This window comes from Drosophila takahashii, chromosome 2R, assembly GCF_030179915.1.
Source record: "Drosophila takahashii strain IR98-3 E-12201 chromosome 2R, DtakHiC1v2, whole genome shotgun sequence".
Taxonomy (NCBI): domain Eukaryota; kingdom Metazoa; phylum Arthropoda; class Insecta; order Diptera; family Drosophilidae; genus Drosophila; species Drosophila takahashii.
The window spans coordinates 23,584,672-23,648,250 of NC_091679.1; the positions used below are offsets into that span (position 1 = coordinate 23,584,672).

Consider the following 63,579-nt stretch of genomic DNA (forward strand, 5'->3'; position numbering starts at 1 on the left):
GACGAATATAAAGCCAGAAAAATCTTAAAAATTTAATATGAACTCTTTGGATCTACAACGCCGTTTTTTTCAGTGCTGATTTAACATAGTTTTTTGTTTTCTTAAAGTATTGGCCACCAAAAATCATTTCATTTCATAATAATAATGTTTAGTGGATAGAATGAGAGAATCATTCTCTGAAAAAGTTGACCGTCCCATCCTACAAGCTGTTCCAAACACGGCGCTCCCCTAATTTAAAAGAAATTGATATTTGGTTCGAGCTTAAACATATTTCGTCTTATCCAATCGAGAAACTTCGAAGTTTTTGTGTAAGCCGCTGGTCCATATCCGCATGTCCGGTCAAAGCTACCTCCATAGGACGTGATACCCGCTAAGTATACGAATTCATTTTCGCCCCATCGCATTGGCGCCATTAAGGGGCTACCAGAGTCTCCTTCGCAAGTGTCCTTTCCATCATTACCGGCACAAATTTGAGACTCTTTGTTTAATCCCAAAAAAGGATACTTTCTAAAGCACTCGTCTGGGTTTCGTATCTTGATTTTGGCCTCTAACAATATTTTACTGAATTCCTGCATATGCGAATAGCCCCAGCCGGCTATATGCAAAGTGGAGTTTATAAGGAAGGGATAGGGATCAAAGGATTCCTGGCCAGTCAAAATGCAAATCGGTATGATTTGACGTGTGTACCTGAGGAATAAAAATCTTGGCTTGGTAAAATGAAACAAAACATAAACAAATAAATTCGTTACTTACCGTACTATAATTTCGAGTCGCAAAAGAGCGATGTCGTTATAGTACTTTCTATTATCTACGTTGTGGAACTCCTCATGCTTAATAATCTGTTCGACATTTATTTCCAGATGCGGAGGAGCGTACAGTTCCTGTATTATGTGGTCGGGATTGGAGGAGATATTGTGCTCACCCAGTCGCACACTCTTGAGTTGAAACCCACTTACGTGCACACAGTGGGCTGCGGTCAGCACATAGCGATTGGTGATCAGGGAGCCCGCGCACTTCGGGACAAGATTCTGCCCGGAGTACAGAGTATTCTTGTAGAGTAGCATGGCCATCCAGGGATACGAATTGGGTTGAGCCTCTTTGCCAGCCGCAATACGATAAACGGGAGGTCCTTGTCCGCAGAAGTCTGGCAGGAAGTCGCCATAATCCGGACAGCAGACGAAAGCCCTGTGCACTTCTGCGCTTCCATACGGGTCATAGCCGCAACTCCTGTTCTGAAATATTTGTTTCTCGGCCGACGTCATACCCCTGGGCTTTAAAATGGTCATGAGTGGAAAACATTCACTGAGTCGGATGCATTTTTCTCCCAGATGACAATCAAAAAAAGCTGTTTGAAAAAAAGGTGTTTGAAATTATAATTCTTAAAACAGTAATACTACTTTCGGGAACTTTATTTATTTTAAGCATGTTATTAAAATTTTTACACCCTTGTAGGGAGTATAATGATTTTAATCAGAAGTTTGCAACGCAGTGGAGGAGACGTTTCCATAAAGTATATATATTCTTCATCAGCATCACTCTACGAGCCGATCTAGTTTCTACGCTAACTAGTTTTAAGATATCGCAATGAAACTTTCCCAAAAGTCTTCTTTCTATTGCAGGTGGTATATAAGTGTGAGCTAGTCGGATCGGACAACTATATCTTATAGCTTCCAAGGAAAGGATTGGAAATAAAACTTTAAAAAAATCAAGCTTTAATGTTTCTTCTCTTGGGAATATTATTTTCTAAATATTTCTGAATTTCGAACTATATCTTTAAAACATCGAAGTCTTATAGGTGTCATAGGAATGGTCGGAAAATTTAATGGAAATTAACAGACAAATTATGTCTTTGATGATTTTCATTACATTATCTTGATCTCTGGGACATAGCTTTTCTTTAACATTTCAAAATTTTGAATTAAATTTAACAAAATTCGGACGTCTATACTAAACAGCTGCCATAGGAAGGACCAATAAATGAATGCCAAAATAATACGAAAGCAGCTCAAACTTAGATTGTTGTAACATATTCGCAGGTAAATTTAAAGTTAATGTTTTTGTAAGTTGGTAGGAATGATCTACAAAGGTAGCTAGTTACCAGTTTCAACCAAAGAATCAAAATAAAAGAACAAAAGTAAGAGTGAGAATACAAGTTTAACTAAAAACATCTTATACCGACGGAGTTTAAAATAAGACTGAATTAAAAAAAACACCAAAGCTATTTTCCCATCTCATTTTGGGGAATGAATCATTTAATGTGTGGACCTTTTCAACGGAATTTATGAATTTAAGTAGATTTGGGCTGACGTATGTTTAATTCTCTGTGCTTTACAAAAAAATAACTTAAAACACGGATTTTCCATTTCATAGGACATAATTTGTGTTTTTATTTGTTGAGGTGTATCGGCATATTCTATCAAAATATTTTATACATATTTGAATTAATTACAATAACCTCGTATTACGAAATATTTTAAATAATATGACTTAAATTTAAAAATTTAAATCAAACTTGAAAATGTTAGGTACGATGTTAATCATTTTTACATTAAGCATATTACGTCACTGAAACATGAATGAAATCTTTACAGTTGCTACTTTTTTTTATCAGTATACAAAAACAAACACAACGTAGTTTTTTATACATAGTTCTAACCTCTTATCTCCAATACCTAAACTTTAGATTATAAAAAAATAATTTTCTTCCGGAATAAATTCCGGAAACGCTTATCATGAAATCGTACATATTTATGTACATATGTGTCACCATTAAAAGTTTTAAACAAAATCTATATCATTTTATACTTTAATTGGGAGACAAAATTTATCTATATCATACCCTTGCAGAGGGTATTATTATTTTGGTCAAAAGTTTGCAACGCAGTGGAGGAGACGTATCCGACCCCAAAAAGTATATGTATATATTCTTGACCAGCATTACTAGACGAGTCGATCTGGCCATGTCCGTCTGTCTGTCCGTTTCTACGCAAACTAGTCTCTTTTTCAGCTATCGGAATGAAACTTTTCCAAAAGTCTTCTTTCTATTGCAGGTAGTATATAAGTCGGAACGGGCCAGATCGGACAACTCTATCTTAAACCTCCCACAGGAAGGATTGGAATTTTGGTCAGCTGTTAATGAGCTGTTCCATACAAAGTCAACTTTCAGAAATTTCAGCAATTCAACAGCTTCGAGGCTTTTGAATATTTTGTTGAATCGTTGAAAACCAGAGTTGGCACATTTTTTTAAAAGTCTGTAACATTTTAGTATCACCAGTACGCATTATTTATTTTATTTCAAAATCAACTTAGAAAGCATATTTGTGGTTCCTTTTACCTTGGCAATAACTAACAATATTAAATCAAATTTCACATGTTGTACATGCGTAGGAGCTAAACGAAAGTTTATGCTATATTTTATTGCCCTTAACAACAATAAAAAGATGGCTGCTATAGTGTTCCGATGATTTAAGGCAGATTTTAGGCTTTTTCGCCCCACTGTGGGGCGATGGGAATTCGTTTTCAGCGTCATGACATATTACAGTAAATTTGAGCACCGCCACTCTGGTCACACTACGCATCACGGCAATTCCTATCCTAGAACTATCTGCCACATCAGATTTTTTCAAACTTTGTGTACTGTTTCCCAGAAAAGAACAATGTCATAGCAAATTGAGAGTGAATTGTGATAGCAACATCAAAAGCCGCTGTTCGTGTCGCACCGCCTTCATGTAGCATTGGCTCCGGGAAAGACCTCAACCGCTCCTCAACCGCCGCAGCATCCGAAAAACAAATCTCGAACCAGGAACGAGTGCGAAGATACACATAACACTTGTAGAACGCCCACGCGGAGTAGAAGAAGAGTCGCAGATTTCCGCCAAGACGTGTCACTAACAAAGGAATTGAGCAGGGGTACGAAAATACGACATCGAAATGGCCCAAACCAGCGGGAACTTATCCGGAAACATGCAGCCCCCACCGCCCTCGGGAGGCAGATTCTCCGTGGACCTTCAAAGGTGAGTGACCCATAAACAGATAGGTTTCGGATATATATAGCCGTATTCCCCATAGCCTGCCCAGCCTGTCCAACCTGCCATCGCCGCTGCAGGTCTTCCAAATGGTGCGAAACTCCCTGCGGCCCTGGATAGTCTTCTTCAACATTAACAACTTCAAAACGGCCGTCAGCATGCAGCGCCTGAACAGCCGTGTTGTTAGGAATCTCTCCTACTTCCAGGCCAACTACGTCTTCATCTTCTTCGTACTGATGATCTACTGCCTGTGAGTGATCTTAGCGCTCGGCTATAGCCTATCTAATAGTTATCTCCCCCTCCAGCATCACGGCGCCCTGCATCCTGCTGGTCATCCTGGCCGCCGCCTTTGGTTGCCACAAGCTGCGCGTGCGCAACAGCAACATCACCGTGGTGGGTCACCAGCTGACGCCCAACCAGCAGATCATCGCCCTTAATCTGGCCACCGCGCCTGTTCTTTTCCTGGTGGGCGCGGGAGCGGTTCTCTTCTGGACGCTGGGCGCCTCTTGCTTTGTAATCGCCATGCATGCGATCTTCTACAACATCGATGCTATCGTGACGGAGGAGAACGAGGGATTCCTCGCCCAGGTTGTCTGACCGCCAGCCAGGAGCTGAAGCCTAGGCCTTCTGGGATCAGGACAACCCGCGACGAGGTCGAGGAGCTGACACATTAGCCACTATGGGGCCTTATTAGTCGATACAGTATGCAATATATCCTATTTATAAAGAATTCGAGTTAAGTTTTAGCCGCAGACATTGAATAAACAAAATACACAAGATATGACAGATTCATAAGACTATATTCCATTTGGCAAATCAATCGCAATAGATGTGGCACATTCGGCAGAGAACTTCGATTTAATTGTATCAATAAGACTGTTTAAGTGCATCTGTTACAAAAAGTTAAATATTTAAATATATAGACTAAAGGCGGAGGAGTTGTTTACTACCCTAAAATGGGATTAAAAAGTTTCGTTACTCCAATATTATAAAATGCCCATAAATAAAATATGGTGTTCTTTAAAACCTATCTAACCTATTTAAATTAATGTTAAGAATATGTTTTTTAAATGGCATAGAAACCTCGAATAAAATCCAAAATAAATAGTTCCTGGTCGGAATTTCTCTGCGGAATGTACCACTAAAAACGTGAAATAAAATCACAAGTAAAGGACACGCATAGCACGAGTACAACTAAGTCGGTATTTCAATGAGGTACAGGTAGTTAGAACTAGGAATGCTTCGGTAGCTGCGTAAGTCTTGGTCATTCGCCTAGGCGAACTGGGCGCTCGCCAGCGTCTTCGTCTCCTGCTCCTCGTCGCTGGCCTGCTGGTCCAGCTTCTCGAATCCATTGCGATCCCGATCGAGCAGACCGCCCAGCTTAAATCCTTCATTTTTCTCCCACGCGTGACGACGACTGCGGGCTCCAAAGGGGAGGCAACCTGTGGGAAATGTTGGGATTACGGGTTAACTAACAATTGCCATGAGATCAACGGGCACAACACTGAGAAATCCCATTCCCCTTTTAGTTCATGCATAAGATCTGCGATCTGGCGTGCACTGAAACAAACCGAAAACGAAACAGAAGCCTCTTAATGACAAACGTAAATTTTGTAGATATGCTTATGTATTTTGTATAAGGGGTTTGTATAATGCGGAACACTAAATGCAATTTAATTTTAGTTACAAAAAATTAAATACAAAATATAATTTTCAAACAACCACAGAACTTAAGTTTGACATGCTGTGTTATGTGGGACACCAAAAATGCAGGCAAAGCGGTCGGATAAGGAGATTCAAAGGTCAACTTAAGAATAAACCAATTCAAACTTATAAGTAGAGGATACTAATACAGTTAAGTGTAAGTGACAGCACAACACAGGACATTGAGTGAGGGGTTAGCACTGATGATCAGCAGAGACTCTGGTTGGAAGCAGTCAGCTTGCGGTACACCAGGTCACTGGGTGGAGCGGAGCTGATCGCTTGGTTACCTCGTTTCCTTCGCCGGGCGAAAAGCAGAGCCAGGGCAAAGGTGGAGCCGGCAAATAGGAGCATGAGCGACGCCACCAGAATAGCCTTGCCGCTGGGATGGTGCACGGTTTCAGACGGCGCCTCCGCCTCTCCCACAGCCTGGCTGACTGCACTCGAGTCCTTGGTGGCCGACAAGGACATCGGCTTGGCCAGAGATCTGTGCACAAACTTGTGGATGCGCATGGGATTCAGCTCGGCCACATAGATCTCATTGCCGTCGATGGTGACGGCCACATCGTGGGGGTTCTGGAACTCCAGGTTATTGGGACCGAACTTCGATACCAGCTGCTTGCTGCGCATGCTCAGCACGAAGCCGTGCACCTCGTTGTAGTGCTCGGGATGGATGCCTAACTCGGCGGTGGGTCCGTTTACAATGACCAACTGCCCACCTAAAGCGGAAAAGGGAAATATAGGGGTAAAATGTATTAGAGCTTCGATATAGTAATCCAAATGAAATCGCATGAAGCCCAGCGAAACTCACGGACGTCAAAACGTCGAAAGATTCTTGTGACACCTCATGAAAACCGATACCAGGAGAAGATTGATCCACTCACCCGCTGCCGGGGTGTAGGCCATGCTGAAGAGACGGTCGCCTATCAGCTGGCTGTGGTACTGCGAGTGGAAGGTGCCGTTGCTGGAGGAGAAGCACTGCACCCGCCCGTTCTCTCTGTCCGCCGCACATAGCAGCTGCAGCTCCGGAACGAGAGTGAGGGCGTGGGGGATGGCGAAGTAGTTCGGCGGCGCCACGTCGTACGATATGCCGGAGAAGGTGTTCTGTCCCCAGGAAAGAATACGCTCTCCCGATCGCGAGTACTTGAGGATGCGGGCATTGCAGTAGCCATCCGCCACGAAGAAGTCGCCGTTGTCCAAAACTGCCACCGAGGTGGGCTTGCAGAATTTCAGCCCGGAGCCCGGTTGGAAGGCCTCGCCGAGGGTGAGCAGTGGTTTCCCGTCGCCTCCGCGAGGCGGGAACTTGAAAACCTGATGCATGGCCACGTCCGTCAGCCAAACGTTGTCCTCGGGGTCCACGGTCAGACCATGTGGCATGTAGAAGCTGTGGGTGAGATGATATTAGCTGGTATTGTCTTATATTGTCGAAATAAATGTGCTAGACCTTATTTTTATAACTTAACCGTAGTTATTGTGACTAAAGAAGATGAGTATATATTGTAATATTTACCAAATGCATTTTTACTGTCAATTTCAACTAAATGTACCATATAAATTTAAATCAATCACAAAACAAAGTCATCAGAAACAAAAAAGGAGCAAAAGAACAGCTGAACTAACTTGATATGGTGTTGTATGTGATAATGATAATGAGTAATGAGTATATATTGTAATGCAAATGCATGTTTACTGTCAATTTCAACTAAATGTACCGTATAAATTTAACTCAAACATAAAACAAAGTGAACAGAAACAAAAAAGGAACAAAAGAACAGCTGAACTAATTTGATATGATGTATGTAGTGCGTTAAAATCATCTTGCGGGTCTAAGAAAACGGCCCCTAGACCTCGTCCGTTTGCTATATTTAAAGTAGGGTTAAAACAATGATTTTCCATACGATTTCAAGGTTTTAGCCCTAACAAACGGACGAGACAACGGCCCTGAATCCAAAAACTTAATTAACAAATACTAAAGGAAAGTGTACTATTTTAAATACTAGGTAAAGGAGATCTTAAGACCATCATCATTATCATCCATAGTTCCTTACAAATTCTTGCCCCAGTCGTATTGCACTTTGCCCGTTGCCGGCTCCAATGCCAGGATGGTGCTCTCCCTGATGGGTCCGCGGTACTTCTCCTGGTACTGGTTCCTGTTGTCAAAGGTGGTCTGACCCCAGATGCGGTCCACGCGATGGAAGATCACCACGTTGCCGGCCTTGTCGAAGCTGACGGCGGTCACAGCTCCCAGCTTCACATTGTTCGCCGGCCAGGCGTTTTGGTATACGAAAGCTGGGGACGGGATTACAGAGTTATTACAGGGTATTCTCATATTAGAGGATGTCCACGCACTGTTGTTCAGTTTGGCCAGCTCAGTCTTGACATCGGGAATCGTCGCCTTGGGCGGCTGTGGCCAGTTGAGCTGCGTGACCCCCGATCCTGCTCCGGATCCCTTGAGAATCTGCTGCAGTCTCTCGTTGTTGCTGTTGTTGTCCATATTTGGCAGATAGCGCTGCGAACTTTGAGTCTGAAATGGGGTTTTGCGATTAAGATTAGCACAGGTAGCAGAAAATAAAAATGCCACGGAGCACCAGCACCCACGCACACATGCGAAATACACACTGCAGCCAAATCAATATGCCAAACATCTGTGCACACATTGCAAACATATGTTTGTTTGGGTCAAGGAGCGTGATGGCTCTCTAATAAACACTTGAACTATATACATATGTGCTTAGGTGATGCCCTGTTTACAACTGGTACTTACCTGTGACACCGCTGGCTGAAGGAAGAGGAAGATGTGGAGGAGCAGGCAACAGATTGCCAGGGATTTGCTGCCCAGACATTTGGCGCTGTCACTGGAATGCATTGTGAATACTTGTAGCTGCTCGAATTCTGGCGGAGATCCTGTCCGGTGTTATAGTGCTCGTAAACAAACGTCTCGTCTCGGAACTACAAAACTATTTATGACGCGGCCATCTTTGCTTGCGATTGAGATGTGATGTGTTCAGAGGCGCAGGTGGAATGTATTGCTAGGGGGTAGACACATTCCAATTTTAATGTTCAGTGGTGTGACCATATTAAGTACGAAAAAAAAATGTTTTAGAACCTCAAGATATGTAAATATCTATGTAGTTAGTTTGAGTATATCATAAGCAGTTGAATTGCTTAATTGTTAAAATTCAGTCAGCTGTTTCATAAAAAATCAATTTTTGGAAATTTCAACAACATCGACAACAACAATTTGGTTGAATCGTTCAAAACCAGAGCTGTCACCTTATTTTACTAAAAGTCATGGCCACATTTTAAAATAATCAGTTCGCATTATTTACTTTAAATTAAAATTATAACGAATATTTGTAGTTCACCTTACTTACTAAAAATCTTGGACAAAACGTAACAATAAAACATTTTTTTAGTTCCGAAATATCAGATCATAAATCACTGTGGTTTAAAAATTCAAAAGGAGTAATTTATGGACAACTATTCAGCTATTCACCAGTTTAGGTCCTAAGGTTACGGAATCCCCTAATTATTCAGTTCTACGCCCCTGGAAAAACAGCTGTGATCAAGGCGTTAGTGAATTTTTGAGTCTCCCCTTAACGTTTTTGTTTACTTCCGTGTTCAGCTCAGAGCGGTTTAAAATAAAAACACTATCAAAATGTCGCAAGCAGATCTGGACAAAAGCATTGAGATAATAACCAAGACCGAGGAGTTGGCCGACAAAATAATGGCCAACAAGCAGGAACTGACGGTAATGGATAAACGACGCCAGGAAACCCGGGAAGCAATGCGCCTGATGGAGAAGTCTGAGGACAAGAAGGTTTGGATCACAATTGGCAGCATGCTTGTCAAAATGCAGAAGGAGAAGGCTTTGGATCTGCTTAAGAAAGGTGGGTACCCCCTTATATTACAAAATCCTCATATTAATTATGATTATCCACAGATCAACAGCAAATTGAGCAGCAAATCAACCTGATTTACTCGGACCAGAAAGTGCTGGTCAACAAACATCGCGATTTGGAATTCAAATCGCCCTTCTCGGGCACTAATCTCAAGCCCCTGGGAAAGAAGGAGTTCGATGCTCTGAAAGCTAATCTACCATTGCTGTGAAAATCGTTATTTAAGTAAAGTCCTGTATTTTTAAACCTGCTGTTTGTGGTTGAACAATGTGACCGCAGAAGGGGCGGCAGAAAATGCAATCGATATATCGCCGCTCTGCTATCGCCGTGGGTGTGACCGCACTCCGCGAGTCGAGTGTGACCCATCCGCGCAAAGCTCCGCAGCACATTTGTTGTAGCGCTCCGTCGTTGTTGACTTGTTTCGTCGTAGGCTCCGATTGGACCGATCTGATCAGACTTTGAATCGATCGCATTGATTTCGAAACGCAGTCTTTTAATCGGGAACTAGGCGAAGTTACTCGATCAGATCAAGGCACTGCTGACAATATTGATAAATATCCCCAAAAAACTGGCGAAAACGTGCGCTCTTACGTCGGTGTGAGTGTGTGTGTTTGTGTGTGGTGAGTTCTCCTCTGCCTCCCCCGTCGCCCACGTTTCGCTCAGCGCGCAAAAGTAAATTTTAGTGCAAATAAATTGCTTTGCTTATCTCGAAGCGCGCGCTCGCATGATGAACGCAGCTGTGTGCGTGTGTGTGCCTGTGGGGAGTGAGTGTGCGAGTGTTGTTAATTAATTTACAAAAGTCGCTCCTGTTTGGCGAACAACAGAAAACAGAAACATCAATAAACAACAGCCGGGGCCGAGAGAAGTGCGAAAAAGTAGGAAAACAAAAACAACAAACGGCCTAACGGTAGTTGCATGTGGGCCACTTCGCCCACCCAACCCCCACCCCTTTCCGGAAAACGAAAGTTCTTTTACATGTAACACAACAACACTCTCGCAGCGGAGAGAGAGAGAGCAGAGAGCGTGAAAAAGAGAAGAGCGGGAGAGAGCCATTTGGCCTTGAACTTGCGACGGTAAGTTGAATTTAGCCTTTCTGCTTCAGCCACTTCTTCCACTCTTAGTTTGCACTTCTTGTAATGTTGGGTCCAAAAGTCGATTGCAGTTTTACTGGTCATCTTAGGTCCCCACATCTGTTTTTGCGTACAAATAGATCATTCGTACGATGTGATTATCACCCATTTTTAAATCATGTGGAATTATATTATTCAGCATTTTGCACTTATCACATTTCTAAAACTTATGAAATGTTGTAAATGAAGTTCGACTTTTTATGTAAATCTTTTTAAAATATTTAAAGTTCTACAACTTTGATTTCTTTTAGACTCATTCAATTTTCTCAAACATTCTTCTTAATAGTTTTGTTTTGCATATCAGATCGTTTTATCCAAATGCAGCATAGAATTAAGTGGCTGTTCCCCTCTATTTTCCTCTTATTTTGCCCTCTCTCAATGAAGCGACAATTGGGGGGCAGACTAAAGAGAATCTCAAGAAAATAAAAAAGAATCAAGAGGAGAACATTGCCTGCCCCACTTACACTGCGCGAAACGAGCACAATTATTACCTCACATAGGCGTATTTGCATTGTGTTCGTGCGGGTGAGAAAAACCCAACGAAATGCTGTTACAAAATCACTGCTCGGGTAACTGGGATTTTTGTTCGATAATTTATTGTAATTGTTTTATTTGCATGCTAAATGTTTAATGCAAAGTTTCCACTGGGTCTGGAAAAATCTTCGGTACATGAATTGATTTCGCACAATCACGATACTAGCGCGATAATTAAAATGAGATTGGACTTTTAATATAACGTATGATTGTAATACTAATTCCAGAGAAAAGGATGACCCAAGTCGCCCTTTGATCGAAATTTGGAGCTCTTAGGGGACAAAGCTTAAAGAGAACAATTTAGCAAAAAGTAAGAAAATTATGAATTATTCCAAGAGAGTACTAATTATATTGGTGTACTATAAAAATGCATAACCAATTATTAAGTCCCAACACAAGCTTAGCTATGAAATATGATAAATCCTTAGACTTAATACTCTTAACGTAAACCCTCAAAGTTATTCACAACCCTTTTTCCCTGTTAGCACATGCAAACATCGCTTATTGAGCTATTGTCATTTCTTATGCCATAATATAATTGTTCAATAAGCTTACAAGCAACGGCAGAACAAACAAAAAGCAAATAAATAAAACAAGTTTTTAAAGTACACGAAAAATTCAGAATGCTTGGTTTGTTGTTGCCGTCGTCAACTTCTAATACTCCAAGTGTTTGTGTATTTACACATGTATTTGAGCTTTAATATAATTTGTAAAAATATGCGAATTAATGTTGCGATGGAAAGAAACAAGTTTTTACCGATTTGTTGGAATTTTGTTCGTGATTAGGAAGTGTGCGCTTGACTCAGCCGAATGGAACGCAGCAAGTGCCCGGAAAATGCACGTGTTATTGGCCAATTGATAAGGGCAAATTGGCAAGATGGCAAGAATGTAGAAACATTTTCGAGTTAAGGATCTGCAGAAACTCCGTCTTAAAAGCCCGCTGAGGAATTTTCGTTTCGCTCTTGTAAAATATTGCCGGCCAGGCCTGATTAATTATGGCTTGTCCGTTGCAGTTGTCGTTCAAAATGCTCAACTAGGCGTCGTCTATATAGATATAGTGTGTATATAGTGTGTGTGTAATGGCACCAGTGTGTGTGAGCGTTTAATGGGTGTGTGTGCGAGGGGCGGGCGTCCAGTTGAGTCCGGTTTCGTTTCGTTTGGCAGTTGCAAGTGCAGCACGGCGCTTGAAATACTCTAGCAGTGAGTCTCATGTGTGCACCACTAAGTTAGTAAATCAGTAAATTATCACAACCCATAAGAACTACTTATTTTGAAGAATGAGGTTTGATCTTTTTGGCCGAAAATTAGGTAGGAAAATTAGTGAACGATCATTGGAAATCCTAAATTTTAAATAAATAAAACATTGTGTTTGGTATTTGGAACCATCTTAGGCTTGAAATCGAATCAAGAACCGTATTGATTTTTTTATAAAATCAATCGTCTAGGAAGCTGCTCTACAAATAAGAATAAATAATGCAATAAAAGTTTGCAGTATTCATGATAACAGACAGTAAAATATAGCATTGAAGTGTCAACTTAAGATTGCTGACTAAATGGTACATGTATTGCACGTAACAGCGTGCTGACGAATGTAAATAGCTTAGGTAAGAGACTTTCGTATCCTGGGATGTTTTGTTTTTTATTTAAGGAAATAAATAATAGTAAAGGGTATTTCAAGTTTGAGTTACCCAGACTAGCGCTTTTTTCTGGTTCCGCGTTGGGTTTGATATTGCATTTTTTAAATTTCAGGCACGTTGCAGGTAACTACAATGGAGGCAGTTGTAGTTATTTAGCTGCTTGCTGTGGTCGTTCTGCATCTCGCTTTATTTTTTCGCTGTGTGGCAAGTCCACTTTTTTGCCATTTACCAAGGAGGAGATCGAACTTTTCCATGCACATGTTTTCCAATCTTCCGCTTTCTATTCTCCGTTTGCGGCTGTGATTGTTAAATAATGCTAAATGAATTTGCCTTAAATCGGACAGCTGATTTGGCAGCTGACTGTGGGGAGAGAGAGCAAGAGAAGAGAGGAAAACAAACATATTTGACAGACTAACTGGCGGAATTTGTTTTTCGCTTAACGGCGGGAGGATGGTGAAAGGGTTAAAAAAGGGGGCGGTGGGCGGCAGTCGTATCAATTTGTGCGCCGCACTTTACACATGCGTCACACACACACAAAGTGGCAATTTTCGAGAAATTCAATAATAAAACGCAGAATATGATAATCAGGCTGAAAAGAGGAACTCAAACTCACCACTGGCTGTTTATCAAAGAGAGACAGAAGGCGCTAGAGAGAGCTCTCTGACACACAGACACAAAAAAACGAATTGAGTAAGGAGCTGCCAAACTCACCACGCCACCCACCACCCCCCAGTCCCTTCATCCACCCCACTCACAGCTGGGCCACTTGTTGATGAGAGAGAGAGTAGAGAGCGAGAGAGGGCAATCTCGCGCGTGGCGAAACTCACCACGTTTGGGGGCATCGATTGTGGTGGCTTGCCGCCCTTTTTTCGCAGCAAGAGAGAGAAGCTCCTTTTACTGGGATCTCTCTATGCTATCTTTCCTCCCTCCCCCTTGCACTGTGTAAAACTTATCAAGGTCGTTGGTTGGCTTGGCGTCGCTTTTTTTCGCTGTTGTAAGCGGGTTTTTCTACTTTTCCGCCCCCCTCTTCATCCACCTCCCTCGGCAGGTTGGCCATCATCCTTTGGCAAGAAATTCTTTTGCTTTTATGTTATTGGGTTTCTCCTGCTTTTTGCTGTTTCGCATGCCTTTGGCTTGTTATTCGTTATTGTGCTTGTTGTTGGTCCTCTGCTTCTTACTACTGTGCACTCTGAAAAATAGTCCTTAAAATTGAAAAACATCTTTAATAATAAGCAGGTTAAACTTTGCATAATGATCAACAGAAACCGCTATCAAAATATAAAGAAATAAATAAACAAGCACCCTTTTATTTTAAATTTTACCTAAACAAAATTTAAAATATTTTTATTAAAATTATATAACTGTTTTTGGAATTGAAAATATATCAAAAAGTATTAGAATAAATGTTACATATTTTGTCCAAAATGTTTGTTAATTTTTTATGGTTTTATTGGAAATTTATATTATGTATATTTCTTGTTTAAGTGTCTCATCGCCCCGTCAATCCCCCTTCGTCAACGCCCACAGTGGGCATCTCAGTTGTTGTTGCTTCCCCTGTTTAATTTACTTCGTTTACCGTGCCCGAGCCCTTATATTGCGCGTGTCCCTGATCCTGGGTTTTCACAACTTCTGGAAGACCCACCTTCACCTTCGCACTACGCGTATTTGCTTAATGTAAACAGCATGAAATGCCACTGGAACTTAACTAAATTGTTTGAAATTATGCTCGCTAAAAGTTGCCAGGGGATTGCACAGAGAATGCTTTCTTGTCTTCGCTTCTCCGAGTGCTCGTTAGATGAGGTTAAAAAGTTTTGCCATGAAAATTGTTTGGGCCAATTTTTGGCTTGAAAAATATTTGGGTTGGGATGTGCATAAAGTTAGCAATGCAACTTTTGAAAATGCAAATTTTTTTCTATCGACAATTTGCCGTTATTTATCCGTAAATTATTCGTGAAAGAAAAAAATTTGCCGCTCAATTATTTTTAAAATTATGAGATGTTCTGCTAAGTTGATATCAACTTAGCAGAACACCCCCACTAAAGTGCAAAATTTCCGAAATCTTTTTTAATGGGAATTTGCCGTTATTTATCCGTAAACGATTCGCGAAAGAAAAAATTTTGTTGCTCCTGTTTTAACATTTTTTTTTTTAAAAACATAGTTGTTCTGCTAAGTTGATATCAATTACCACTAAAGTTCAAAATTTCCAAAATCTTTTCTAATGGGAATTTGAAGTTATTTATCCGTAAAAGATTCGCGAAACAAAAAATTTTGTTGCTATTGTTTTAACATTTTTTTTTTTTAAACATAGTTGTTCTGCTAAGTTGATATCAACTTAGCAGAACACCCCCACTAAAGTTCAAATTTCCAAAATCTTTTCTAATGGGAATTTGCCGTTATTTATCCGTAAACGATTCGCGAAAGAAAAAATTTTGTTGCTCCTGTTTTAACATTTTTTTTTTAAAAAACATAGTTGTTCTGCTAAGTTGATATCAACTTAGCAGAACACCCCCACTAAAGTTCAAAATTTCCAAAATCTTTTCTAATGGGAATTTGCCGTTATTTATCCGTAAACGATTCGCGAAAGAAAAAATTTTGTTGCTCCTGTTTTAACATTTTTTTTTTTAAAAACATAGTTGTTCTGCTAAGTTGATATCAATTACCACTAAAGTTCAAAATTTCCAAAATCTTTTCTAATGGGAATTTGCCGTTATTTATCCGTAAATGATTCGCGAAAGAAAAAATTTTGTTGCTCTTGTTTTAACATTTTTTTTTTTAAACATAGTTGTTCTGCTAAGTTGATATCAACTTAGCAGAACACCCCCACTAAAGTTCAAAATTTCCAAAATCTTTTCTAATGGGAATTTGCCGTTATTTATCCGTAAACGATTCGCGAAAGAAAAAATTTTGTTGCTCCTGTTTTAACATTTTTTTTTTAAAAAACATAGTTGTTCTGCTAAGTTGATATCAACTTAGCAGAACACCCCCACTAAAGTTCAAAATTTCCAAAATCTTTTCTAATGGGAATTTGCCGTTATTTATCCGTAAACGATTCGCGAAAGAAAAAATTTTGTTGCTCCTGTTTTAACATTTTTGTTTTTAAAAACATAGTTGTTCTGCTAAGTTGATATCAATTACCACTAAAGTTCAAAATTTCCAAAATCTTTTCTAATGGGAATTTGCCGTTATTTATCCGTAAATGATTCGCGAAAGAAAAAATTTTGTTGCTCTTGTTTTAACATTTTTTTTTTTTAAACATAGTTGTTCTGCTAAGTTGATATCAACTTAGCAGAACACCCCCACTAAAGTTCAAAATTTCCAAAATCTTTTCTAATGGGAATTTGCCGTTATTTATCCGTAAACGATTCGCGAAAGAAAAAATTTTGTTGCTCCTGTTTTAACATTTTTTTTAAAAAAACATAGTTGTTCTGCTAAGTTGATATCAACTTAGCAGAACACCCCCACTAAAGTTCAAAATTTCCAAAATCTTTTCTAATGGGAATTTGCCGTTATTTATCCGTAAACGATTCGCGAAAGAAAAAATTTTGTTGCTCCTGTTTTAACATTTTTTTTTTAAAAAACATAGTTGTTCTGCTAATTTGATATCAACTTAGCAGAACACCCCCACTAAAGTTCAAAATTTCCAAAATCTTTTCTAATGGGAATTTGCCGTTATTTATCCGTAAACGATTCGCGAAAGAAAAAATTTTGTTGCTCCTGTTTTAACATTTTTTTTTTAAAAACATAGTTGTTCTGCTAAGTTGATATCAACTTAGCAGAACACCCCCACTAAAGTTCAAAATTTCCAAAATCTTTTCTAATGGGAATTTGCCGTTATTTATCCGTAAACGATTCGCGAAAGAAAAAATTTTGTTGCTCCTGTTTTAACATTTTTTTTTTTAAAAACATAGTTGTTCTGCTAAGTTGATATCAACTTAGCAGAACACCCCCACTAAAGTTCAAAATTTCCAAAATCTTTTCTAATGGAAATTTGCCGTTATTTATCCGTAAATAATTCGCGAAAGAAAAAATTTAGTTGCTCTTGTTTTAACCTTTTTTTTAATAATAGTTGTTCTGCTAACATATGTATGTACAACGCGGACGGTAGCAGAGCTCTGCTGACGTCGACGTCAAATGTGTAAAATTTCCGCGAATTCTGCTTCTGTGAGAAGCAACATCCATTTTTCATGCTTTAACATTATTAACTTTTGATTATGTGTAATTCTGTAAATAATAATGACTCAGACTCACTGCAGAAACTAATAAACCTCCAGGACGCACAATTCGCGGTAATTTTACACATTTGACGTCGACGTCATCAGAGCTAAGTTGATATCAACTTAGCAGAACAACTATGTTTTTTTTAAAAAAAATGTTAAAACAGGAGAAACAAAATTTTTTCTTTCGCGAATCGTTTACGGATAAATAACGGCAAACTCCCATTAGAAAAGATTTTGGAAATTTTGAACTTTAGTGGGGTGTTCTGCTAAGTTGATATCAACTTAGCAGAACAACTATGTGTTTTAAAAAAAAAAATGTTAAAACAAGAGCAACAAAATTTTTTCTTTCGCGAATCATTTACGGATAAATAACGGCAAATTCCCATTAGAAAAGATTTTGGAAATTTTGAACTTAAGTGGGGGTGTTCTGCTAAGTTGATATCAACTTAGCAGAACAACTATGTTTTTTAAAAAAAAAATGTTAAAACAAGAGCAACAAAATTTTTTCTTTCGCGAATCATTTACGGATAAATAACGGCAAATTCCCATTAAAAAAGATTTTGGAAATTTTGCACTTTAGTGGGGGTGTTCTGCTAAGTTGATATCAACTTAGCAGAACAACTATGTTTTTTTAAAAAAAAAATGTTAAAACAAGAGCAACAAAATTTTTTCTTTCGCGAATCATTTACGGATAAATAACGGCAAATTCCCATTAAAAAAGATTTTGGAAATTTTGCACTTTAGTGGGGGTGTTCTGCTAAGTTGATATCAACTTAGCAGAACATCTCATAATTTTAAAAATAATTGAGCGGCAAATTTTTTTCTTTCACGAATAATTTACGGATAAATAACGGCAAATTGTCGATAGAAAAAAATTTGCCTTTTCAAAAGTTGCATTGCTAACTTTATGCACATTGGGTTGGGGAAGTTAAACAATTGTGTTGATATACATTTTTGTGAAAAATGCTAGGTTTGTTTTCAGCAAAAACTGAATATGTCAACTTCTTTGTAAACTTTTTTAAGGTACACGTATCTTGATTTGTGGACTGACCAGTATTTGGTTAGGAGGTGGGGTTTCAGTAGTGCTGTTAACACTCACCTTAAAAAACAGGACAGATAAACAAAAAAAAAAACGGAAAAGGAAAAAAACTCTTACTAATGGGCTACACTTTGAACTTAATTTAAATGGATTAAATTCTAAATTAAATTATGTAATGGACAAATGCACCGACTAACTACCTCCTTCGCTTGATAATTTGACCATGCTAAATTGTTTATACGTATACCTACGTAATAATCTACTAATATAAAAAAAAACCTTTCAACTCATTACTTAGGTAATACAAACAACTACTGTTACTGTGTTTATACGATGCCGAATTCACGCTATGAATTCGGTGAATTCGGCATCGTATAAACACAGTATATATCTCTAATCAGTGGTATTAAAAATTAGATATTTTTGCCGGTCCGGCATCCCTATCAGCTGAGAGTGAATAAAAGCATGAATTCTCGGCTGTCGTATAAACAGAGGTTATTTCTATTTCGCGCTTTTAAGAAATCGTGATTGCTATCGTATAAACATAGTATGTGTCAAGCTTATTCGTAATTTTGCTTAACCTGCCAAAGGATTCCTTCGAGGAAAGGCTCATGGTAGACTACAAGAACATCAATTATATGGGGACATTATATTCCAGTAGGGTTTCCCCCTCGGAATTCCTCAATTCCCCAGCTAAAGAATTCCAGTTTGCTCTGCCCCAAACTCGTCACTTTTGGCTTGTAACTAGTGCATTAGCAACAGTGCAATTCGCGAGATAACCAGATTGCAGCAGAAGATTGCACCACGGTGCGTATACGTCATGCGTCGCACTTCGGTCTTCTCGCCTCTGCTACTTACTCCGGCTTCCACTCCATCGACACTCCACTGTGCCACAGGTTAGCGCGCTTTAATGCCGCCATCTATTTTTAGCCATTTCTAATGAGCGGTTGCTATTTTTAGGCCAGGTGCTCGTGTTTGAGCTTTCGCCTCGCCGCTTTGCGATACGATTTTGGTTTCGTTTTTCCCTGCAGAAGTTGTCGGTGAGGTGGGGGGATTGGTGGACGAACTGCTGGATGGATGGATGGTTGGATGGACGGGTGGAAGTGGCCACTTGACTGCCGATCTTTGGTTTGGGCCGCTTGTCTGGCTTTTTGCCTCTTTGCCTCGGCTCGTTCTTTTTGCCCGATCATTATCATCATTGCTGGGCATTGCAGTTTCGTTTTTTTATTTCTTTATCGTTTTGTGGACTGAGGGGGAGGGAACTGTTTTTGGCCAGCACTGGTAATTGTCTTTTGATGGCATTGATCACTTGAGCCCAGCTAGTTGAACGGGTTTTTTATGACTCGAATGGGAGTGGGGTATTACATATTGCTACTGCAGTTTGAACAGCAGTCGACTGAAACAGATAATATGAAACATTTGCCGTCATATTAAATTAGTTAATCGCTTTATTTCCTTATAGGAACTATAAAAATTGGAAATACTCAAGTTTTTTTTTTGTCTTTTTATAGTAGTTTTAACAGTTCATGATGTTAACTTATTTTTAAATAACTTTTTTTAATTATTCCCTAAGATTATTTTCAAGGAAAATGTTAGAGGAACCAAAATTTGTTTTTCAGTAAGGGCATTTGCCATTCCAAAAACCCAAAAATTGGCCTCTTCAAAATAGCCGAAAAAAGAAAAGGTCCAAAGGCGAAAAAAACAAACTCGAAAAAATACTTCATTTGTTCCACTTGTGGCGTTGAGTGCCAAAAATCGCCAACATCATAATGTTTGATGACTGTGAAAGTTTCCGAATGGTTCATTAAGCCGCTTAAATACACTCCGCACAGTCTGTGTGTGTATCCATGTGGTGTGCGGGTACAGTTTTGTCTGATTCTCGGCGGGCGATCATTAGAATCTGAGCAACGGGAAATGGCCAGAACTCAGGCATTAGCCAGGCACTAGTTTGGTTAATGGTGCAGGATAGACTACAAACTAATGCGATGAGTACCTCACCAGCAAGTAAAAAGCAAGCAAGCAAAAAGTCGTGGGCCTGATAAAATGCCACTTTTGACCACCAACTGGTCAACCTTCAAATAGACATTTATAGGTCTAATTTTAGACCGGATAAATATAGTGGAACAATTAGAGACCAAACAATGCACAGACAAACAGTTCAATTTGGTCAAACACAATCGAATGATAAGAAAGGTAGGTAGCCTGTGTGTGAGCTAATTAATTATCTAAATTATAGGTCATCCATAAATGCTTGGGAGTCGACCAGATGCGCTCATTCGCCTCAGTGGGAGGGACTTTGGAGGAAATCACTTCTGATGACATTAACAACGAACTTTAGTCCTTCAACTGGTGACCATCGTAGAACTTGACCTTCTTCATTTATTAGAATACGTTCTTTTAATACGTGCTGTGAACGCCGAATCGATTTTGTCCTAGAAGAAAATGTACAACTTTAATGGGCTTACAGGTTGTTAGCTCCAATTAAATGTTTAAAGATTCAATTGAAAACCATTTGGGTTTCCTATAAATGAATATTTATTATTGCGTGCAGAGCCACTCGTTTCGTCATAATAATACGTTTAATATTATCAGTAATATAGATGTTTGGACTACGAGGAATTTATAATCAACATTGACATTAAAATTATCTGTGGAACCAGGAAGGTAACCATAGAAAAATTATTGTAGTTTTTCGAGTTTTTTTTATGTGCAGAAAATTCAAGAAAAGTGTGACACATGGTAGTCCAAGAATCAAACCATATTATTTATTTAAAGTAGTAAAATTTCATCATTTTCTATTACACCATTTGCTTTACATTAAAAGTTCCTCGAGGAAAAAAGTTGCCTTTTACCCCCTTTTTTCCTCTCTAAAGAAACATCTTTGAAGTTAGGGCGACACAAAGTTTTGCGGCTGCCAGCAAATTCAATTGCCGCAAAAACAAAGCGAAACTTTTTAATCAAGCAAAGTTTAAGCGAATGTAAATGAGCAATAAAGTGACTTAATTTGTGCTGATGCGTAAAAAGCGAAAATATCTGTGGCTGGAATTCTTCGAGACCTTTTAAGGAGCCGGGGGCACTCGATCAAATCACAAAAATTACAACTCATCTTTGCACTTGGGCTTTTAAGTTAATAAGTTTCTAGTGCGCTGCGAACACGATTGTTTGGCTATCCAAAAATTAAATAAATAAATATTTGCGTTGCCAAAAGGTTCTCTCCCTCTCTCCGTTTGAATTTTTTCTTTGTTATGAATTAATAATCGAAAAGAGAATAAATAATAAATAAATAAATAACAATGAAGCCGCTGAAGTATTACCTTGGGATCATTAGCAATTCGATGAGGTCGTAGAGACAGCTAAAGATGGCGATAGAGGGATGGAAAGAGATGGAGGAGGCGGTTTGCCACGTCATGGTCTTGTCTCTGCTAAAAAATCTTTGGCGAACCGAACTCGAGTCGGCTTGATTTAATTGCTTTCATTGGGTTAACCATTATTAATGAATAGGAAGGGTTCTCTTTTCTTCGCAGTTATTATTTTTGTTTGGCTAACGGGCATCTGTCTGGCAGATAATGCAGATAACAGGGTTTCGCAAGAGATAACTATTTTTAGTCTGACTATTTTGGAATCCAGAGATTGGGGCTAATCTCTAGTTTACTCTTTAGTTCCTCTCGGTTTCGGTCTCTATTGTCTTGACGTCATTGGGGAGCTCTTCAGCTGTTTGACAACCCTCCAAAATCTTCTTCTCTAGTCTGAAAAGCTCTGAAGTGAACTCCAGTGAGCAAAGCAAACAATGCCAAGTTGAAGTGCGGAAATTGAGAGTTATTGTCTGAAAGATACCCTGTAAGGAAAATAAAGTTATCTAAGCGCTTGCTCAAGTGATAAAAATATTATGAACTAAGTAGAAATCTTCCTAGAGATAGCAGCTATCTAAAAGGTTGATTATGAAATATGCAATGAGCTAAGAGCAGATAAAGGAGTGATAAAGGATTGGATAGGATAATAAATCAGTGCCTGAGATATAAATATAAAGGATCTATACAATGTCCAATATGCCCTAAATGTTAAAATCCTAGCATATCTGCAATTTTTCAAATGACGCATTCTTCCTAGCGACAGCATCCCAATCGTCAACGCACGAAGAGTGGAAGAAACAAGAAGAATTCTTTGCTTTGACAGCTTTCAGACTTCGACATTTTCTGCTCGTCGTGTCCCAGTGATTAAGGTGTCAATTGGGCAAAAAAATCGAAGAAACATCGCGGCAGAGGTACGGAAAAAACATACAGTAAACACAGTTAAGCTGACATCGAAATCACATAAGAAATGGGTTTTTAAACAACACAGCTCCGGTAGCAGCAGCAGCTAAGGAAAAAATACAAATAAGAAAAAACAAAATAATAAAAATCTTAATCAAATAACGAAAAATGGTTACGCACAAGGCCTCCGAAAAAGCGAATGTGTGAGTAGATAGATTTTCGATGCCAGGGGGAGGCGGTGAAAAAAATGAGGGGTGGGCATGATAAAGCAGCTAAGCAAATAAATCAATAATGAAAATATTAGAGGCGACAGGTTCACAAAGTGTTTTATATGATTTGTGGCCCACTAGCGTTGTCTCTTTCTGCGGCTTTTCGGACAAAACAAAAAAATTCGATACTGGGAATAAAAGCTAAGAACAACAAATAGAAGACAACCGGTTCTCAAGAGATTTCACGCGTGAGTCGTTAAACGTCAATTAAAGCTTAATGCGATGTCCGAAAAATGAGCAGCAGAAATCGAAGCTCAAGTTTCTTTTTTATGTACAAACTTTTCGCTCGGCACGTGAAGCTGAAAATTCGCTAGCTCAGTGATCGGTGGTAATACGACGGTATCCCCCGACGTTTACCACCCCTCAGTGGTCTTGCGTTTAACTGTTAACAAATCGTGCACACGCTGATGTCATATACCGCGATCGCCCCTCTCGCTCTGCCTGGCTATCTCACTCTTATCGCTGGTGTGATGTCATTATGCAGCCGCCTCGGATGCACTGTAGAAAATATCACAGGCATTGGTAACCGATTTCGAATTTTTCCATGACAAGGATTATTTGTACCTACCACCTTTTGAACATGACATTTGAGCTTCTTAGCTAAAACCCCTCACTAAACATTTAATGTTTTTGTAAAAAATATTTAATTTAAGTTTATTTTATAATAAGAAAAAATGCATATTTTATTTTCATACGATGTTATACAAGACTAAATTCTTTATTGTGCGAGTGTTTTGAGGACAGAACTTTTACGTAGAAAGTCTTGTTACATGGAGAACTTGTAACCTAGAATATTATTTGTACCTACACACAAAAAGAAACCTGTCGCGGTCAAATCGATATGCGCATGGTAAATTTCTGGCATATCGTTTTTACCGTGCCATACCGATATCTCTCTTTTGGATTTTCTCTAACTTCGAAAAAGAGTTAAATGTTAAAACTTTAATTATGTGAATGGGGGCGGGAAGTACAAACTCTCTGTATCTGTTGCTTACATTTCGAACATATCAATTCAAAATTGATCACATATCGTAAAATCGATTGTCGTTTCATAACAATTTTATTTTTGGGTGCAGAGATTTTTTACGGTGTGATTGCGATTATTGTTGCAAAAATTTACCCGCCCGCGAATCTCGCTCGCCGTTTCTCCATCGCTCTCTTGATTTCTCTCCGAGCTTATTCTAATTGGATTGTGTGCGGTTCAAACCGGGAATTGTTGACTTTTTGTGATGTTTGTTTATCACTTTTGTCACTTGCTCTGCTTGTGTTACAGTGCAGCCTGACTAAGATCAACAATCAATCAGTGGTCTGGCGTACGGATGACTTTATCGAAACATTCCTGTGGCCCGTATCACTTTATCTGCTCATTCTAGTTGTCTCACTGGCAATAAATGCTAATTTACAGCATTTGGAATTTACACGTGACTTTAGTTAAGTGTCTCTATCTCTTTTTACTATTTGGAAATACTCATGTGGTGTTGATTAAATGAGTTAGTTGTTGTTGTTTGTTTGCTTTCCATTGTTTGCTCCCTTTGTTGTTGACTCTAAATATTACGCATACGACGCGTGTGATGACAAAAAAAACAATCTTCCAGATGGTGTAATGTAAACGGGCGAAATCCAATCTTTAAGATAACTGATAATAGCCTTTTAGAATAGATTTGATATATTTGACTTTATAAATAAAAGATTTTTTTTAAATCTCAAACTTCCTTACATTTTTATCTTTTGCAAAACCATTTAATAAACTGGAATCTTTATTATAAAGTGAAGACTGTAAGGAAACCCCTTCCAAGAATTCCATATTATAAACAAACAGTGCCTTAAGTGATTCAGCTTTTCCGCCACTTGTGGCTGCGTTCTTTATCTAATTTTCCGCGCATTTTCCTAGCATTACACAACTATTTAGTTTGTTGTGAAAATCCATAAACTAATTAAGCAACAACGCATAAGGGTTGAGGCAAAATGCAATGACCAAACGTTCTTTATTGTATCACCGAATTAGTTTAGTTTTCCTCGGTTTCCCGCCAATTTCCCTGGCATAATTGGCTATTCCGCTATAGGGGTTTTCCCCGCCGTTAGCCATCAATTGTTTGTTTCAAAGGTTGCTTTAAATGTTATCCCCTGCATATTATCTGGAAATTAAACAATTTGTGACGAGCTGGCTTTAATTGCCGGGGCTTACCATGTTCATTATTGCTGCCATAGCATGTTCTGCCGCTTTCTCTTCCTCCGGTTCGCGTGGTTATATCTTCAAGGTCGCCGGCGACAGTGGGTGCAGGTTGCATTGAACTTGAACCGGGGATGGTCGAGGGTCGATTCGCTCACTGGCTGCCAAACGGGGGGCGTGTTCTCTTTTCTTTTCGCGGTGCGTGGCCTCTCGCTCAGTTACTGTACTCAACCACCCATCCATCCACCCACCCACACAGAGACACTCGACGAAGGACCAACACTCGAATAAACACCCACACTTTCACTCAAAAAGTGCATACATACAGCCGCTTGAGCTGAAATCTCTGTGCTTTGCACTCGACGCCTCTCGGGTATGCAATGATATTTTTGAAACACCCACTCACACCTACTCACATCTTCCCTGCACTTGTGTGCGTGTCTGGGGTAATGCATAAATTAATTGAATATTCAAATATTGCACTTTTTGTTGCCAAACTGCTGACGTCAGTGGGGGAACGGAACTCACGATGGTGGCGGGGGAAACGCTTCAACTTTAAACTTTGCAGCTATATTTAGCATCTAAAAAAAGAACAAACAGAGGGGAAAGTTTTTAAACAGCTCCTATAAATGTTTCTCTGTACTTTTGTGTTCGCTTTTGGCAGCCTTTTAAGAGAGCAGCCTCGAAAGTGCTGCCTACTTTTTGTCGCTCGCTTTCGAATTTCGGCTTTGTTTTATTGCTGCAGGCATTGTTGGGCGCCAAAGGAGCGAGGATACTTATCATAACACTTGATTCAATAAAGCCGCAAAACCGCACTGGCAACAAAAAGGAAAGCCGCAAGTCAACCACAAATCCCATTTCCTGCGACATTTCCACAGAAACTGCAAGTGAAACTCGAAATTGAAAAGCAAGCCAAAAGTCGAAGCTCATTACGAATGCAAAGGGCATTCCGCCTGCATTTGACGGCACTTACAAGGGGGTATTCCTTTCTTGAAGTTCCCTTCCGCTTCTTTCGTGTTTCCCAGTACCCTCGAATCGAGTTAAGTTAAGAGTTGTGGGAAAATTATATTTAAAGAAGAATATAGCTCAGATGGTAAACTACAATTACTTTACAAATTTTACACGCACAAAAACCCCCTGGAATATCTGGTATTTATAAGCTTATCGTTTTTACCATACAATAATGGTAAAACAGATATTAAGTAATATTCTTTTGCCGAATTATCTCGGAGATTATCTGAAAATGAGAGGAAGAATCAATATGGTGATTTAAAGTTAAATAAGTGGAAGCGAGAAAGACACATTCCAAATTCGAACTGGCCTTCTTAGAACTTATTGCTTACGTTTTGAGCATCTCGAATTGAGATTCCGCATATCAAGTTAAAATTGATACAACATTATATTAAATTGATCATCGTTTCATATCAAGTTTTTTTGGGTGTACTTATTGTTCAAACTAACATATCTCTAGAGCATTTCCACTTCGGTGAGCTGCTCTCTTCTTACCTTGTTGATTTAGCTTTATTTATCAATTTGCAACTGCCGCCGCAAATCGAGAATGGAAAACACAAAGGCAAAGTCAAAGTCAGATTTTGCCACCTGTCAGGGCCAGGGATTACCATCCCATACCCAATCCCAATCCCAATCCCAATCCAAAACCTAAAGCGAAACCCACTCACATTCAGCTGGGAATAATGGCCAGCTCGTTTCAAGGACATTTTGTATGCGTCAAATGGCGTAACGTTACAAACCATCTACCCCTCAGTCCGTTCTAACTTGTATTTGCATTTGCATGGGAAAAACTGGCCACAGCGAAAGTGAAGTTTTGCCGGCGAGTCACGACGTTTTGGCCATGGTCTATGACTACGATTTCCATGGGCCAGCAACAACTTAGTACTGCATTTGCATTCAGAGTTATTCTTTTCGCTCTTGTCTGGATGTCTGAATGTATGAATGTCTGACTGTCGCAGCGGAAATTCTCCAACTCTTTCCCTCTTTCATTCCGCCAATTGATTGACGCCGCACGCAGTTTGAATATTTGATGCCCTGGAAACGGCAAATAAATTGGTTTATCTAACCAAAACACACAAATGTTTTACTTGTTTTGGCCATAAAAATAAATTGCTAATTTGGTGTTTTTGTTGCTTCTGCTGTGCAGTGCGATTTTCACGCTTCAATTTTCAATCTTCCATCTTCATAAATGGGCAAATTCGAAGGGTGCCAAGCACCTGATGGTACTTCAGCATAGAATCGGGTTACCTATCGGCTATATCCTTGTATGTGAATATAAATATGTTTTTGTATGTAAATATGTTTCATATCCGCTTTTTTTTGTGCGGTTTTGACAGGCAATGTAAGTTATTGGTTTTTAATGCGCCTCTCGTGCGCAGGAAAACTGTGTAAGGGGTGGTATTGTGGGTATATCTGCTTCTGAAAGGCCCATCAATAACGATGATGGGTGGCAAAGAGGTATCAGAAGGCATATTATGCAAATATGCAAATTACACGAGAATAACCAAAACATATTGAATTATGTATTTTGAATTTTTTAGGACCTGTGTGTAATTTAAAACTCGAATTCCGGTAAATGCAGAAATTTAGTTAGCCTTTCTGTCGGAATTTTACGATAAAAAATTGTAAAATTGTATTATTATAATTAACATTGCAATTGAAACTAATAAAAAATCCTTTGTTCACCTCTCAAAATTCATAACGAGCCCATTAAATCGCCAGTTTAAATCCAGAACCCAGAAAATAATGGTCTGCCTTCGGTACTTCTTTGCTTACTTCACTGAATTGATTACAGCCAATGGAAGGAGTTGGGACTTAACCCTTTGGGTCCGATATTGTTAATGCTGTCGCAAGCTTCCAGTTCAATAGGGCGCAAAGCGAACATTCTCTTCGTATTTAATCATTTAACGCCTCATTAATTCATCACTTTCAATCAAATTTTACGCTTATATACATTTTTCCACAGCCGTAAACGCAGGTAGTGAGTATCGGTGTGAATTTCCCCCGCAACGGTGTGTGTGTGGATGTAAGTGCGACCAGGAATCGCTTCATTGGCCACAGTAACCAGCGATTAAGTTGGTTTTTCCCACCGCTGCCCACGCGGTTTTTCGCCGCGTTAAGTCCGTTGAGTTTTCCTTTAACTCTTCAACTTTTGCAGCATTAAATTTAACTTTGGCCCCCAACCCAAAAAGCCTTGCATACTCGGGGGCGCACTTCCTTTGAGTGCATAACTTTGGTTCACACGTTTACTGGCCACGTGACAAAATGGCCAAGGAGTGGTTTACGTAAGCAAAGCAATTCGCCTCTAAAAGGTGTAGAAATTTCGGGAAGTCTTTGTGCAACTCACGATGGTATGTTGGTGTTTGTTCTTGAAGAAAAGAAAACTGCGAAAGCAGGCACCTTTTTCGTGCCTTTCAGAATTGTACTTGGCCAAAAGGATTTCCTGCCCAACAGTCAACACACACGAATCGAACGTTTGCCATTCGTTATTTGCGGATTCTGCCATCTCAGCCAACACATTTCACTAGCTGGGCTGCCAGTTGTGCTGTTTTAAAAATAACTCCTTGTTTCGTGGAATTCCATGGAAATCATGCACATCGGGAAATGTAAAAATATTGATGTTTTCAGTGCTAATTTTAACTGATACTCTGCGGCCGGCCATCGAGTGGGTAAATTAGCTCAGCCACCCCCCAGAGAAATTGAACGCAAACAGTTAGGGATCCGCGGAGGATACTATATATAGTGGATATTTTTGCGGGCGAGTGTGTGTGCGTGGGAATCGCTGCCCCTTGCCCCTTGGCCCCTGGCCGTGGTTATAAAAATAAGTGAACATTTATTTAAAAATCATCGCACTTCCAATTCCAATGCAGCAGCCTCGCCGCTCAGGCAGCCCCACGAAAACAGATGCTCAGAATTTCCTTTCTTTTAGTTGAAGGAGATCGCCGGTCAAAGCAACAACACAGCACAGCACTGAACAGTACTGAATGAACAACACTGAACAGAAGCCGACGAAGACCAAAATACTTGTACAATAACAAAACAAATCAAAAACGAATGCGAGTGCTAACCAAGCCCAAAAATAATACAATTCTAAAATATATCTCTCAGTGTGCGGCGGACGTACGCTGTGTGTGTGGCCTTTCGATTTATTTCCGACCGATGGCGATCAGTCGGAATGAAGAGTTAAGAGCTTTATTAGCAATCCGTTCGGGCAGTCAAACGCGCGCGTCTTTCCGATTTCTTTAACAAAAGCCGGTTTTCATTGTAATTTATAGGAAAAAAGTTACCCAAGGATATTTTTTTTAAAAACGCATCAAAAAAGATATACGAAATTTCGCTAGTTTCGATTCCTTGTTCAGGGGATTTTACGAACCCTACGTTCCATTTAAACGCTTTGCTCGCTTGTTGAATACATAATTGGCCGCTTAATACGATTTGGCTATAATCTGATTAGCTTCTTCTTGGCAAAACATAAAAAGGCAAACATTCTGCAGAGCCTTCAGCCCACTTCGGCATCCTTGGATGAGGATGCCCCCTTCAAAGAGTCGCCGCAAGCCGGCGAAAGAAATCCTTTGTGCACACACTCCCACAATGGAGAACACACAGCCGCAGTACTCAATCACTTCCATGAAAACGCCATTAAAACGCTTGGAGAGCGCTTTGGCGACGCTTAACTCGAAAGCTCATCAAAAAGAGATTCTGCGAGGCGTGGCGTGGCTAGGGGGATTCCCCCGAGGACGGGGCTTTGGGGCTAGTCAAAAGATGATTTCTGCGCCTTGTTGGCGGCATTATTATCTTATTTCGGGTTACCTCTAATTTTAAAATGGCTCAAACTCAAAGGCAAACAAACAAACGCAAGATGAACCGAACTGAACCGTACAGAACAGAACAAAACGGATCCGAGCAAAACGAAACGGAAAAGCAGCAGAAGAAACAAAAAGCGTTTTTTATAGAACATTTATTTATAATTATACATTCTCGGTGTATATGCGATTTTCTGCGCCAGTAAAGTGAAGTGTAGGAAATATACACACGTCTATACCTCCTCGCACATATAGATTCTTGTACAATATTTTCATTTCCAATCCTCAATCCGAATCAATCGGCTCGGCTCGGCTCGCTGGTGTCGCATCACCATAATATCGTTCATCTTTGACAATCGAAATAATCGGAATCGATCATCGGTTAGTGTGAGTGAAGCGGTGTCAATTAAACACCCTCAAAGGCGGATAGTTTCATCCAGCAATTTTCAATTCTTCTATCAAAAGTCGTGAAATTTCCCAAAATAAAGTGAAAACATCTGTTTGAAAAGAAATGAAAAGAGAAATAAATAATGAATCGGGAGAATTCAAAATGTTGAAACAATCCAGCAACATGTTGCCAACAAGTGATGTGTCAGTTCGCCACCAGATGGCGTACGTTTCTATTCAGTCCATCAGATGGCGCCAGTCCATCGATCGGCTGCAGCTTAACCCAGTGTCCAACAGATGGCGCCAGCAGTGCCATCGAAGAATGTAAGCAAATAAAAATCAAAACGTTCTAACTCCTTTTTCAAACTAGAAAAAAAGGTTTATTGAAAACCCCCCTAGCTTTTTCCGCAAAAACCGCTTAGCATAAAAAGCTTATCACCTGATACCTCTGGGCTAGACTGGTGACTAGCAAAACAAAGAAAAAAAACTTAAGATGAGGTCGGATTTGGGGCTGACTGGAGGCTGAGACCTGTCAATCACTTCAGAAGGCGAGAGGAGAGCACTTCAGCCATTTCCGTTTCCGCTGGGAAATTTAATATGCCTTCTAGTGTGTGTTCCCACTCCATCGATTTTTGTCTTCACAAGTCTGCTTACCCGCTTCTGACACTCCATTCTACATACATAAATGCTTCTATGACTAAAAATATTTATTGTGCCCCCCTTTTTAGTATTTTGCAACTCTTTTTGCTTGTGCAAACTTCAATATTTTAATCAGCGAGTTCTTCTGCTTCCTAAATACTCTACAATATATTTATCCGAGCTGTCGAGAAATCTCAGTCCTGATCAATGGGGATTGTTGCCTTGATTATAAGCAAGCAAACATTCATACTAATTTTTGAATAAAGGTTGTAAAAACCCCAACAAAATTAGTAATATATTTTTTAAGAAAACTGTTAAATATTTGTTTTGTAAATTTATTTTCTTTTAAACAATTTAAAAATATCTTTTTTTTATCTTTTTTTCTTCGTTTGAAAAATTTATATTTTTTTGTCAAATAGGTTTTAGAGTATCCAACTCACGGATTCCCCAAATAATGTGATTATATGTTGTTTGCTTTTTCGTTATGTTGTTTCTAAATTGCAAAAAGTTGTTTATTTACGCAAATTTCTGTAGACTTTGGCCGACAGCCAACAATTTCAAATGTTCAAAATTGAAAAACTGAAAATGGCACGAAAAAGCCAGCCAATGAGTTGGACCATTTTACTTAAAAGCAAGAGACACCGAGCGCTTCGACTTTCAGATACCCTTTTCTCAGATAAAAGGAATGCGAGGAAGATGGAGATATGAAAGCACAATCTAGGTGTGATTACATTAACTTAACTTAACTTTTGAATGAATGGTCCAATTTTCTGGACATGGCTAGTGAATATGTTACTGTATCTGTTACATACTTTTTACGAATACAATATACTCTTTTAATCTACGAGTAGCAGGTATAATAACAATAAATTTGAGCATTATATTTTCAACTGATTAGAAAGAATCTTCAAACTCACATACATATGATTCGGATACCTACTTTTTTTTAAAATTCCAAATCATATGTATTCAAAAAGAATCATAATGAAAATTTTGACTTTTAGACACAGCAAGAGTTTGTCAAAGTATATTAAATATATGTATAAGAATATAGGCGGAATCATGCTGTAGTGGGCGTTAGGGAATGTTAAGGTATATAAGATATATGTCATCAATAGGAAAAGAGAAGTAAGAGGAGGTAGCGAGGAGGATAGAACGAGGTGGGAAATGTGGAAAAATATTGAGGGGAAAATTTATGAGAGACAACTGCCAGCTGAATGTGTTTGATGTTTACTTTTTCGTATCTCTGCGATGAAGACTCGGCAATACCCTAGACGGAAAGGATTGCATGGGGAACTGAAGAACTCACTCGAAGTGGTTTAATTTTTTAACTGCGTGAGTGGGGGCTCCATTGATTTGGCCTTAAAGTACACAAAAGTGGTGTTTGTGTTTTTTTGAAGTTTTCATTTTTGTGCAGTAGCCACAGGGGGTGGCAGTCTGAGGCACTCATAGGTGGCCATTTCGTTGGAAAATGCCATGGCAACGCAACAAAGGCAGCACCACAAACACACGTTACTCTCGGGAAGCCCAAGATATACAGAAAGCTGATCAAGTCTATGGCAACCTGGGTGGATGGGGTATGTGGATGTGGAGGAGCTGCCTCGATTGTATGCTGCTGGGGATGTGACTGTGGCTGTGGATGTGGCTGTTGCCGATGTCGCTGAAGCATTTCATTAGCCACCCACGCATTCTGACACTCACAACTACGGTGAAGCAGCCCGCAGATACAAACACAAATACAGATACAGATACAGATACTGCTGCAGAGATACTCCGTCTTTGTGTGGGCGATTGTTGAGCACAGCACGCGCGCATTTCCCTCAACACAAGAGAATCCTGCAAGTGACTATCTGCCACCCCAAATGCCAGCCCCTCCGCCCCCCGAAGCCCCCGACTTGTTGCATTTTGTGTAGGCTCGCCACAGCGGGGGATTCACATTTGCGCACATTTCACCTGAAAGCGATATAAAGGCACTTGTGCAATGATTAATATCTCTCCTCATTTTACTTACAGTTATACAACAAATCTCAGGTGGAAGCGGCAGCGTCAACATCGATGTCAATTCCCGTATACTGCATACAATAAACCAATGTACAAATTCATAACATAGGCAATCTACGCGGGTTTTCTATAGCTATTCACGGATTTCCACAGAGTGGCCGTTGAGCACTGGCCATAGATTTTATTGGAGAGAAAAACTGCAGGGACGGTTAGCTCCCATACCCTTACCAGGTAAGATTATTATACTGGTAATGAAGTTTCGATCTAGCTTCTTCTTATAAATATGAAAGAACTCATTCACTATTCTTGGGGACTAAAACTAGTCGTTTCAGGGTCTTTTTATTCAAGGTCAATATGCTCTGTTCTGTTAGTATAAGGTGTTTCTGATGGACATCGATATTTTTCGATGATCTTCACACTCTGATATCCTCACAACAATTCGTGAGTGAAATAGGTGTTTTTAAATATCCATCCCAATTTGCATCACCAGGACTACCATATCCTACAACAGATATGGTGATTGAAATGGCAGCTTTTTAATCCATACCAATTTACTAATGTCCATTTCAGTCGCAAACTTTATTTATTTAGTTCAAATTAAATGTGACACAAAAGGAATTTCTCCTTCAAAAAATGTCCATTCGGTCCCAAAACCGAAACGGTATAAAATTCCGTTTGTTCAGCTTCAGCCGAAACTTTATTTAAACAAAAACAAACTGTAAAAATCCTATTCCGTGCATTTCCCAACAAAAAGGTGAAAAAATAGCCGCACACTGATATCCTGAAAAATCCGATTTGGTGGGTGAAATGAGAACTTTTTATATATCCTTACCAATTAACATCAAGGACGACGAAAATAAAAACCCTATTCAAAGCTTATAACAACTCTCGTTTTGTTCGAGCATGTGCATTCTGTTGGCCATTTCAATTGCAAACTATAATTTTTACGTTTTTTTAATCTACATCTGTCCTCACAGAAATATTTGCAATATTAGTCTGCGCATGTTTTCAGGACCAACATTGTATATTTCGATTGACTTAAAACTAATTTAATTAAAAAACCTACGCTGCCATTTTACTGAAAAAGTACATTCTTAAAAGAATGGGAAATATCGAAACGAGTTGGGCTTTAAAGTGGAAATCATATTTCGTCTGTTGTTCTAAGAACTATAGATCTGTATAGAACTATGCCTTATCTAAGATCTATCTAATTGAGATCTACCTGTCCAATATCCAACTAAGTAAGTGTAGAATAATTTAGAAAACGTTGTGTTTGGGCGACTTTATTATATTTTGTATCGGTTAGTTCGGATTTGGTTTGTAGACAAGTTAGAACTAGTACTTGTTGGTGCTCTATACAGTGTCGTATTCATTTCGGACTAGCTCTCGAGCGGATTCCTGGGCAGTCTGCGACTACGAATACCAGATCGAACAAGACCTACAACAACAGCTGCGTATGCGTGATGCGCACAAACACAGGCACACTGGCACTCACACTCGCCCAAGTATCCAATACCATGCTCGTTGGGCTTTCATTTAACGTGAAACATTTCTGCCAAGAATGTTTCTTTCCCTTTTGCCATGGAAACGCGGTGGCGGGGGAAAATTCTAAAGGAAGGCAAAGCATTGTGTTACATAGTTCCGTGCAGATATTGATGGTTTTGAATTGCAGAGCCCTAAAGACGAACGGCATTTGCAGTTAATTAAATCTCTGCAGAGTTTTCTCCGTGTGTCAGAATTTTTCCTTTGGCATCATCATATCGAACGTCATTGAATTATGCGGCGTCCCGCTCTTTCGTTCGCTTATATTATATATTCAGGGGATCATCAAGTATTCAAGCACGCGTCTCCCAAATGTATACACATCGGCGTGCGTATATATGTACCTATATATCTACTTATGATGTATATATATATGTATGCCTAAGAGCATGGGGGCCGGAAAAATTCACCTGAAGATGAAATGTGTTTTGCTCGCCCTGCGTTTTGTTCCTTTTTGTTTACGCTCGATAATTGCACTCGACGACCGCAATAAAGGGAAATTAAAGTTTTCCTTTGCCGGGGGCCCACTCGCCCCCCATTTTCCGACCCCCTTTGACATTTGTGCAGTTTTGGCTTGACGTCGTCGTCTTCGTTCTCTGTCATTTCATTTGCAGCTTTAAGTATTTTGGCTGCGGGCCAAAATGTTTTTCATGTCTTGTTGTCGCCATGCCGCAGACACACACTCACACACACAAACACACACTCACCGGCAGCAGGCGAGAGGGACAGTTAGTGATTAAGCGTGAAAATATCAGATCCATCCCATCCATGGGGTACAGCAACCGCGGCAGCAACAACGGCAAAACAAAAACACTAAAAAGCTGGCAAAAATTTCTAGTTTTCTGCAACATTTTCAGCGACCATTGGTCTCTTGTTTTCTTATTTCTTTCGCTTGGTCTTTTGGTTTTTGGCAAGTGCTGCATGCAAATTAAAATTGTTTCAGCTTAGATAAAATGTAATGCTGAGAGGAGTGAGCCAAAATAAATGAATTTAATTCAATTTGAAAGATCCGATTCAATTGCGAGGAAATTGAGATTGTTTCGGTGCAGGAAAATGAAATGTATGGAAGTGAGCAGCGTATCTAGCCATGTCCGTCTGTCCGTCTGTCCGTCTGTATGAACGCTGAGATCTCAGAAACTACAAAAGCTAGAAGGTTGAGATTTTCCACGCATATTCTTGGGCTTCCTACGCAGCGCAAGTTTATTTTAGCCGAGCGCCACGCCCCCTCTAACGCCCACAATCGCCCTTTACCGATTTTAAAATGGGTCCTGCGCCCACATCTTTAAAGATTTCCGAAAAGTATAAATGCAATTTTGTTGTGTATATTTATACCTATCGAAATGTAGAAGACATTTTTCAAATCGGACGATTCATTAAAAAGTTATACGCAATCAAAAATTATATATCTATCTCCCTCGCACTCCCTTTAGCTGAGTTACGATTATTAGTCGGGACACCAACCCGACACAGCGTTCGCACTCCCTTTAGCTGAGTGACGGGTATTAGATAGTCGGGACAACAACCCGACTATAGCGTTCTCTCTTGTTTAAATTTAAAAAGTGGATATAGACATAGTTGAAAGTAAGCTTGCTTTAAAAACCATTTATTAACGGGGCTTGTGCTTTTTTTTTAAGGCCACAAAACTATAGGTTATAGGTTATTTACATTCGCCTTTTAACCAGAGAATAAATAAAGTATATTTGAATATTATAGTGTCATTTGAATAACATCCAGTAATTTTGGTATCACTATCGGCTAATACATTGGTGGCTAAGCTTTTGTTTCCATGAACCCTTTAAGAAAAGGCGTTCAAGAATTAAAAAAACCGTGCACCTTAAGAACTCGATTTAAAATTTTAGAATTTTAAGGAGCCATTTAAAGGGAAAATGCCTCTTTTAAATAAATGTTGTTTTTTCATAAAAAATATTTAAAATGAATAAAAAAATTAAAAACTCTGCCTAGTGGTCTGGTTTTCTTTGTGTTGAAAAATATGTTTCAAGTTTAAATATTATCGGTTAAGCCCTTTTGAAAGTCTGTGTTCACCGGCATAACTAAAAGTTGTTTTCGAGAAACTATTACTACGATCAATTTTAAAAGTCCAAGACCCTACACTCCCCGTAAATAAATTTAATATAATTAGTTAAGATCTTTTACATCCGTAGGAATGTCAAAGAAAACAATGGAATTGTGGACTTGTACAGCAGGTATTATATTCGATTTGTTTTTCTTTATCAATATCGCATAGCTACGGATCATATATCGATCTGAGGCACACACATAGGCATGATATCCATGTGCTTTTCCCATCGCATCGGGATTATCCAGCGAGCCAGCCAAGAAATACGAGCAAAGGGGCTAATACAACGATATATCCTAGCCCCAACGAAAAGAAGATATATGTATACTCAGATATTTGTTTATACGGAATGTCAGTATACCAAACAGTGGCATCCTCTCGCTCGCTCCTTTCCTTTCCGTTTGTATCTGTATCTGCATCTGTATCGGACTCTGTATCTGTATCTGAATCCGTCCATATGTGTATCTGCAGCTGCGCAATTGGCGACGACAGACATCAGACGCTGTTAGCTGACATGGACAGCAACTGGTAGAGCGGACAATATAGAATATATACTTTGATATAGGGGAGGAGGTATCCGGAGAGTCGGAGGGGGGCGTACCGCATGTGTCTTCTTTTTGCAGTTACACATCGAGGCGCTTTCGTAACGCATTTTGGCAGCACCTGTCTTCCTTACCCCCACCCCTTCTCTGTCTCTCTCTCTTTCGCCTCTTCTTCCCCACAGCAGAAGCCATTGCAAAATCTTGTGTAGAATTGGAAAATTTCGAAAGAGAATTTCTGAAGAAAACTGAAATTTAATCAGCGAACCCATACCAATGTAGTTTTGGCAGGGGCCCGATTGTAAGTGAGTGGGGAAGAAAGGTGAGGGGAAGACTCGCACACATGCACAGGAGAGCGGGGACCAAAGCAGCGCAGCGTAATGTGGGCACACATACTAACGTAGATCGTAGAGAGAGGTGTGTAGAGTGGGTGGAAAAGGGGGAAAGACTGGCGATCGAGGCGAGTACTTTGTCTATATTTAGACCGAAATGCAAATGGCGTCAGCACACACACACGTACTTGCGAAGACAGGGAAGAGGTGGGTTCCTCTGAGGTGAGTTTACCGATTTTTGCGCATGCGCATTCGCTTATTCCCCAGAGATCGCCATTTTGAATTTCGCTGATCGCGATGTAGAAAAACAAAAGCACGGGAAAATAAAAATCAGCCAGAGAAGAGAAAAATTAAACTGAAAATCTCTATAGATTTTTATAGATTTTTCCTCGTTGGCCATAACTAAATTTAAGATTTTGTTTTGGTTTTTGTTTTAAATTTAACTTGTGAATGAACTGGCCAGCCGATCAGAGACAACAACAGGTCGCCACCCCCTTTGAGACCCCCAAATATTATCAATTTTCTGCAAGCGCCAAGTAAACAATCGATTCGAGCTAAAAATGTTATTGGCCCGAGTTTTATTTTTACAGACAGCGCGCGGGCACGTGCCGCGGCTAAAATCGTACCACGAACAAATAGATATAGCTATATAGCCACAATCGTAGATGCGGTTATAGATATAGCCAGCCGCAGTTGGATATAGTTCTCTGCGTTTGCATCATCATCATCGGTCTGTCCGTTCGTCTGGTAGTTCCCATGTTTATACGGATTTCGGATTTTATGTTTGTTTTTCTTATTGGTTTCTATATTTTCCCTAATGCTCGGCTGTTTTGCATTACTGGGTGGGTGGTCCAGAAATGCAGACAGACGATCGAAAAACGGAGGCCCGACTGGTTCTGCAGACTTGTTTTGATTGCGCCTTTTTTGGAAAACATTTTTATTTTATTTGGAAATTTAAATATTGAAAGAGTAATTCCAGCTGTGGAAATCTTTATTGGATATTCGCTTTGAAACGGTTAAAAGATAACCTATGACAGATATATCTTGGTTCAATGTTCTTAATGCGAGTATCCTAACTTCCATATCCTATCTATATTTAGATTTCCCCGCATCGCGACCAATTGTTTTTCTATTCCATTTGCCCCGGTCTCAGCTGTGTAACCCCAAACCGAAAATGACAAACAGAATTATTGAAAAATTATGATTTCTTGGGCATGTCCCCAGGGCGTGACGAAGATCGGGGGACATGCATATATGCATAGGTGAGCTGGAGGGGGTGTGACCATGTCCAAAGGATTGTCTGTACTTCTCGGTGCCCGGTTGCCGAGTGCATTCCTCCCAGCCGAGTGATTTCAGAATGTAGAGCCGTATTTGTACCTTCAGCCGCACAATCCCCGCTGAAAAAAGCCACGTAGAGCACGCGTGGTGTGTGCAGCCAGAGATTTGCCATGGATTAACCCCTCGGCTTCGGCTCTTCTCGGATATATCTGCCCCGCTCAGTTTACTAATTGCTTCCGTTTGCCGATGCTACGGGTGCTACGGCTGCCCGAAGTTTTCAGGGGTCTAGAGACTCATTTTAATTGCATTTCTTTTAACGGTAACATCAGTGGCAGCAGTTTGGCCCCCTCTCCTTGCCTCTGTCCCCTCCCATTCCCATTCCCATTCCCTTTTGGCTGCCTGTCAGTCTGGGCGACGGTCTGACGGTCTGATGGTCTGATATTCCGATGCCCTGCCACGTCAATAACATTTGCGTACGGCAGAGATGCGTGTCGGTGAACCTATTCGTGTATGAGTGCTGGCCCAGGGGTGTGGATGAAGAGGGGTCCTACGGAATCTCAAGACCCTGGATCCCTCTTCAGGAATTTTCCTCTAAAAAATCATGTATATTTATCAACTGGAAACCCCTATTGGAGTACGCCTCTGTCTTGGCTTTGTTGTAGTTTCGGGTACCCAATAAGTAAAAAAAATCAAAGGAAACATTGCGAGTACTTGCACAAACATACGGACACATGTACATTGTGCGTACTCACATAAACTACACTGAAATTAACCACAATTTCTATAAAAAAATACTTTAATTTTAATTTTTGAGTACAAAAAATTAATATATAAAGAGCCGTAATACAAATGTAAAAGATTTTATAGTTACAAATATTTTTAAAAAATATAGAACTTTTGACAATACCATTCGATTTCTTGATTGAAGCCTTTTTTCAAAGTGTACGAAAAAACCATAAGATGTTTCTACATCGATGCGCCTTATGGCCGCTGCTGCCGCTTCAGTTGGCTTTAGGTGAGAAAGACAACAATAAAATGTGGCTGCAGGCTCCTACACAGAAACCGAAACAGCAACAGAAACAAACGCACACGCACACGGGGCTCAAGTGGCCCGGGTTCCTCCATTCCGATGCCCAGACATTCTCGGCCAGAGAATCCGCACTCGAATAGAATGTTATGCTAGATATGCCATTTGACTTCTGGCTCGGCAACTGCAATGCAACTGCAACCAGGAAACGGCATCGCCATCCAAATCAGCAGCCAAAGGATGCGGCCACTTGAGAGCGGGCCCGGTATCGGTAATCCAGTCCATCCAGCTCGGGGAAATGTGCCTCATTTGGTTTGGGATTTCCTTTAAAGTCGTTTATGCAACAAACATCTGATTTAAGATAGTTTGACGGTCGCTTAGGGCCGCGGCGGGGGAGAAGAAACAGCTGTGGACGAGGTCCTTACAATTATTCTTCTAAGGAAAGTTCTGTTATTTACACGGAAAAACTCATGATGAGTGTTCAATCCACAAGGTGCATGAATGAACTTAAATTCATCTAGATTTTTTACTTTATAAGATTTAAGATAATTAAGAAAGTTTCCTGTTCTCGCTTGTTGAAACCAAAAAATGGTATATCACTCAATAAAGGTTAAGTAACATAGATATGATTCTGCATAAATCAATACTCTTTCAAGCTTAATTGGTTTATACATTTTTTGAAACCAAGAGCCTGGTATAAAAGATTTCCTTTAATCAAATAATTTATTTTGGGAAATTAACAAATTTAACCTTTTATAAAGAGGCTGTCTTAAATCTTGCTTAAATTAAAAATCTTACTATAGTAAAAAATTCGTATCAAAGTCGTAATGGCTGAGTATTACAGTATACCCTCCTCATTATAAAGAAAGGCTACTTTGTTACCCGATTCTCCACTTTCTAGGCAATTGTTTATGGCACTGAGGGCGCCCAATATATCACCACCATAGCTTACTCAGCACCACAAAATTCGCTGTGTCACTTGTTGAGTCTTCAGATGGCTCATCTGTTCCGCCACCCTTTTCCCGCCCTCCCCCGGAATTTTGCGGCTCTACTGGGGCCTTCGGCTTTGTCTGTGGCTTCGGCGAATGTCGCTTTGCATCAGCTTACGAGATTTATGGTATCCTTTCAACTTTAAACCCGCTCTGCTCACTTGTCGTCTGCGACTCATGCAGCTTCTTCTCCGTTGGTTCTTCGTTCTCCGTTCTCCGCCACAACTCGTTCTTTGAGTCGTGTTAGTTGCTTTTGGCAGGGGGCAGGGTATGCCATGCCGAACATGTGCGGACCCCGACTTTGCCACCGATTTCTGGGGCTTCTGGGGGCGAAAAACAACGCGATGCAGGAGGTCAACGTGGAACGCGTGTGCATTGAACTGAGCGTCATAAATCGGCCAGCGTCAGGGACTCGTTTTCTGGGCGGTTTCCCAGTGGCCTCCAGGATTTCCCTTCCACTTTTCTAATTTCCATTTCCATCTTTTCCGCCTCTTTGCAGCGTAATCTTTTGTACCTGTTGTTGTGTCGGCAAACTGCTGAGGGGCAGCTCCCCAAAGGTGAGTCCTTAGAACCTGTTTTGTTTTTCGGCTTGTTTCACCTTCTTATGGAGCACGTGCCACGTATTACCAAGCTGGCTAACACACACACACATGTGCGTGTGTGTGCGTGCGCAAGGCAAATATTTACACTCAATGGAACATAATAAAGACATTAGGGAAATATTGTGTTATGTGGGGGCATAACTCAGGTTCTGTGGGTGGAAATTGTATAAAACTTATCAGCCCGCCGCCGCCCACCCTCTGTTTTTCCTTTTCCCTCATTTCGTCTCCCGCTGCGTGTGTGTGTTGTGTGCGACTGAGTTTGTGTGCGGGACACTTTTCTTTATTGCTCTGCGAGTTGTCAATTTCCGTGTGTCTGCCTGTCTGCTTTTCCCACCAGTCTTTCCCCTTCCCATCCCTTCTCGCCAGCCAGGATGCTTGGTATTGTTTTCCACGAGTTTGGTTTTTGTTGGAGTAAAAAAGGAGGTAGTTTGCTTGTCTAGTGTTTACATTAGACTGCACATTAAACAACACACGCTGGATTTTTGTTCGTTGCTAAAATTTACATAGGCCACAAGGTCCATTGCTTAAAGTCTTGAGATCACAATAATCTGTATTTCGATATTATTCTTTAAACAATGATTCTCTTTGAAATTTTCGTTTAACTTTTCTAGTGCACCCAAAAAACTTTATATGAAAGGATGATCAAATTGATATTATGTGGTATAAGTGGAATAAGTTATTTTTAAGTCGCCATATTGTTTTTTTTTTTGGAAGTCATAGAATCTCCGAGAGAGAGAAATCGGCAAAATGATATTATTTAAAATCAATTTTACCAGTATTGCATGTTAAAACGATATGCATTTATTTTTTGTGTGATTAACCAAGTCATTATTTCATCTATCTAATAACAGATGCAATGCTTTCAATTAGATTGCACTTTATTTATAGTCTACTTTCCACCCAAAAGGGGTTATATCGAGCTGAAATGTAGCTTAAGCCGCTTTCCATTGCCAAGCATTAAAGCAGTCGAGGCTACCGGTTCACTCCCACTCAAACTTTGCGTCTTAGTTTTCCCCAGTACATGAATGTTTTAGTGTTGTCGAGTTTGCTCCACTGTCAGCTGGGATATGCATAAGTAACATTGATTGATAAGCCACCCACACAGAATGTTTGCCAGCTCTTAGGAATGATTTCAAAATGATTACCCAACTCAATGTCGCTCTCTAGATGATATGCCACTTAATAGACACCAAAGCATAAACTTTATGAGGCCATCAATGGACCAACTTATGAATGAAATGCCAACACTTCGGGGGAACTCAATTAGCTCACCTTGAATGTTTGCCATCCGTTTCAATTATAAACCTTTTTGCGTTCGTCCTTGCCCCAAAAAAAGAGTTTTGGCATTAAATATGTGCCACTTTACCCCGACCATCGTGAAGGGAAAAGTGTGAAAAAATCGAGAAACTGTTTGGTAACAAGGGAAAGTGGTTGACAGTGACAGTTTTGCGGATTGTAGGCCAGCCAGGATGTATGGGCTAGAGCAGTTGAAAAGTTTTTCGTATTTGCTAGCAATGCTAATTGCAGGTCGGGATGACAGTCGGAGCCAATTAGAGGTTGTTTTCGGATTCTAAGCCAGCTAAAAAGGAAGGTTAGGTATCGAACCGGCTCTTCCCAGGGAACTTATCAGTCATGCAAACAGAGAAATGCTTTCACCGTCGCCGAATCCCTCGATCCTTCGTCCCGCAAATGGCACACGTGTTAAGGTGGAATTATTCGGGCTGACAGGCCGAACTGAAACTGAAGCTGAGGAAGCTGCTCTGCGTGGGCGTTTGGCATTGGGGAAAATTGATTAGATTACGCAAAATTAGGAGGAGAAGGCCAAGAAGCACTCCCCGTTCGGAGTGTCCTTAAGCTCGCATTTAATCACATTTAAATTGCACTCAATGCCCGGGGAAATTGATTGAGATTTTTATGAATTACTCAGCAAGTCGGGACTTACAGCCCGTTTAAGTCGAGCAATTGGAATGTAATTAGGCAATGCTAATGGCGACACCTACCCCTCTCTCTCTCTTTTCCGGAAGACCCCCTCCTCCCCAGAGACTTGCCAGAATCGAAATTACTTGAGCTTAACTTCCTTTACTTTTTTTTTGGTGGGGTGGGACAGGCAGCATTTGCATAATTGATACCGCCGCAGACATTTTTCAATTTCGAAATCTCGGCGAGCAATTAAAAAGATGTTTTCCCTGTAATTCCGTATGCTTACAACCCTCCGGATACACTTGGTACTGGAAGCTGGGTACTCGTACTCTCAGTATCTGCAAGATACGCAGGAAGGGCAATTTGAATGGGATTTATGATATTACCTACGCAGCGTTTACAACAACAGCAGGGGCGGAGGAGGAGGGCAGTGGAGTGGAGATTCACGTGGTCCCTTGGCTTGGGGTACTACTGGTTGGTACTCGAAGATCCCCCTGAAGAAACCCCTGCCAAGCGGTTAAGTCGGACTCAACACATTTCGAGCTCTGCTGCTGCTGCTGCAGATGCCGCATGTTGCACATGTGTTGAGTGCATGCAACATGCAGCATAAGCTATATGGAATATAGCATACAGCAACCGGGGTACATGGTCATGCGCAAATCGCCGGGCGGCGTTTATTGAATTAAGACTGTCGACGACTGTTTGCAGTTGGCAGTTGTCGCACCCAGTGGAAGCGTTAAAAGTCACAAGGACACTGCAACCGGGAATGGAAATGGGAATGAGCATGGGATCGTCGCATATACACACATGGATCGTTTGCTGCTGGGTTCTCGAACTGCAACATTGTGGCGCCGCCGAGAGGCGAGGACCATAAAGCGGGTAACGTGGTCGCGCTGCGCTTGGGATCGGTTATGCGTGATTTTTACAGAATCCACTCAGTCGTCGGGGGCGGGGAAATATCTGTGGCATCTGGCATTTGCATATTGCTCGGGAAGTCACGTTAAAATTGCCCCCATTTAGCTTAGCTGCATTACAGTTGTAGTTATGGGCTGGGGGTCTGGGGTCTAACCTCCAAACCATACTTGTAAGTTGCAAGTTATAAAGTTAATGTGTATAGAAATCGAGAAAATTGTATATTGATATAAGTAATCCATAAGTCTCACTAATGTCATATTATAACAATGATTCAAAGACTGTAACACATGTGGTTCGGAAATCTTAAACTCTTTTGCCTACTTCTTCGAACGATTTTTAAAAACGAAATGTTAATATTAATACGAAAGTACTGAATGATACCGAAATCTCATACAGCCTGGTCTTAAAAAAGCGTTACCCACTTTATCTCTGCAAAAATCGAATTTTATTCTCCATTGAACTGAATTGGGATCAAGCGGCGCTACCTGTATCCTTAGTTTGTTATCTGCTGTCCTGCGTAACCTGCATAATAGAGCGTGTTCAACGTAAATAATATACCGCTTAACAGAACAATAGGCAGGGTCTGGGTCACAGGGCTTCAGATCCCACTTGGCTGTGCGAGGCTTTTACAAATTAAGCCCCAACTTCTGCCATGTAACTACTTTACCTCTGTCTGAATAGGCAATCATCAATCGAGCAGAAACAATGAATGGTTGGTTGCCACACACCCTTGGATCCCAGTATCCCCCTTAGTCTCCCGTTTCCGTTCTTACTAGCTCCAAATATTTGTATTTTGTGTATTTACCCGAATGGTAAAAAGCAATAATGTACTCGAGCAAAAGTGTGCAACAGAAAAAAAAAACATAAAAATATTTTGAAAAAAAATGAATGAAATATTTCAACAATAACAAGCTTGAATTAGTATCGCAATAAAATATTTAAATAATAACATGGTTGAATTTTTAAATTTTTAAATATTTCATTGATGTTATTATTGGTGTTTTATGATAGTTACCATAAATCCTTGTTCAAAAAGGGCGACCCTGAGCCTGTCAGTATGCAACATATTTTTTAACAGGGTAGCGAGTATCTCATAGCCACATTTTTCTTATTTCCGCTGCCAAACGCAGGTCAACAAAGTTTTTATTAAGCTGCGTTGGGGAAGAAAAACTAGTGGTGGGTGGGTGTTTATAGAGAGGATCCAGTGGCAAGGACAAATAAATAAAATACACAAAAAAAAACCCAGATGGGTAGGAGGTCCTGGGAGGCAAAGAGATACGGATACAAAGGAAAAAGGAAACCAAAGCGCTGTTTTGTCAGGGGGTTGGTTAAACGGGGCGGGGGTGGTGATGTGGGGGATAATTAACATTTATGAGGGGGCGCTAGAGCGAGACAGAGAGCTCCTGCGAGCGAAATAACTGTAACTGTTGCTGATTGATCAAGTGTGAGGGTGTGTGTGTGCGAGTGAGTGTGTGACTGTGTCTGTGTCTGGCTGAGGCACAAACAAAAACCATATGTTTCTCGTTTCGACTCCCGCACGCACTCAATTACTCACTCACCTCCCTCCGCCCGTCCCGTGCTCGCACTCTTGCTTTCGTTGTGAGTGAAAACTTGAAAACTCAAAGATAACGCCTGCGCACTCTCCTTTGCTCTCGCTCTCTGCCCGCCAGTGTGTATGTGCGATATTCTGTTACACAAAAAGGCAAAAACAAAAGGCACCGTTAGAAGGCGTGCGAGTATGAGTGAGTTCACCACGAAACAAAAATCCTCACCGCCCGTGAACGCGAGGGTGTGTGAGTGGCTGTGGCTGCGAGAGAGCCTGTGCCCCTGCGTCTGTGTGCGGGCGTATCGGTGTGTGCGTACTTGGCGTTACGACGTCAACGACGGCAAATCCGTCAGTACGTTTGTACGCGTCCGCAGCGCCGCTTCTTCAGTTTTTCGGTTTTCGGGATTCGAGATTCGAGACTTCGATTTCGGCAAAGGCACAGGCACAGGCAGATCAGACCCGTTTGCGAGTTCGATATTTTAATTCCGAGCCAACGATCCAACGATCCGATTCTGCTAGCGATCCACAACAGATAGAGATCCTAAATCGAACGCCGCGAGAAATTATGCTGGCCCGCTGCTCTCGCTCTACGCGCAATAATTTATTTTTACTCCATATAAACAAATTCAACGTCTATTTCCAAAAATAAATGGCAACACAATAATAAAAATAAAAATAACAACAGCCGTCGGACAATTATAAGTTTTTATTTTTAACTTTTATTTGCGCCAACCGCCGCCGCGAAAAGCCCCACGCCCCCGCCTCCGCCCGCCTCCTTGGACTTTGTTTATATTTACAAAAAGCTAAGGCAAACGACAAACATAACAGCAAACATATCACTGACTGCATTTCGCCCCGATGTTTATCGAACAAGCGGCGTAAACAAAGCCCGAATTCAAATAACAATTCAATTTGCATCTCAATTCCAACGATTTACGTGTGTGTGCTCGGAAACATTTGTGCAAATAAGTCTCGAGCGACCTGGCATCCCCGCAAAGTTCAAAACTCGTCGGTTTCTATTGAGCACCGTGTTTTCGAGGAAACGGAAGTTGTGCTTAAAAGCGATTCACGTAAGTCTTTCTACTGCCTTGGAAGTTCTTCGATTTTTAGAAATATATTGAAAACAAATTGTAGAGAATTTAAAACTTCACAGTGCTTACTTTAAATATGAGTTAAATTGGTTTCAAGCTTTTGGAAAATTTGTTTCCGTTTGTGATTACTACAATGTGACGTTTAGGAAATTTATAAATCAATTTGAATGTCTCATCATTTTATTGTAGGTTTTTATGTATTACTCATATATTTTTGTGTCGGAATTCTTTGAAAAATATTTTTTTAAAAAAATAAGTGAATTTATCAATCACCTTTTGTATACAATTAAAAAAAAAGTTAAAAAATTTAAATGTAATCATCATGTGGTGAGGTTTCCGTTTACTCAGAGACTTATCATCGCTCCCAAAGGGCTTAGTAATTATTTACAGATCATGCCTGGGCCGTAAACCCCTCCTTCGATAGGCCGATAGGGCAATTTGATTATCTATAATTTACAATTACAAACACACTGGCAGCCGGCATGTCGGTAACCAAATAACCAATGGCAAACTGACGTCATCGGCTGGCCAAACGATTGGATTCCGGAGAAAAGGAGAGATATCGGCCGGGCTTTCGACTTGCGGCTCTGTCTCGGTTCCACTTATTCCCTTTCAATTGATATCGTTCGATGTTTCAATTTCTTTTCCCCGCGATTTAATGCTGAAAGTAGCTGCCTTATACGGACAGGCGAGCACGCACATACACATAGTATATACACAAGTATGTACGTTTGGCTGATAAGCGATTTTCGTATCAATATTGAGGGCCCGCGAGAACCGCACTCCTCCAGCGAAGTTCAAATCCATTTTCCCTGCTATCAAGTTCTTTTGCATGTAGTTTTTATGGCCGGACCAACCGACCAACCGACCAACTGACTAACTGACTGGCTGGCTGATTGGCGAATTTGCTGATAATTGTCTGCACTTTGTTTCAGCCAGCAGCAAATGCAAAAAGAAACGAGGCGCGGAATTATAAATTCTGTTATCTCGCTCGCACTTCAGCCAGCTGGGCATGCGTGCAATGCACTTTGACACCTACGCAGGACCATAAAAGAAGGTGGGGGGTGGGGTTTCGTGCCGGGGGCAGTGGCTCTAAGCAGCAAACAAAGCAATTTAAAGGCGATAATCGCTACAGATTTGCCTTGGACTTAGCCACGGCGATTGCCGATAAACGATAACGGGCATTCGGTAATGCAGTGCCGAGATAACGGGACCCCACCTCCGATCACGTTCACGATCAAGATCGCCAGCCCCCCGAGATCTTGAAAACTATTTGCCATAGTCACGTTTAAGCCACGTTTTATGTTTCAAGTTTGTTATCAAAAGAGATTTTAGCTGACAAAGCCATTAAGGAAAGAACGTCTATTATTTTAATAAACGTTTACAAAATGTACAGTACAGCATACATCTATACACTTTTCTGGATTTAAAATATAAATAAATATTTTAATAGAACTTAGGTATTTTACAAAAATTTATGTTATTATTCAAGTTTCAATTAAAAAGAAAACAACAACTGCAAGCCAAACAAAGAAGTCAATCTATAAAGGAAAACCCAGCCAACATCTTATCAGGCCAAAATAATTTGTTGGCAAATTTTTCAACGAAAAATAGTTGAGTTTCGCTTGTTGTTGCTGTTTGGGTTCTTGATAAAAAAAATTCGCAATCAAAATTTGTTTTATTTGCCCGTGTTTTTTGTTGCGGCCCACTATCTGCCATCGAGAGCGAGAGTCTTTCTTATCACACGTGCCCATGTGAGGGTGCCCAGGTTCACAGACGAGCCGCATAAAGCACAAAGGTTCCGATGTATTGGTGTAGTTAATAAAAAAATAAATGTCGTTTGCCATTTGCCGTGTTTTCGGCTCTCGAGTGTCTGTGATAATTATGGTTATTGCCGCCGCTCTTCCTCACAATTATAGTTATTATTATTATACCGATTTCTTTCTTTTTCTGCTGTGTTTTTGTTTGGCTCTCTCTCCCACACTTTGCCTTGTTTCGCGCCTGTGTGAGTGCTGGCGATAAGATAGAGGCACTAGGTGTACTTATAGGTGACTCGGGGCCCGGGAACTCAAATTGTTCGACTACCTTAACATGAGACGCGTGTTTCGGGCCAACCAAAAAAAAAACCAAAACCTTGGATTTACTTCTTTTTGCAATCGAAATTGTTGATAAACAGGCTGCAGGAAAAATGCCAGATATCGCACTGCCAATGCGAATGTTTGCAAAAACATTGGAAATCTAAGTGTGCCGATTTTCACTCACTTAATAAGCAAGAACCTTAAAAATTATAGGATTATTCATTGATCTTGTGAATCAACATTATCATGGAATTCAGAAAATATTATAGGAATGCTGGCTAATGCTATACAAAACATAACGTCTATATAAAAATTTGTTTGCTCCTCAGGCATTAAATATAAGTATTTCCTAATAAGTTCATTATGTTGTCTTTCCCCTTATTTGATATTTTAAAGGAGAATAGAACCATTACAAGCATGATATTTAAAGCAAGGGTTATAAAAACCTTTTAATTAGTACCTACTTCCAATTCGACCTTTAGAAGTATTCCAACACTTAGATTGAACTTCTCATCGGACACATTGTAACAATGACTACGTGTTCGTTAGGAAATTTACAGTTCTAAACTCAATTTCCGACCTCCCTCGACTACCGAAAAAAGTTCCGCCTCGGTGGCAGCTTCAAATGACTCGTTTCAACGCGTCTTAAAGCGTGCGCGTGTCTTTAATTAAGTCAAGATTTATAACCAGAATCCCAAGAATGCGTTAACTGCGGCACATTAACAACAATAACAAAAGTCTGGGGACATTGACAGATCTCGGGCTGGTGAAAAGTGAAAGTGAAATGCGACCAAGGAAGCCAAAGCTTCCCGAAAAAGCTGAGATCTAGTAAAATGATAAAGCTAAAAAAAATCTATCACATTCATAAGTTAGGCAATCATACATATGCACAGCCAGCATTTATATTACTCTAAATGCAGGTGATAAATTTGGAGTTTTTTAAACTTGAAATTTGGTCGGGCAGCTGCCATTAAAACGGAATTTATGAAAGGTCTTGCCTGCGTTCTCTGTCGCTCTAATTGAGGCTGTGAGCTTCGCGCGGTGAGAGATTGCATTCAGATCGGCATCGGCTCATCTCATTGCGACCACAACTGGTTTACGCAAATCGGTTCGGAGTTCATTCCTCCAAAATACGGAAAAGTTTAAAATTTGCATAAATTTGCCCGCAACAAATGCTAATTGAGCGCAATCAAGCCGAGCAACAAGTTTTCGCCTTTTAATGCCTGCTCATCGGAGAAAAAGCCGCAGATCGTGATTCACTAAATCAAATCGATAATGTCCCCGCCTTTGTTGGGCCAAACAATTAGGGAAAACGACAAAGTTGCCAGGCAGAGGGATTCTGAGACTCTGAGCCAAACACCCACATTCTTGAGATTTGTTCTTGGCCATTTGCCTAATGATGTCGCCGCAGTCTTTGGGCCAATTAAATGGAGAAACTGGCAAACGTGTGTGGCGTGGCGGCAGTTCGCTTCGTTTTAATTGCCCGGCCACAAGACAAATGTCTTGACACACATCCTCCAATGGAACAGACTCGGCACATCCTTCCTTCCTTTCCATTTTATTTTTTTTTTTGCTTCCATCCCACTCGAGTGCCGCCTTTGCCGTTGACCCAGTGAAAAGTTGCAACCGCAAATGGTTGATTGTTGCAATGAAAACCGTGTTAAGTTCTTTCGGCCCCCGGGCCACAGATTCCGCACATCCTTTGTTTCTCGCCACATTCCGTTGCGGTGATTAGCCCTTTTCCCACCTTCTCTTTCTTAACTTTTTAGCCTGCAATTAGTCAAATATTTCTGCTGCCATTCTTGATTGCTTTCGCCGGGGCCCACACCTGCACCACTTGAAGTGCCGCTTGACTAAACAAACACAGGCCCATTAATATACTATGTACGGGTCGCGAATGACGTGACCATTTGATTTATAAAGAGTTTTTGGCAACTTGAAATTCTCGCGAGATTAGATACTGGTTGAGCGAATACCTCTCCCGCGCACTGAATGCAGATTTCCGATAACTTTGGAGTGGAACTTTGGTAAACACAAAGGGGGTGGGGAGGATCTGGGCGATAAAAAGGAACCCCAAATACTTTAGGATGTTCCAGACAGCGGACGCTAGGCAGTAATTCTGCCCAGCCTCTGCCGCTCACGTTCACTGTAGAAAGTTTAAAGTTTAAAAGTATTCCAGGCTCATTAGGTCTTCAACAATTTTTACAAACGTGCAGTTACTTTCTTACTTTCATTACAAAAATAATTTAAAAATATTAGTACACCTTCTTCTTTTTGGCTTTAAAAACACACGCTCAGAATTCTTTGAAGATAACAAATATTTTGAAGATAACTTCATTTATGTTTGCATTGATTTTTTGTTGTTGTCCAAAGTACTTTCTTTGTTTAATATAACCATTGGAAATGCAATTTAAGTCTATCTATGCTTATATACATTTTCAATGTTCAATCAGCCTGCTGTAAACTCTCTGTAGGCATTTAAAACTTCCTCCATTTGTCTGCTTTCAAGCTGTATCCAAAGCAGCGTGAGTGTAATTCAATTGCAGACGCTGATAAGTATGCTACAAAACAGGACAAATTCGTAATTCGAGCACTTGATGTCCTGCTGCTGTCTGCCACATGGCCTTGTGTCTGCCGCCCTTTTCCCTTTTCTCCCCTTGGCAGATGTTGCAATGACAGTCAGAGTCACAGAGATACACACAGAGATACTGGCAAGTGGCATGTGGCATGCGGCCACTAATTGACTCACTTGCGGTGTGATAACTTGCCAGCTTTTCCTCGCGCCTTCAATTATTCATCGCTGCGGCATTGACGCACTCGTCGTAAGAGTTGGATTTCTGTAACTTATCGTCACTCTAAGCATCCGTTGGGGCTCTGCTCCACTGCAGCTGGAGGAACACACAAAGCCACTCAAGAAGTGACTAAAACATGACTTACTGCAGGGCACTCAGTCGCAGGCCTATTTTCGAGATAATCCCCAGAGCGGCAATCACAAAATTGTGAGTGGCACATGCTAAGCGGATTAGGTGTCCCTTAATTATGGCCCAAGTGCTTAGCCCAAACACAAACAGGAGCTGGATAGAATTTTCCAAAATCTAATATTGATTACTAAACGGATAATTATTGATTGAGGTGGCATGGGGCACACCACTGCGTATACTTAATACCCTATCCTTTTCTTGTCCTTCTTTTTTTCTGATTCATTTGGAGCAACACTTGTCCGTGGTCATGCCATTAAATCCCCGAAAGAAAGTCATCGGGCGGCTTTATTCACTCCACGATGTCTCCGAGCTCGGTTGATAGCGAATCAAATGGTATCGTCATCAATATCATTATCGATTCATTCCTTATGCCCGGCTCTTGCTTCCATTTCGTTTCTTTTCCATATCAATAATGAATGTTCAAGTCACCGAATACAAAACTCACGCATAATCATGGCGGGTCGCCCGAATAAAAGGAAGGCAAATGGGAAAAGCAGGAAAATGTATCGAATTTGTTGAGTGTGTCCTCGCTTCTGGGAGTGTGTGTGCTGGCTGTCACACATATTCGTCAAGGCTAAGACCCCGCCCCCATCCCCCCAGGTCCTGTCACAACCCATTTCACCCGCCCACCCACAAAAACACCCACCTCATCCCGCTGGCACAGCTGAAAGCTGAAGCATATTGCGTAGGTCGCTGCGTGAGTCGAGGAAAAGTGAGCGGGGAAAGTGAAGGGGTGGGGAGGAGAGAAAGAAGGGGGATGGTAAGGGGAAAGCGTTGCCAAGGCACTTGTTGTTCTTGTTCTGGTTGTTGTTGTCCCGAGTCCTGGCCAGAGGACAAACAACAGGCGAAGACGAAAAGGAAGACCAAGACTGAGGCAACTGAAATTTATCCGCCTCGATTTCCTCTTGCAAGATACGGAGAAAAATGATTTCAAGTTGTCAAAAAAATCATGAGAATATTTTAGAAAAATTTAATAACAATTCGATGTAAAATATTCTAAAAATCCCCCCTAATTTCTGCCTTAAATTATTATAAAATAATTAATTAGATAAATTAAGGAAAACGAATCTGTAAGTAGTATTCTGAAGACAGTTTCTGAAAAAAATAAATGCATTATACATAAAGAGCTCTGTTTTAAGTGCAAAGCTTTTATGACAGAATTAAATAATATATAAATAGATTGAAAAACTGTCGAGTTTTTTTGTACCTTTTTTATAATTCGATAACTTCTTTCCGAGTTGATAACCCACTTTTGTCTCAGTGATAAAATTGCCTGGCTCAAAGGAGCAGTGAGGGGTCCTGAGGATGTTTTTGCTGGCTCGCGTTTGCCAGCCACGTGCCGCTGCCGCAGAGGGAAAATGGCGAAGAGTGCGGGGAAAACGGTGGAAAGCGACAGGGACCCAGCTTCCGCCGGTGCTCTTGAGTGTTGCCGTTGCCCCGGGCAAACGGAAAAACGGGATCTGGAGTGCCGCTTCCGTTTCCGCTTTAAAACAGTTTGCAAGTGAGCTTGTTGGCACATCCTTATTGATTTAGTGCGTGTGTGTGTGTGCGGTGAGCGTTGGCAGGACATCAAAGGCAGTAGATCTAGGAGCCAGGACCTCGGAGGGCAGAGGGACAGCGCGAATCTAATCATGCGTGGGGTCAGTCAGTCGACATCAATTAACTGAAGCCAGCCCATGAAATAGGTCATCGTGGGCGAAATATAGTATGTAACCCGCTCTTCATTAGCGGTGCATTGAACTTTCAGCGCCAGTGGAGCGACAATGGAGCAAGTTGACCGCAAATCCTGCCCTGTCCAGCTGAAAAACCCTTTTGAAGTCGCCAGCTAAGTGGGTTAAATGCTTGGCCATGGGTTAAATACTCCCACCCACTTATCTAGTCAATCACTTATTGTTTCCCTCTCGTCTCTGCCTTTCGTTTCAGTTACCTGAGGACAATTTATACGGAAACACAATTATATAAAGTTATACACACACCTACAGATATACAACTAAATTTTTTGCCGTTTTGACAAGCCGTCCACTTATACAACACAAGGAAGGGATAATATATAGACAATATATATAAATATGCCCCACGTCTGCCACATCTTCAGGAAGAGCCACAGCAATCCGCAGGGCAGCCACTAACAGAGTTTTCCCGATAGCTGCCGGAAAATTAGAATACCCAGCAGACAAGAGACCAAGTCAGAAAGCCAGCCAAGCGCAAGGACATCGCCATCTCTGTTTCCATCGCAGGAGGATAGGAGAACTGTTGCCATGGGTCGCAAAAAAATTCAAATATCACGCATCACCGATGAACGCAATCGGCAGGTGAGTGTCAATATGTTTGTTTAATAATAATAATTCAGTGAGCAACAATTGTTTGCCATTCCCGAGGCAGAAGCTTCGCTTTTGCCATGGCAATGTAACTTAATTAAGACAGCAATGAATCGATTTACGGCCATTAAATTGAAACCGAACCTTTGTCGATATGGCATTTCCCCATTAAATTGTGACACTAGGTTTTCAGTGAATTATGTTGTTGAATTAGGAGAGCTAATTTAAGTCTGATTAACTGACATGATTGGGAAATAATATTCTCAGAATTAAAGTTTGTCTACATGTGAATATGTGACCTATACTATAGTTACTTGTGTGGATAAAATGAGATTGGATTTTAAACTAATTTCAAGAATAAATTGACCGTGTGTAGTATACTTCATTAAAATGTTGTTATAATTATTTGTAAATTTTATTGTCATATTTTCCCTTTATTTTTAAAATTCCCAGAAGATAGAAACAATTAATTCTTATACTCACACAAATTTATTTTATTTAAAAATCATACTCTTGAAACAAGTAAACCCATTATTTATTTTACATTTTGTGCCTTCTGCATTGAATTCGATTTTCCAAAAATATATGGTAGATATTATTTTCATTCACCATACCCATTTTTTAACTGTCGAGCGTGTGTCGTGTCATCGCAAGGTTTTCCCAACGACCTGCTGTTCTCTTTCGACTGCGGCGGTGTCTTGGCCAAGCCATAAACGCGTCATCGCCCAGGAACAGTAACAACTTGTTTATTGTTGTGCCCCTTTGGCCTTGACTCGGCCATAATCGATTCATTACCAACTAGCCCGGCGAGGGCTTGGGCCACTTTGCCACTTGGCCAGGCCACTTGGGCTAAGGCCATGCCTCTAATTACATTTTCGAACCGCATAAATATTTGAGCAAGAGCCGTAATTGAACGCACTTCCGTTTCCGGTTTAGGTGACCTTCAACAAGCGCAAGTTCGGCGTGATGAAGAAGGCCTACGAGCTGTCGGTGCTCTGCGACTGCGAGATCGCCCTGATCATCTTCTCGTCGAGCAACAAGCTGTACCAGTACGCCAGCACCGACATGGATCGCGTCCTGCTCAAGTACACCGAGTACAACGAGCCCCACGAGTCCCTCACCAACAAGAACATCATCGAGGTAAGTGGGGGGCTAAGGGCAGGGGATGGAAAATTGGGCGGAAAAGCGAGGGAAAGCGGCGCGAAAGAGAGCGCCATTATGCAAATTCAAGTGGGCCGTGAAAAGCACAGTTGCAAACGCCGAAGCAGAAGGGTGGAAAGCAAGGGGAACTCAAAAAGACATTAGACCATACTGGGAAATACCCTGCTGGTCTTATAAATAAATAGTTAGATTTTTTTCACACTTATCTGGAAATTCAGCTGCAGTAGAATTAAGTGAGAACTAAGTAGTGAGCAGGAAAGGTAAAATAAATAAATCTTGAGCCTGGAATCTTTTTTTTTAGTCCACCTGTTAAATTTAAAATAGGCTTTAAACTCGGAATTTTCATACGTTTTCAAGGTAACAATAAAACGGTCCTAAGGGACTGAGGTCTCTAGTCCGCCTGTTAAATTTAAAGCGACCTTTAACCTCTGATTTCCCATACGATTTCAGGGTTTAAACCATATTTTAAATTTAACAAACAGACGAATGAACGGTCTTAAGTATGAAGCTGTTTGAAATTAAAGTACCTATTAAATGAAAAGTCATGAAAGTAATAGGCTTGAAATGTATTTTCTTTGTCTGTGCATACATAATCCAGTATCTCTGGATGCCCTGCAATAAATTCATAATTCCGGAAGTGCTGCAGACCTTAAAGCAAACCTGTACAGAGCCTTTGGCAAGGATTAAAGCGATGGCAATAAAAGCAGCATTTGGCGAGGGAGAAAGTAAACGACGACAGAGGGGGAAATGTCGCCAGAGTATTTTGCATTTCTAATGCGGTGTCGCCGTCGTCGCTGTCCGCGCGTAAATGGTTTTGTAATGTTAATATGCTGCAGAGGGAACGCAGGGCAGGACAAGATTTGCATTTACATAATTTAGCACAACAAAGCGTCAAGTGGCCCGAAAGGAAAGCCTTGGGCAATTATCGCGTCACTCGTCGTTCGGACGTCCGTCTCTAACAGGTTTTCGGCTCGTTCTCGCCCTTTGCAGAAGGAGAACAAGAACGGCGTGATGTCGCCGGACTCGCCCGAAGCCGAAACGGACTACACACTCACGCCGCGAACGGAGGCCAAGTACAACAAGATCGACGAGGAGTTCCAGAACATGATGCAGCGCAACCAGATGGCCATCGGCGGAGCGGGAGCGCCGCGCCAGCTGCCCAACAGCAGCTACACGCTGCCCGTTTCCGTTCCGGTGCCGGGCTCCTACGGGGACAACCTGCTGCAGGCCAGCCCACAGATGTCCCACACCAACATCAGCCCACGTCCATCGAGTTCGGAGACGGATTCAGGTGGGATGTCCCTGATAAGTTAGTACAGTGTCTCGCGCCGGTTGCACACACATTTCTATCTATCTATCGTTGGTTTTGTTCTTTGATTTTACTTGAACTGATCTGCATGATTGCTCGAAACTTTAAACTCTAACCCAATCTAACCTCTAACCTCGGTTCTGTTGCTTCTGATTTCTGACTTTTGATTTCTAATATCTGATTTCCCTAACCCACTCACCGCCATCTAACCAAATTGCGTGCGAAGTTCTGTATGATATGTACATATAGCGATTGCGATCCGGTCTAAACGTGTGTTTGCATCTTCTATCCATCAGTCTATCCATCGGGTTCCATGCTGGAGATGTCGAACGGCTATCCGCATTCACACTCGCCGCTTGTGGGATCACCGAGTCCGGGTCCCAGTCCAGGCATAGGTGGGCATAAACATTACTCCCCCTCATCCTTCTCATCCTCCTCAATCACCTAACAATCCACAATCCGAACCTAACATCACATCGCGTGGGTGTGGCCACTGACTAACCGAGATCTCCTTGCAGCCCACCACTTGTCCATCAAGCAGCAGTCGCCGGGCAGCCAGAACGGACGAGCTTCCAACCTAAGGGTCGTCATACCGCCCACCATAGCCCCCATACCGCCCAACATGTCCGCGCCAGATGACGTGGCCTATGCAGATGTGAGTGCCCCATAGTTTTTCCTAATTGGCCTTATAATTACCTCGGTTGAATCTCTAATCCTAATCCCCTAGCAACGACAGAGTCAGACATCGCTGAACACGCCAGTGGTCACGCTGCAGACGCCAATTCCCGCCCTCACGAGCTACTCCTTCGGGGCGCAGGACTTCTCCTCCTCCGGGGTGATGAACAGCGCGGATATCATGAGCCTCAACACTTGGCATCAGGGCCTGGTGCCGCACTCTAGGTGAGCATACGTCTATCTAATAAAACTGCTGCTATAGATAACCAATAATTTGTATCTCCCTTCCAGTCTCTCGCACCTGGCTGTCTCGAATAGCACGCCGCCGCCCGCCACCTCACCCGTCTCCATTAAGGTCAAGGCCGAGCCGCAGTCGCCGCCGCGAGATCTCTCCGCCAGCGGCCATCAGCAGAACAGCAATGGGTCGACGGGCAGCGGCGGATCCAGCAGCAGCACCAGCAGCAATGCCAGCGGAGGAGGTGGCGGAGGAGGCGGCGGTGGAGCCGTCAGCGCCGCCAATGTCATCACGCACTTGAACAACGTCAGTGTCCTGGCAGGAGGTCCTTCGGGGCCAGGAGGAGGAGGAGGAGGTGGCGGCAGCAACGGGAGTGTCGAGCAGGCCACCAATCTGAGCGTGTTGAGCCACGCGCAGCAGCACCACCTGGTCATGCCCAACTCGCGGCCCTCGTCCACGGGCCACATTACACCCACTCCAGGTAGGCCTTCAATTTGTCTTTTTTTCCACTTTCTCGCTCTCCTTTCCTTTGTTCTCGACTTTTCCCTTGTGTTCGAAGGACTTCCGCTTGCGAAAATTGCTGCCGTTTGTCTACTAATTTGTCTAGAGTTACAAAATTCAATACAAAAAATAATTTATTTAGCGGCATGATTTAGCACTAGAAACGCTCTCTCCTAACTATCTTTTAATGTTTAATTTCTTGTGTCCAACGGGCGTATACTTAACGCCCCATTACGTATACGCCGCGTTGCCCGTCGAGGCACTCGGATTTTCGTTTTACTCTTACCTAATTGCAACCTGCCGTTCTAATATTGTTACTATATTGTTCTTTTGCATTAACCCACAACGACAACGACAACAACAACAATGTGTGATAATATTTAGGGCATGATAAGTATGAAGGATATCCGTACCGCGCGCTAATGGGACATAATCCTAGATGGAATTTTGCCGGTAAATTGGCCACAAACGAAAAATACATCAAACACATTCAGACACACACACACATATACACATACAAGCATACAACCACCTATATATACGCATACATACAAAACTATAGCAAAATTCTTGTAAATACTAAGAAATTCTCTGTTTTTTAGTGGAAGGGCGGTTAAGTTTTGAGTTACTTTGAGTTTTCGGGGGCCTTTGAGATTGAGAAATTCCACAGAAATTTCGTTTGCCTGGCTTTCGTTTTGAAATTCCTCCACTAACCACACAACCAAGCGATTTCCTGCTAACCCAATACACAACATGCAGTTCTAGAAGTCACCGACGAAGTCATCGGTGACATCTGGAACTGATGAACTCATGATCACAAGACACACAAGCTCACAGCGGTCAGAGGCTGAATGTTCAAGCTTCTGGCCACGCCCCAGTCTGCCTGCCTTTGTCATACACACGCGACCTTGGATCAAATCAAACTAATAGCTTAACAGACTTCATTATCCTTAATGCAGGTGCGCCGAGCAGCGAGCAGGATGTCCGTCTGGCCGCCGTCGCCGTGCAGCAGCAGCAACAGCAGCAGCAGCAGCAACATCAGCAGCAGCAGCTGGGCGACTACGATGCCCCCAACCACAAACGACCGAGAATATCGGGCGGATGGGGCACATAGCCGGCACGAGCTGCCGGTAGCAGCCACTACAAGCCACATCACAACAACAACCACATCGGCTGCAGCAGCATCAACAGCGGCAACACCATCAGCAGCAGCAGCGGCAGCGGGAAGAAGCCGGCGGAGTGCGATGACCTGGCGATGATGCCGCCACCGCCGCGTAAGGACATGGGCCGCAGCTCCTACAGCCTCCTGCAGTCCGGCTACGACTGCTATGGCCAGCAGCTGGCGGTGGCCTACGGAGCCCAGCAGCACCCGTAGCCACCACCGCGTCCTCCGTTTCCGGACCAGTGCAATAGTTGAGGGGGGAGAGAAAGGTAGAGGAAACCGGAGGCAGTTTTGTTTTGTTTTCGGTTTAAGCGAACAGTGACAGTGTCATATCTATAGTTATTGTATCTTAAATGAATTACGATTACACACCTACGGTAATAGTTATAATTTTAAATTATATACGCAGAGCATCCTGCTGGGGAATTCGAGCAGGCTAGAGTGTTGAGCTGATTTAGTTTAGTTACAATTACAAATACAGAGTTACGAGTACGGTTAAAGTTAATGTTAAATCTAATCTTAGGTCAAAATACTGCAGACAAAAAAAAAGGAAAAAACAAAACGGAAACGATGGAAGGAGGAGCTCTTTATGCTGTAAATATTTGATTTTAGTGTCATAAGTTTTAAACTTAGTTCGTAGGGAACTACGAGATACGTAAACCATACAAGTCATACGATGAAACGATTGAGAAGTTCTAAGCAAAAAACACAGACCCTCATGCAGATGTACTCAGTGTTCGAACATAATTTGTAGTTTTGTGCAATTTATCGTCAATTTTTAGTTATGTTCTATGCATACACACCCTTTGGGGGTTTTCTAGCCGTGTTGGTTGGCCCGATTCGAACCAAAATCACAGCCCCATGCAAGTACATATACACACTTTATGATTATGATTTAGTTTTGATTTAAGCGATTATTTAATAGACACTTTTCTCTTCATCTCTTAAGCGAAACGAAGTCATAATTTGTAATTTAAATTTAAAGTGGATTTCTATTCAATTTGAAGTGTTTCAAATTCTTGTGCCTAAGTTTTGTATTTTTTACATTTAATGCAGTTTGTAAAACAACAACAATGCAACCGCAACAACAACTCAACAAAATATAATTTAAATAAAATTATTAAAGAACATTTTTCGTTTTCGTTCTTGTGTTCGTTGCCAGTTTTATTTGATTAATCCATATCTTTATTTGTTCTCTGTACAATTTACCCGGCCATATTTGAACAGGCCCCAGTACAAGTGGGCGTGTCTGCGCCTGTGTCAATGTCAGTTGCCCACTTCGAAATTGCCTATATTTGACTAAGGGGTAAACGCGCCCGCAAATATTTGCAGTGGCCATATGACCTGTTGCACTTTAGACAGCAGACAAAAAGAAATGAAATATTTTATGTACATTTGTATTTGTATTGGAGCCGAGCTGCATCAGCTGTGCATATTTGATTACAAGAGGCGAAAATGCAGGTGCAGCCGGCGGAGAGCATAAACAATAAGCAAACTTACACTCTACAGGTTTCCCCATTGAACAAGCTTTACAACACCTACATAGTTAAGCAGATTGAAGCGGAACGGAAGTGCGAAATTATAGGTCTACCAGCACGCGAAGAATATTTTCTAGCCATATACGATATACATAGACTAAGCAACCGGCGGAGGTTTCCCAAACCGAAGCGTACTTTTAGGATGAGAGACCCTGGACCCAGTGTAAAATACACGTACTTTGTCCGCAGAGCAGTCCGTCTCATAGTAAATATTTTCCTGTAACTCCCGCATAAGATGGCCTGCTCTTTGTTAGTTATATATTAAATACCTTTGTGTACATATATGTTATATGTGATGTGAATATTTGTGGGTATCTTTGTTGCACCCCTGAATGTTGTAACCTGAACCCTGTCCCCAAATGATTTTCATATGATTTGCAAGAACTTTTCGGATTTTCCCAAACTTATAATTTTGTTCTACCTTGTTCTGTTTATGTACATAGATCCTGGTATAAAACTTCACTGTGTAGTGTTGCCTTAAAAACAGTGCCTCTTTTTGATGAACAAACAAATACATGAAGATATAGCTGAATGTTGTACTAATGTTGATTGCAAATGATAATGATAACGAACAACTTGATGGTGAAAAATTTCAATACAGGTGTTAATTGTGCTATTTAAATAGGCGTAGATAAATCTGGAAACTGATATTAACCTAATCGAACCCTAGTGAAATCCCGAGAGAGATAACCTCCACTAAGCAGCACGTAATGTACAAAAGGGCGTTTCAATTGGCATTGCATAAGGAAGGCTTACCCAGAAACCCATATATATACATGTATGTAGTCTAGTTAAAGAAAGATTAGATATTGATAGGAGTTAAATATATTTGACGCACTGTACAGTTGACTGTCTAGAAGACGTCCTACGGTCACAGGGACCACTCACAGCACGGAAATAATCGAGAAGGCGGGATCGTCCAGAGTGTAAATTCGTATTCGCTGTACCTTTAGGATAATACCTAGATAAAATGTTAAACCTACGCACTGTTGTAATGGGATTTATGTGGCACCCCACGAGCATCATGTAATAGTTATTCAAAGACTTGTGCTTGAACTCACTTAGAGAATATTGAGGCATAAATGTTCGGCTAAACTCTAGATAGGTCTGGGAGTGATATGCGGATATGCACAAAGATTAGGGAGCATTTCAGAGAGAGGGTCACCTACACAGAGTGTCCATCGATGTGTCTGTTCAAATAACCATATACAACTAAATCGTAACTCTAGGCTAAGGACAAGCAACCGTTTTGGTGAAAAACAAGAAAGTACATTATACATGAATATATATATGTGAAACTATATAATGAGAAACAAGTTTTATCCGTGCACTGAATATGAAAGGTTTTGGAAAAATTAACAAATTGTGGATTCAATATTTACCTATTAAGTTGGTGTTTTAAACAGAAAAAGAAAACGAGAACAAAACCGAACAAATGATAGTAGACAATTTTAAATAAAACCTTTTTGGCAACTGAATTTCCTGTCTTTTTTTCTACAATTTTATTGCAACTTTAGGCTTAATTCCGAATCATAAGTTCAAGTTATCGATTTTATAAACTAGTGAAATGCAATTGCGGTACACGAATTGGCCGGGATGATGCTCCCTTCACATGCCGTTGTAGGCGGGACCGCCGCCTCCCTCGGGCACCACCCAGTTGATGTTCTGCTTGGGGTCCTTGATATCACAGGTCTTGCAGTGGATGCAGTTCTGGGCGTTGATCTGCAGCTTCATGTTGCCGCCCTCCTCGTTGGGCACGTACTCGTACACGCCGGCCGGGCAGAACCGCTGCTCGGGTCCCTCGTACAGCGCCAGGTTGTGGTCCACCGGTACGCGGTCGTCCTTGAGCGTCAGATGGGCGGGCTGGTCGCCCTCGTGGTTCGTGCCGGTGAGTGCGACCGAGGAGAGCAGATCGAAGGAGATCTTGCCATCGGGCTTGGGGTAAACGATGGGCTGGCTGGAGCTGGCGGGCTGCAGGGACTCGTGGTCCTGAGGACCGTGCTTCAGGGTCCAGGGCTCCCGACCGCCCATGAAAATGGAGAAGCCGCTGAGCACAAGGCCGCCGTACAGACCCAGAGGATTGTGGAACGAGGGGTGGACATTGCGGACGCTGTACAGGTCCTTCCACACAAAGGAGTTCTTGATTCTGGAAGGGATTCATGTATTAGTAGCGAATCTTTTTTCTACTGAACTCCTAACTCACTTCTCCGCATAGCTGGTGGGCTCTACGCCTGCCGTGGATTGTGCGTCCGCATTGATGGCCTCCAAGGCGCTCTCCGCCGCCAGCATTCCGCTCTTCATCGCGTAGTGGGAGCCCTTGATGCGCGGCACATTCAGGAAGCCGGCACTGCAGCCCACCAGGCAGCCTCCCGGGAAGGAGAGCTTCTGCGGCAGACTCTGGAAGCCGCCCTCGTTGATGGCACGGGCTCCGTAGGCGATTCGCGTGGCGCCCTCGAAGACGTGCCGCACCTTGGGATGCGTCTTGAAGCGCTGGAACTCCTGGAAGGGACTGAGCCAGGGGTTCTTGTAGTTCAGACCCACCACAAAGCCCACTGCAATGGTGGGCGTGGGCTCGTTCAAGTGGTACAAGAAGGAGCCGCCGTAGGTGAAGCGGTCCAGAGGCCAGCCAATGGTGTGCTCCACCAAACCGGGTCTGAAAGAGGGGTTAACTTAAGTAGGAAGTGATTCTCTATTGCTCACTTTTATAGCCACTCACTGGTGCTTCTCGGGGGCAATCTCCCAGACCTCTTTTAGACCGATGCCATAGGCCTGCGGCTCGCTGCCCTCGTTCAGGCCGAACTTCTGCATGATCTGCTTGGTCAGGTGACCGCGGCAGCCCTCGGCGAAGATGGTGGTCTTGGCGTGCAGCTCCATGCCGCGGGCAAACGTGTCCTTCGGCGCCCCGCTCTTGGCAATGCCCACATCGTTGGTGGCGATGCCCTTGACACTGCCGTCCTCGTGGAAGAGCACCTCGGAGGCAGCGCAGCCGGGGTAGATCTCCACGCCCAGGGCCTCCGCCTGGTCGCCGAGCCACTTGACCAGGTGGCCCAG

General features: G+C 41.4%; 6 protein-coding genes across 15 annotated transcripts in view; 3 read left to right on the forward strand and 3 right to left on the reverse strand.

Moving 5' to 3' along the window:
- Positions 1–233: 233 nt before the first annotated feature.
- On the reverse strand, positions 234–1,262 carry LOC108067784 (spaetzle-processing enzyme). The gene is made up of 2 exons (XM_017156985.2): positions 754–1,262; positions 234–687 (listed from the first exon to the last, which is right to left on the reverse strand). Exons 1-2 carry the CDS (start codon positions 1,260–1,262, stop codon positions 234–236), a joined length of 963 nt encoding a protein of 320 aa, XP_017012474.2.
- Positions 1,263–3,576: 2,314 nt separating this feature from the next.
- LOC108067869 (prenylated Rab acceptor protein 1) lies at positions 3,577–4,804 on the forward strand. The gene is made up of 3 exons (XM_017157135.3): positions 3,577–4,013; positions 4,069–4,275; positions 4,331–4,804. The coding sequence occupies exons 1-3, from the start codon at positions 3,931–3,933 to the stop codon at positions 4,620–4,622; spliced, it is 582 nt and encodes a 193-aa protein (XP_017012624.1). The 5' UTR covers positions 3,577–3,930; the 3' UTR covers positions 4,623–4,804.
- Positions 4,805–5,056: 252 nt separating this feature from the next.
- Pal1 (Peptidyl-alpha-hydroxyglycine-alpha-amidating lyase 1) lies at positions 5,057–8,736 on the reverse strand. 3 transcript variants are annotated; one of them, XM_017157132.3, is made up of 6 exons: positions 8,491–8,736; positions 8,076–8,250; positions 7,775–8,015; positions 6,611–7,110; positions 6,017–6,445; positions 5,057–5,467 (listed from the first exon to the last, which is right to left on the reverse strand). In XM_017157132.3, exons 1-6 carry the CDS (start codon positions 8,590–8,592, stop codon positions 5,298–5,300), a joined length of 1,617 nt encoding a protein of 538 aa, XP_017012621.2. In that variant the 5' UTR covers positions 8,593–8,736; the 3' UTR covers positions 5,057–5,297. The 3 variants fall into 3 exon arrangements, with proteins under 3 accessions (XP_017012621.2, XP_017012622.2, XP_070068713.1); XM_017157133.3 differs by lacking the exon at positions 5,057–5,467 and adding an exon at positions 5,536–5,585 and having other exon boundaries at positions 8,491–8,735; XM_070212612.1 differs by lacking the exon at positions 5,057–5,467 and having other exon boundaries at positions 6,319–6,445; positions 6,538–7,110; positions 8,491–8,735.
- Positions 8,737–9,323: 587 nt separating this feature from the next.
- Pdrg1 (Pdrg1 prefoldin-like subunit) lies at positions 9,324–9,871 on the forward strand. Its single transcript, XM_017157040.3, has 2 exons — positions 9,324–9,616; positions 9,670–9,871. The coding sequence occupies exons 1-2, from the start codon at positions 9,385–9,387 to the stop codon at positions 9,834–9,836; spliced, it is 399 nt and encodes a 132-aa protein (XP_017012529.1). The 5' UTR covers positions 9,324–9,384; the 3' UTR covers positions 9,837–9,871.
- A 131-nt stretch (positions 9,872–10,002) lies between these two features.
- Mef2 (myocyte enhancer factor 2) lies at positions 10,003–60,120 on the forward strand. 8 transcript variants are annotated; one of them, XM_044392879.2, is made up of 11 exons: positions 10,005–10,698; positions 32,725–32,943; positions 53,553–53,941; positions 54,884–55,087; positions 56,099–56,417; positions 56,714–56,812; positions 56,936–57,072; positions 57,145–57,317; positions 57,384–57,808; positions 58,213–58,281; positions 58,788–60,120. In XM_044392879.2, the coding sequence occupies exons 3-11, from the start codon at positions 53,888–53,890 to the stop codon at positions 58,940–58,942; spliced, it is 1,635 nt and encodes a 544-aa protein (XP_044248814.1). In that variant the 5' UTR covers positions 10,005–10,698; positions 32,725–32,943; positions 53,553–53,887; the 3' UTR covers positions 58,943–60,120. The 8 variants fall into 8 exon arrangements, with proteins under 8 accessions (XP_044248820.1, XP_044248821.1, XP_044248814.1 ...); XM_044392880.2 differs by having other exon boundaries at positions 56,099–56,399; XM_044392885.2 differs by lacking the exon at positions 56,714–56,812 and having other exon boundaries at positions 10,003–10,698; positions 56,099–56,399.
- Positions 60,121–62,006: 1,886 nt separating this feature from the next.
- Positions 62,007–63,579, reverse strand: part of Etf-QO (electron transfer flavoprotein-ubiquinone oxidoreductase) — a 2,586-nt gene continuing 1,013 nt past the window's right edge. The window contains exons 3-5 of the mRNA XM_017157030.3: positions 63,245–63,579; positions 62,732–63,181; positions 62,007–62,674 (exon numbers count right to left, since the gene is read on the reverse strand). The exon at positions 63,245–63,579 is cut by the window's right edge and continues 237 nt beyond it. Of these exons, the coding sequence (XP_017012519.3) occupies positions 62,137–62,674; positions 62,732–63,181; positions 63,245–63,579 (1,323 nt within the window). The 3' untranslated portion in view covers positions 62,007–62,136. The remainder of the gene's footprint in view (positions 62,675–62,731; positions 63,182–63,244) is intronic.

Excerpts from the sequence above, each read along its gene's own strand:
- LOC108067784 (XM_017156985.2), bottom strand. The coding sequence starts at position 1,262 with ATGACGTCGGCCGAGAAACAAATATTTCAGAACAGGAGTTGCGGCTAT. Across the intron at positions 688-753 it reads CGACTCGAAATTATAGTACG|GTACACACGTCAAATCATAC; the intron begins GTAAGTAACGAA and ends TTTATTCCTCAG.
- LOC108067869 (XM_017157135.3), top strand. The coding sequence starts at position 3,931 with ATGGCCCAAACCAGCGGGAACTTATCCGGAAACATGCAGCCCCCACCG. Across the intron at positions 4,014-4,068 it reads TTCTCCGTGGACCTTCAAAG|CCTGCCCAGCCTGTCCAACC; the intron begins GTGAGTGACCCA and ends TATTCCCCATAG. Across the intron at positions 4,276-4,330 it reads GTACTGATGATCTACTGCCT|CATCACGGCGCCCTGCATCC; the intron begins GTGAGTGATCTT and ends CTCCCCCTCCAG.
- Pal1 (XM_017157132.3), bottom strand. The coding sequence starts at position 8,592 with ATGCATTCCAGTGACAGCGCCAAATGTCTGGGCAGCAAATCCCTGGCA. Across the intron at positions 6,446-6,610 it reads GGCCTACACCCCGGCAGCGG|GTGGGCAGTTGGTCATTGTA; the intron begins GTGAGTGGATCA and ends TTTCCGCTTTAG. Across the intron at positions 5,468-6,016 it reads CGCCCGGCGAAGGAAACGAG|GTTGCCTCCCCTTTGGAGCC; the intron begins GTAACCAAGCGA and ends CATTTCCCACAG.
- Pdrg1 (XM_017157040.3), top strand. The coding sequence starts at position 9,385 with ATGTCGCAAGCAGATCTGGACAAAAGCATTGAGATAATAACCAAGACC. Across the intron at positions 9,617-9,669 it reads TTTGGATCTGCTTAAGAAAG|ATCAACAGCAAATTGAGCAG; the intron begins GTGGGTACCCCC and ends GATTATCCACAG.
- Mef2 (XM_044392879.2), top strand. The coding sequence starts at position 53,888 with ATGGGTCGCAAAAAAATTCAAATATCACGCATCACCGATGAACGCAAT. Across the intron at positions 57,318-57,383 it reads GGCCTGGTGCCGCACTCTAG|TCTCTCGCACCTGGCTGTCT; the intron begins GTGAGCATACGT and ends TCTCCCTTCCAG. Across the intron at positions 58,282-58,787 it reads TCCTAGATGGAATTTTGCCG|GTGCGCCGAGCAGCGAGCAG; the intron begins GTAAATTGGCCA and ends TCCTTAATGCAG.